Source organism: Armigeres subalbatus, chromosome 2, assembly GCF_024139115.2.
Source record: "Armigeres subalbatus isolate Guangzhou_Male chromosome 2, GZ_Asu_2, whole genome shotgun sequence".
NCBI lineage: Eukaryota > Metazoa > Arthropoda > Insecta > Diptera > Culicidae > Armigeres > Armigeres subalbatus.
Window position 1 is genome coordinate 38255828 of NC_085140.1, and position 72089 is coordinate 38327916.

General features: G+C 41.0%; 3 protein-coding genes across 3 annotated transcripts; 1 reads left to right on the forward strand and 2 right to left on the reverse strand.

Moving 5' to 3' along the window:
• Positions 1-18473: 18473 nt before the first annotated feature.
• Positions 18474-40334, forward strand: LOC134214288 (all trans-polyprenyl-diphosphate synthase PDSS2-like). Its single transcript, XM_062693695.1, has 4 exons — positions 18474-18880; positions 38676-39002; positions 39397-39806; positions 39864-40334. The coding sequence occupies exons 1-4, from the start codon at positions 18489-18491 to the stop codon at positions 40133-40135; spliced, it is 1401 nt and encodes a 466-aa protein (XP_062549679.1). The 5' UTR covers positions 18474-18488; the 3' UTR covers positions 40136-40334.
• Positions 40335-60432: 20098 nt separating this feature from the next.
• On the reverse strand, positions 60433-63478 carry LOC134208930 (uncharacterized). Its single transcript, XM_062684892.1, has 2 exons — positions 61589-63478; positions 60433-61365 (listed from the first exon to the last, which is right to left on the reverse strand). The coding sequence occupies exons 1-2, from the start codon at positions 63476-63478 to the stop codon at positions 60433-60435; spliced, it is 2823 nt and encodes a 940-aa protein (XP_062540876.1).
• Positions 63479-63566: 88 nt separating this feature from the next.
• Positions 63567-66631, reverse strand: LOC134208931 (uncharacterized). The gene is made up of 2 exons (XM_062684893.1): positions 66608-66631; positions 63567-65747 (listed from the first exon to the last, which is right to left on the reverse strand). The coding sequence occupies exons 1-2, from the start codon at positions 66629-66631 to the stop codon at positions 63567-63569; spliced, it is 2205 nt and encodes a 734-aa protein (XP_062540877.1).
• Between the last annotated feature and the right edge of the window lie 5458 nt (positions 66632-72089).

A 72089-nucleotide genomic window follows, 5' to 3' on the forward strand; every position in this document is an offset into this window, starting at 1 on the left:
ATGGATGGGTATCGAAATTCATGAAATTGTCTCGGAAGCATGATCTTTTGGGTTATTAGGCCATAAGATGGTTTGACAATGGACCGGTCATTCTCAAACAGTTTTCCGAGGGGACCCTCATTTAGAAGAAACACTTGCTATATTCTTTTTCCGTTATTTCTTGTCAAAAAGACTTAAAAATTCTTGACAGGTACTCAGAAATGATTTATAATGAACCACAGGCGCTGTAAGTATCATTGGTGTTTGCTAAATAGAATTTTGATACCCATATTGCTAGGGTTTATTCTAAATGAGTTTTTGGCCCCTACGGACCCTCCGGGAACCTGTTCCAGAATGACCGTTCCGGTTCATATCCATCCTATGGTTTCAACTATATGAATAACATGTTTCCGAAACAATTTCAAGAATTTTGATACCCATATTGCCAGGAATGAATTTGCGGCCACTATAGGGCCCACGGGAACCTATTCCGGGATGTCCGTTCCGAGTCCATATGACCACGTGGTCCTAATACGTTGGGAAGTCATAATCCTCGAATTTTCTGCGAAACTGGTAACTCAGGATACAAGAAATCATCATTTGGATTCTATAAGATCAACTTCTCCATTTTTGAGACATGGTCTAGCAAATCCGGAACTCCGGTGACCAAGTAATCCGGATCGATCCTTTGTGACATGGATCGGATAGAGGATGAATTTTTTAATCCATAGCAAATGGAATCGTCCAAATCGGTTGAAAACTGACGAAGTTATGGTCATACCAAAACGTGGGTACCCGGGTACCCTGTCGGTACGTTACGGGGTAAAAATATTCAGAAGCCCCTCCCCAAGCCCCCCCTTACTGGATTTTCATTTTCGTACCACCCAAACCTTAATTTTGCCGAGTTTGAAGATGTAACGGAGTTTTAATTTTCTGCTATGTTTAGAACCCCAAAAAAATTTCACTTGAAAACGAAAAAGGTACCCGGGTACCCTGTCGGTAACAAAAGGGTTAAGAAATATCTGGAAAAACAGGCAGATAAGTGAACGCACCAAGTTACGAATTTTCAACTCTAACGTGAAATCTGTGCAGTTATACGCTAGCGAAACATGGTGTGTATCAGTGGAGAACACTCAACGGCTGCAGGTGTTCATTAACAGATGCCTGCTGTATAATTCGGGTCTGGTGGCTTCACAACTGGATCTCAAACAACGAGCTCCATCGTCGTTGTCACCAGAGGCCGATAGCAACAGAAATTCGGGATCGAAAGTGGGCTTGGGTCGGCCACACTCTACGTAGGGGCGGAAACGAAATCTGTAAACAAGCATTAGACTGGAACCCAGCGGGACATCGCAGCAGAGGCAGACCCAGAGGCTCATGGCGGCGAAGTCTCAATAAAGAAATAAAAGAAGTCGACCGAAATCTAACCTGGCAACAGGTTAAAGCGATAGCCGGGCAACGCTCAGGATGGAGATCTTTCAAGTCGGCCCTTTGCACCACCGGAGGTGTACAGGATCCATAAGTAAGTAAGTAAACTGTTTTTTAGGGTCTGTCCATAAAAAACGCCCATTTTTCAAAAACGAGGATAGATGGACACTCGGTGTCTCCAGCAATAAAATTCATAATCAATTACACTACAACTTTGCCAAAGACACCATATTTTAAAATCGTTTATTAAAGAAGTTACATTTTGCAGCGCCAAATGTGGCAAAAATTGGAACTACAACTTTTCGTCATTCAATGTGCCATATTTTTGTAAAATTTATTCCCGATGACACCGATGCCAAAAAATAACGATGCACAAAAATAACAAGTGGTAAAAAAAAAGTTCTCGATTTTCGCCAAACGCACCACTGTTCATCGTATGTCTGCTCCCGCTGTGCGTAGAACGCTTCTTTCTCGTCGTCGGGTCTCCCATCATGTGGGCAGTGCACGTTGATAATGCTATAGTTGAAGAAACGGCCTTTTATCCTCAGCTTGCATATCCTTGCGTTGGTTAACTGCCACCCAATCACACGTTGGCGCATCTTACCCAGCACTATGAAGCCGGTTCCCCGCTCGTTAGTGGTGCCACAGCTTTGGTAGGAGGTAGCCGCTCGATGCTCGCTTTAACACACTTTCTGTCTGCAAATCCCCTGCAGCGCCACGACGTCGAAGTCGCGGGGATGTAATTCATCGTAGATCATTCTGTCGCATCCTGCGAAACCTAGCGACTTGCAGCTCCATGTTCCAAGCTTCCAATCGTGATCCTTTATTCATCGCCTAGGTCTTTGCGATTATATCGAGTCGCATTATCTCTTATGTTACTCGTAATTATTGTTTTTTCAGGCGGCTTATTGGGCCTGCGCTAACCTCCTGTCTCGTCGGAGGGCCGTCGTGTCAGGTATGTTTTGTGTCCCACCTGACACCAGGACTTGGGCTTGTGCGCTTTGAGCGGCACACGGTCGCTTTGGTGGGGCCTACTTGCGGATACATGCAGCTTTTTATAGGAATTTAACAGGGCCCACTGTCAAACCTCACCCCATCCTAGGCAAGCTCCACAACTCGCAGATGGCCTGGGGAGGGATCGTCAAACCCTTGGACATAGTACCTGCTGCCCGCACTCAAGTAGTTTAACATTTAACAAGAAACAATGTGCACTCGCTTGACTGTGGATATACAACAGTAAAGCACATGTGGAGATTGGACAAATCAAGCATCCGAAAGATATTCAATTTGCAAAAAAGAGAGCTAACCGCGGTGGAGGGTGGTACTCGGATTCTGATGGCTTTTCCGCAAACGTGACCTTTAAGTGGTCTTGTTGTGTAGGGGTTATCACGCCTATCTAGAGAGTAGGAGGTTGAGGGTTGGAGTCCCTCCAAGACACGTGGACTCTTTTTCGCAAATTTCATATCACTTTTTCCATTTCGAAACATGTGCTGTGCATATGCACAGCCAAGATATTTAACCAAAAGATGCAATCTATTGACTTCCATATCGATGATCTGCGATAGAAAACTACGATGCTAAGACAAGTTTGTTTTGCAGTTCAGTTTTCAAAGGAATTAACTGGTTTCTCAAATGCAACATGTTCAATGTTCATCTTTGTCTTGGGCAAATAACTTAGATAAAAGAATCTCGTTGCGTCCAATGTTAGAGAATTTTCTAGCCTTACTTTTATGAGAAAAGAAGGGGAGACTTTCGTGGCGTGCATACGCACCCATGGACAGCTACTATCATCGCATTTCGCTCCTGTCATTTGGGGTCACACAGATTGAATGGTTCTGAAATTTTTACTGGGTTGGTAAAGAATTGCGATAGTCAATAGTTTAACGTTGATAAACAATAGTTTCAATAAAATTGAAAAACTGCTGGAGAGTTTTCGAGTCGATGATAGCAACATCTCGGAAATCCACCGAAAGATGAAGGAGCTATAAGCATTTGAAATCTCGCCTAATTTCGTGACGGTTTTGGATTTCGAACTTTTTGTTAAACACCCTGTATTCGAGTCTTCCCCTTAGATGTTAACTTCAGAAATCTATTCTTCCCAATCTCCTGAATTTTTATTGAAGTTCGTATTGCATGAAAATGGCAATATCACAGCTAAGTATATTTATTATTGTAGTTTTAGATATAACTATATTACATTATGGTACACCCAAAAATATGATATACAATAGTTTATTAGTTTATGGCTGTTTTTGTCTCGAAATATGCGTAATTATATTAATACGCTATTCTAGCATCACTGCTGGTGCCATCATTTACCTCACATTGCTTCTATTTGTATAACCACCACAAGCCGATTCATGTTTAGGCAAAAGTGAATTCAAACATCAAATTCATTTTTAACGATCATGACGTGGGTATTTCCAGGACCACAGGAAGGTTGAAACATAGAGATGCACACGAACGACAGCGAATGCTGTGCTTAACAAGCAAAATGATAGACAGTCAATCGTGCTGCTAGGTTGGTGGTCTCAACATGAGTACCGCGCTCAGTTTGCTCACGCACGTTGAGTGAAGTCTCCGCTAACCTAGCCCAACACACATTCAGGCAGGATGAATGTTGGAATGAAATTCAAACAGTCTCCACAGTTTGTGCTTTCAAAGCTTCGCCTCGATGCCTATGTTGGAGCGACAACGTGTGTGAATTTTCCCAGACATAGATCTAATAATGATGATTGATAAAATTACTTATGGATCCATAAATGTCTAAAACTCATATCTACATGAGACGGTTATGCTCTTTTAGTCAAAACAGAAAATATTCATCTGGTACAAATGTCGGCGAGATTAATTACATGTTACCTGTTGCAAGTGATGGAGGGCAGCGTTGGTATCGAATTAAATTGCATTTGAAAGCATTGCCAACACGTAGATATAATCCCCCCTGGAATAATGTAAACTGAGATGCGTTCAATGTGATTCGCTTTCTTTCGTATGCATACATTGCATCAAGGTAAACTGATAAACGATTTAAAATGTGATCAGTGTCAATTTGTGCATAAATTTATATGTCCAGTGAAACAATGGTCTCATATACTGACTGTTGAGGAGAAATCGCGTCACACAAGCTGTCAGTCTGTACGTGCTTCCCTGGGCGCGTTCCTGCACATTTTTGATTTTTTCATGCAAATCACACCTGGCGAGTCGCTTCAATTCGAGTTATTGAAATCTAAAGTGGTGTATTGAATTTATTTTGTTGCTCGATTTAGATATAGGGTATGTAATATGTATTCTAAATAACATTCATTTAGTACCGTGATTGATAAATACTCAAATTTAACAAGAACCGAGAAATAAATGTTTGCCTTCCTTTCAATTATCACTTTCATTTGGATCTGAAAACTCATAAAGAGCACTAACTCATCACCCTGAATTATTGCTTTTGAAGATGTATTTTGTTCAATACATACTCTTGGTTTATAACGTACAATCGTTTAGTTTAGAGAACATGTTAGCTCTTAACTGAATTCAATTTTGAATCATCAGCGTTTCATATCTACTTTTTAATATTCTGGTGCGACACGCGAAATGCTCATAAGGAAGACTTGTCACAGCAGCAGCAGCAGCAGTAGCACACGACAGAGTTTCATTGCAGGAAACCACAAAGAGTTTCTTCGCAGCACTTGTCATTCATTTGAAACCCATAAACCCGGCCGAACCTCCCGACGACCGGCAATCTCTCCATCTTTCGAATATGTAAACGAATATTTAATAATAAATCTTCCTACTCTACTACGGTAACAGTTGTTTGAAGAGAGCAAACTACTACTTGCACCGTTCATGACTCGTTTCGTTTATATTACACAACCCGGGTCTCCATGTGCGTCCTAGAAAATGTGCGCAACCGGTTCCGAAAGTCTACGATATGTTGATCGTCGGCAGCTTAAATAAAACGGCCAACCGCGCACCGCTAGGTATTGGGGTAGGCTTGCCAAGCTTCTTGGTGGTGCGCAATAGTGTTGAAGCTAACCACTACTATGGTCAGAGATCATGCCTTAGATTGCATTTCCTAGTGCAGCGCTTTGGGAATCAATGGAAGGTACAATATGGTTTAGCTTTGTTTAGCTTAGCTTTCGCAGGGTACCTCCATTGATCAATCGATGAAGCAGCAATTGGACTCGTTGGTTTCGAATGATTTCACGGTCGATTATACAAATCGTTTACAGGCTATAAACCTATTAAGCACTCAAGTATCATTGTATGATCAGTCAAACCAGACTGCTTGTCTCCTACGAATTGTTAAGGGGCGCTCTCCTACTGAATAGTAAATCCGACAGCAATACAACGCTAAACTCACGGAGATAATAAATGTCTTTAAAACTAAAAACGTATGCTAGATAATCAACGAGGTACTAATTTAAAAGTGACACCTCGTTGATATGATAGATGTGGGTCTTACTGAAAAATGAATGCCTACAAGGTGAATGTTATCCGCTGAAATGATTAACTCATCAAATCCAATTTGAGTGTTGGCGTTTGGTGGACCAATGCATAAGCAGTGTTGTCGCTTCGGTCCTCATCTTCATCATCTTCTTCTTCTTTCTTATTCTTTTTCTTCGTTGGCATTACATCTCCCACTGGGACATTGCCGCCTCGTTGCTTAGTGTTCACATCAAGCACTTTCACAGTTATCAACCGTGAGGTCTGTAAATCAATTTACCATTTCCTTATTCGTATACCTATCATGAGGTTAACAAGCTGATTCTTTTATGCCTAGGGAAGTCGAGACAATTTCTAACCAGAAAATGTCCTGGACCGGATCGGGAATCAAGCCCAGCCTCCTCAGCATGATCTAGTTTTGTACCGTGGGGGACCGGAATCCGTCCACCTCATGAGAAATAAGTAAATTGAAGGGGATCAAAGGTAATTAATTTACATATGATTTATCTTATCCTGTTCATATACTTGACAGTAAGCTTTAAGGTCATTTATTCAGTTACAAAAAATATTGGTAGTGACAGAAATAAATTTACCTGTGGGACCCACTTACCCCTTCACGCGGGGCAAGTGGGACCTTTTCTGCTTTATACTGTCGAGCGAAATGAATTTGAATAATGTAGATATAATGTTCATGTTATTTCTGAGTCATAGTATTTCAGATCATGGATGGATGTTTATTGCTTGTCATACTTTTGTTTTTGCAAAAAGAAAGAGATTATAATGTTAGTAGATATAAAAACAAGACAACAGCCGGTTCACTGTTTAATTGGCTTTCCATTAACTTATCAGAACGTCGGCTCCAGGGGCACGTTCACCTCAATTCGGTAGAAAAAAAAACTTTCTTACCAAATGTGTTAAATGGAAAGGAAGCAAATCTTTGATCACTTTTCGAATGAATGTTTATCTGTTTAGAACACAAATTATTACATAAATTAGAACTTCAAAAGGAACGTAGGGACACGGCAGGTATTTCCGTCCATCGTCATAGGGTCTAAAACCAATGAAAGCAACGTCCATTTGCCATAATTTCACTATAGCTGAACGTTTCTCCTGAGCTTACGATTTGGTACGGATGAGTTTAGCAAAAAAGTGTCTCTTCTATTGGTTTTTGAGACTGTGACGAAAAGACGGAAATACCTGCCTTAACCCTACTTATTCAGGCGATGCGCAGTGTTCAGGGTTTGCAGAAATCGCTTTTTTATCTTTATTAGAGTGATTTTTATGTACAAAGTTTCTATACAAAGTTTATCACTTAGAGCAGAAATCGCACTCAATAGATAACGAACAACGATAAAAGAGAGGCAAAAACTGTTCCGAATCATAACAAGCCATGATAACAAATGTATCAAACTTGCATAAAAGTGCGAAAAAACAGAATCGGATAGGTACGCCCCACAGAAAAATTGTGATTCTCGCTTTGTTTACGCTCATTTCGTGTTGGTTACTGCACAGCTGTGTAGAACAAGTTGAAATGCATCATCAGAGCCAGTGCTCCCCGCATTTGGAGCTTTCTAAAAGAAATTTATTATGGGATATAGCTTCCCGAATCAGTTCTCTATCATGACAAACGAAACCAAGATATCGAACTGCATCTGATTCAGAGCTATATGATATAGAGTAGAGTGGGGCAAGAGTACGCACTTAGTTTTCAATCGATCATGTGGCCCTCATGAATCAAGCTCCTGCATATCAAATCAATGTCGATGATTCATATACTCTTCCTATATGTTACCCAGCGGAAAAAATATTTAAATTATTGAGATTCGTGTGAGTAGAACCTTTATTGCAAGACAAGTGAAAAACGCACTCTTACCCCACCGGTGGGGTAAGAGTGCGCATCGGGTGGAGTAAGAGTACGCATTTATCCAATCATGTGCTTTAAGTATATATTAACACAAATAAGAGTTAATAACATTTAATTGATGTTTGATGAACATATATTAGGGAATGTTTAAAGATAACGTAACTCTTAAAGCGGGAGGGGGTCCTAGAAATGTGCACTTTTATACGAAAAACCAATGTTTTTTTAAACATATACAAAAAACTAAAGAGGTAAAAGTATATCAGGTGGCATGGCGTAAACAAAGGAATTTTCCTTAGAGAAAGTCCACCCATCACGTAACGTAAAATTTGGCTATTTAATCCCCTCTCCTCCCTAAGTAACACTTTTTGTATGAATCCTCTAAAAATTATATATGGAACGTTATACATCTCGCAACCCCTCTCAGCCATGCGTTACGTAATTTATGGATGTTTATTTTGATTAAATAAAATTATCATTTAGATGAAGTTGTGTTTTCGTACTATGTTAAGGTGTACAACAAGCCCTAATACTATTTCATTATTTCGCTTCAGTGCTTTGTTCGTGCCTTCTAACACCAAATAACTTCAACTTATCCTTAAAACTTGTGATAATTTTCGATTCCTGCCCCTTTTTTCTTAATTGTGGATCTTTACGCTTTGAAAGAAGTCTTATTTTGGCCGGAGATACGGGTTTGACATAAGAACTTGAAGATTCACATGCGCACTCTTACCCCACCGGTTCCTGCGTACTTTTACCCCACAGTCCCAAAAATTATTCAAGGAATGGTTTTGACTTCTTGGAAAACCAACCGGATTGGTGCTCTGTGCCATAAAGTACTCTATACAATAGGTTATCGAAATGGTATAATGTTCACCTGATTGAACGTATATATGGCAATGAAATACTAGTTGCGGGAATCCAATTATTTTTAGCAAAATGACCAAAAAGTTATCTAACTCCATATCTCCCTTGTTGTTTATTCAAATCGCTCACAATTACACATGATAATAGTTGGCCAGAATACCTGTCAAACTGATGCAGTGCTGCTAGTTTATCTTTTTTTATTACTTCAAAAAATCGAAAACGTACTCTTACCCCACGCGCACTCTTGCCCCACTCTACTCTATGAGTGTCGGAGTTATTTTTCACTAGACTACAATCTAAAAACAGTTAAAATGGTTCTATCGAAAATGTTGTTCAAATATGTCCCACTTGCCCCACGTATATTAAAACATAAGGGTAAGTGAAAATTGCAGATTTTGGCTTGATTCAAAACGTTTAAATCGTTTTCTATGTCATACAATTTTTAAATTGCTCAAAATATTTGCTTTCCACATCAATGATGAATTTAGAAACGAATATTTTGTTGGAAATCCATTGAAATCAAATAAAAGTAATAGCCTTTGCTGGTAGTTCAAAGTCATGATTAAAACAATACCATTAGTATCGTGCCGGAAATGGTTTTGATTCCAAATATTTTTGTGTCAGGTGAATTCTTTGATAGTTCTGCTTCATCTTTCCAGAACATTGTTACTATTAAAAACGTTCACCGATTAATCAGCAGCCATAGTATAATATACCCACTTACCCCGTATTTTCACTTGCCCGGGGTACCTTATTTCGGCAAATCGCGCGATCGTTCTGCTGTCCGAAATAAGAGCCAACACGCTATGAACTCATATTTATAATGAACTGATTTCTGCTAAAATTCACTTTGATAAAGTATTATTTTTTTATGAACGGTAAAAAGCGACAAATACAAATTTGTTGCGTGATTACTTCATATAAAAGTTTGTGTTCTCAAAGCATACTATTCATTTTCACGTCTAAAGAAACAGCAGCAAAATGAAATGTCCATAAAAAATTAGAAATTTTTCATAAAAAATAGGGAATTTTTAATAAAGAAATCAGGGTACAAGAAATAAATAAATTTTATTTTTTCCTAAATAACATAAAATTTAAAAGAAACAAAAATATATTAACACTTTTGATAGTTATAATTATAAAAATATATATTACCATATAGATCTTAACATTAAGAAATCAATAATTTCCTTTGAAAAGATATCCACGAATAAATTACTATTGGCAATAAATAATAACAAAACTTTCCATAAAATAAATTTCCACAAAAAAAAAATCAATAAAAAGTAATAAAAAAATAAGTAAAATTACAAAAAAAAAGTTTTTTAAGAAGAATTTATCTATGGGAACAGATACTCCGCTTGATTTCCTTTTTATATTTTTCCATGGAAATTTTTTTTTATTACTCATGGCCGTTACAAATATTTAATTGAAATCATGTCCTACTGGTTCAAGGGGGGATAATAGAAAATAAATAGGGCACCGGTTTTGGTCGAGTCAAGTACGAGACATTGAAGACGGCCTTACTGTTGAGGTCGAAATACGTATCTGTCAAGGCACAATTAAGTGGTGGAATTCAATGGGATTGTACAAACTCGTCTTATGACAAGTGTCCTCGGATTTGTTAAAGAATGTTTTGAAAATCCTTAAAATTGCTCAAATTTTATTTTATGGCCCTTTCAAAATATTATTTTTGGGCAAACAAATCTGAGGGGGGGACATATTATTTTTTAATATTTGTATCAGTCTCATTGATTTTACTGTGTGTAATTGTTTGTTGATCATATTAATTCAATTATGGAGTGTGTATTTTTTTTTCAATGGGACATTCTTCTTTTATAATTGCAGTTTTTACATTAAAAAGATCTTAAATATTTTTGTTACTTGGAAGATTTTTATTTGTTTATGGAAATTTTGTATTATTTAGAAGGCAATGTTTTTCTTGATTGATGACTTGTAAGGGAAGTCAGATTTTTTCTTTTTTTTTGGAATAGATGTTTAATTTTGATACACATAGTTAAGTTTGCCATTTTAAGGTGTTTTATGAGATATTGCGAAAAAAAAGATTCGGCTGCCGGTGGGACTTGAACCCACACTGTTCCATTAAGTGCATGGATTACCAATTATATAAAGCTGCCCTTGCGAGAAGTTGTTCCATAACCAGCTAATAACGATGGGATATCAGTCAATTACCCGTATCCATCGAACCTGCTTTGGCAACATTTCACACCCTTCCGAAAAATGTAATACTTACTTACTTACTTATGGATCCTGTACACCTCCGGTGGTGCAAAGGGCCGACTTGAAAAATCTCCATCCTGAGCGTTGCCCGGCTATCGCTTTAACCTGTTGCCAGGTTAGATTTCGGTCGATTTCTTTAATTTCTTTATAGAGGCTTCGCCGCCATGAGCCTCTGGGTCTGCCTCTGCTGCGATGTCCCGCTGGGTTCCAGTCTATTGCTTGATACAGATCCCGAATTTCTGTTGCTATCAGCCTCTGGTGACAACGACGATGGAGCTCGTTGTTTGAGATCCAGTAGTGAGGCCACTAGGCCCGAATTATATACCGCAGGCATCTGTTAATGAACACCTGCAGCCGTTGAGTGTTCTCCACTGATACACACCATGTTTCGCTGGCGTATAAAAGCACAGATTTCACGTTAGAGTTGAAAATTCGTATTTTGGTGCGTTTACTTATCTGCCTGTTTTTCCAGATATTTCTTAAACTCGCAAAGACAGCCCTTGCTTTTTTAATCCGTGCGCCTATGTCGATCTTGGTATCGCCGTCTAACGCCATTTGGCTACCAAGATATTGGAAGCTTTCAACATTCTCCACTGGCTACTGTGAAACTTGAAGGAGTCACCGTGTTTACATCCAACGATTTGGTTTTGTTGACGTTGATGACTAAACCTGCCGAGGAGGAGCGCTCGGCAAGGTCGTTGAGCTTACTCTGCATATCAGAGCGCCGTTGCGCGAGGAGTGCAACGTCATCAGCCAATTCGAAGTCGTTTAGGTGCTCCATGGTTATAGACTGCCATAACAGCCCGCGGTTTGGTTCACGGTCAATCGTATCTACCAGAATCTCGTCGATTACGATGAGGAACAGTAACGGTGATAGAATACATCCTTGCCTCACACCAGCTACGACCCGGATAGGGTCGGACAGGACCCCATTGTGCAGCACTCTACACGAAAAGGCCTCATACTGTGCTTCGATGAGGCCGATGATTTTCTCAGGAACCCCTTGCGTCTCAGGGCGCCCCACATATTCTCGTGATTGAGACGGTCGAAAGCTTTTTCGTAGTCAATGAATACCAAGTAAAGGGACTCTTGGAATTCGTTGACCTGCTCCAGAATTATGCGGAGCGTGACAATATGGTCCACACAGGATCTTCCGGCACGGAATCCGGCCTGCTGCCGCCGGAGAGTCGCATCGATCTTCTCCTGAATCCGGGCTAGGATAATTTTACACAGAACTTTGAGAACGGTACACAGCAACATAATGCCTCGCCAGTTATCGCATACAGTCAGGTCACCTTTTTGGGCACCTTCACTAAGATACCTTGCATCCAGTCGACCGGGAAAGTTGCGGTGTCCCAGATATTACGAAATAAACGATGCAGTAGTTGAGCGGATGTCATGGGGTCAGCTTTGAGCATCTCGGCTGATATGCGGTCGACCCCTGGGGCTTTATTCGATTTCATGCTTTGGATGGCTGTTTGAATCTCTAGCAGTGATGGAGCTTCGGTATTGACGCGTGTTATACGTCGGATCCTAGGCAGATCATGCCGAGGTGGTGATGGCCTGGCTGGCACTTGAAAAAGTTGTTCGAAGTGCTCGAACCAGCGTTTCAGCTGATCAGTTGGGTCGGTCAATAACTGATCATTCGCGTCTTTTACAGGCATCGTTGCATTCATCTTCGCCCCGCTTAAGCGTCGTGAGATATCGTAGAGGAGGCGAATGTCCCCGGTTGCGGCGGCTCTCTCTCCTTCGTCGGCCAGAGAGTCTGCCCACGCTGAGCGTTTTACTTCCTTCTCAAGAGCCGCGTATCGTTGACAGGCTAGGACTTTGGCTCCTCTGGTTTTCGATCGCTCTATCGGGGCTTTGGCTTCTCTTCGCTCCTCTATCTTCATCCAGGTCTCATCGGTGATCCATTGTTTCTCTGGGTGTGCAGTTCGCCCAGATTGTTCTCGCTGGTGGCGATGAAGGCATTCTTGATGGCGGTCCATTGGTCTTCCACGCTGCCACCTTCCGGAATATCTGCAGCACGCGTCTCCAGTTCTACAACGAAGGACCGTTTCACCGTGGCATCTTCCAGTCGGCGTGTGTTGAATCGTCGTCCAACTCTTTCCTCCTGCCGACGAATCCGCACAATGCGCAGGCATATTTCGCCGATGAGGAGGTGATGATCATATCGGCACTACGTTTACATCCGTACATCAAGGAAGCTCCGTTTCCATTTTCGGCTGATGCAGATGTGGTCATTTTGATGTTCTGTAAAACCGTCACGGGAGTCCCACGTGACCTTGTGAACCGGTCGATGAGGGAAGAGCGTTCCCCCGATCACCATGTCATTATTACCACAAAATTCTGCGAACAGCTCTCCGTTTTCGCTCATTTCTCCGAGACCATGGCGTCCCATACTGCCCTCATTGTTCGAGGTGTCGGATTCGATCTTCGCATTGAAGTCGCCCAAACAGATCTTGATATCACCCTTCGAATTCTATCTACGACGGCATTGAGTTGGCTGTAAGAGTTCTCTTTGTCTTGCAGATCGGCAGCATCGGTTGGCGCATAACATTGGATTATAGTAAGGTTTCTGACCCGTGTTCTAAATCTGGAAACGATTATCCTTTCACTTATAGGCTCCCTCTTCATTAGCGCAGAGTGTGCCTGAGCGCTTAGAAGGAAGTCAACTCCCCGAAGCCGGGTAGCGTGTTCACCTCGTGAACCAGAGTATATAAGAATTTGTCCCGATGGCATTATGTGTTCTCCAAAGTTTGGCCAACGGACTTCACTCAGTCCCAGGATCTCAAGCTTCATGCGGCGTGCCTCATTGGTAAGTTGTGCCAATTTACCCTGCTGGGCTAGGGTTAAAACGTTCCATGTTCCTATTCGTGTCCGTTGTTTCGCGCTAAGAGTCGTCGCCGTAAAATCAGTCCGTATTCTTTCATTATCGGATTCTCGAACAAATTGATGTTTCGGGAACAGTAGGTTGTTGGCCCAAGGTTCCCTATCCACCGGGATGGGGCTGCCATCTTAGGTATAGCTTCCGGGAATAGCATTTCATACTCAGCCGCTGGATGCCAGAACAGACGCTGTTGGAGCCGCACCTCCTTGGTGGACAGACGCTCGATCAGTCGGGTCAAATTTGTTTAAAGTCCCACCCAACACCAGGACTAGGCTAGTGCACTTTGAGCGGCGCACGGTCGCTTTGATAGGGCCTGCTTGGGGACACATGCAGCTTTTTATAGAAGTTCAACAGAGCCCACTGTCGAACCCCACCACATCCTAGGCAGACCCCACAGGACGCACCCTCTCACTCTAGCTGATGTCAGAAGGACAACAGTGCCCAGGCTGCACTACCCTTAGCTGGTGGTCAATTGTCATCGGAAGACCCGTGGAAGCGTGAGTATTGGAACTTGTGAGGACCAGAGCTATGTTAGGCGCCCCTTCCCGGATGTCAACTCCCCATTTCGCAGCCCATGTAATACATATTTATTTAATGCATTTACTCTGATTTCTTTTCCAAAAACTCCACTAGAAAAATAGTTGTCCTCCCCGGAGGACCAGGATTCCGGGAATTCTGTTCAAATTATCCAAAAACTTCCAAAATGAGCTTGATTTGCAAAATCATGAAGTCGAAACCGATTTGCGATTTGGGTGTAACTTATTTAGTAAACAAACTTTTTTTATTTATTTATTATCAGACTAAGGCCGGAGTGGCCTGTGCTGCACATAAAAGTCTTCGCCATTCAGCTCGGTCCATGGCTGCACTTCGCCAACCACGCAGTCTGCGGAGGGTCCGCAAATCGTCCTCCACCTGATCGATCCACCTTGCACGCTGTGCACCTCGCCTTCTTGTTCCCTTCGGATCGTTGTCGAGAACCATTTTCACCGGATTACTGTCCGATATTCTGGCTACGTGCCCGGCCCACCGCAGTCTTCCGATTTTCGCGGTGTGAACGATGGATGGATCTCCCAACAGCTGATGCAACTCGTGGTTCATTCGCCTCCTCCACGTACCGTCAGCCATCTGCACCCCACCATAGATGGTACGCAATACTTTCCTTTCGAAAACTCCCAGTGCGCGTTGGTCCTCCACGAGCATCGTCCAGGTCTCGTGTCCGTACACTGTGCCACCAAAGTAGTTTTTAATGGGTAAAAGAATACCAATTATGAAGTTAAATAGTTCAACTCATTAAAAGAGTAAAATGTATTTACTCATTAATGAGTAAACCACTTATACGTCAAATTAGTGAGTGATTTTTACCCACTATCACCAAAAAGTTTGAACAGAAAATGTGTGAAATTCACCCTTTATTATTTTCAAAAAGCGTCTAATGATACGAGCTGGGATGTAATTAATTTTTCAACATTGGAAATATTCGCAACCATTTTATTTACTGCATAACATAATGATGCATCAAGTATGATACATTTGTTGTAAGCGCTAGTAAATAAAGCCATCATCCAAATTCGTACATTCCCGGCGTTAAATCTGAACAAATTGGTGAGCTTTCCGTCAGCGGATTCTCGGGTACAGATCCCTCCTGTTTTCCTCTGCTATTTTCAGCGAACATGGGATAGTGTAGCACCAACAGTTCCTGACGTGGCGTTCCGCCATAAAACGGCAAGAGGTGTGTTCTCTTAGGTGTTCTTTGGCTTTCGCATTTCGAAAAATGCATAGAAGAATAGTTAGCTGAAATAATCAAAAGTTATTCTTAAATATTATCCTGAAAATCTAAATAAGAAGAAGATAGTACTCACGTTAATTCCATTCGCTCGAGATTGGTTCAGCCTCCCGCGTTTATTTGACCATCAAGACGTTAAGTTGATTTCCACCCATTAATGAGTCAAATCATTTTCTTTAGAGATGGGGTAAAAATACGCATTATACAAAATTTTAAAGTACCCATTATTTTGACAGCTTCATATACCATCGAAAATGGGTCTTTTCAACTCTTCAATGTGTATTTCTGGGTTAATAAGCGTTTCGTACATAGTCAGTTTGGTACGGCAGCGAACTCTATTCGATCGGAGCGTTTTGCGGAGTCCAAAGTACGTACGATTTCCTGCCATGATGCGTCTCCAAATTTCTCTGCTAGTACCGTTATCGGAAGTCACCAGAACCCAAGTGCACGAATTTTTCAACTACCTCAATTTCGTCACCACTAATATAAACTCGTGGTAGGTGGCATACGTTGTCCTCTCTTGAGCCTCTTCCTATCATGTACTTCGACATCGAGGTATTGATGACTAGTCCAATCTGTTTAGTTTCGTTTTTCAGTCTGATGTAAGCTTCTTCCATCCTTTCGAAGCTACGTGCCATAAAATCAATGTCGTCGGCGAAACCAAATAACTGGGCGGACTTCGTGAAAATCGTACCACTCGTGTCAATCGATGCCGTGTCAATCTTTTCTCACATATCGTACATTTTAATCTTCTTCTTTATACGTAAAAATGAATTTTTGTCTGTCTGACCCTTATAGACTCGGGACTAAAAAACCGATCGGCGTAACAATTTGTATGCAGAGATTTTTGGGACCGGGGAAGGGTCTTAAGATGGTTCGAGACCCCCCCCCTTTGGAAAGTGGGGCTCCCATACAAATGAAACATTCATTTCTGCATAACTCGAGAACTAATCAGAGAATAAATCAATTTTAGGCACAACGCAGCTCGCCGAGTCTGCTAAAGCCTGTCCACGTTAAATTTCGGACACCCATCTTCCAACGCGATTTTTAAATATTTTTCTAAACCTCTGACACGATCCTGTTACATGATAGCTCAATCTCCTTGCTTTACTGCTGCTTACAGCATGTTTTAGCTCTCGTTCAAATTGATGAAATGGCGACAAATCAATTGAACATTATCTAACTGTCCGAAATTTAACGTGGACAGGCTTTAGTTAATAATAAAATTATTCATAGTACACAACCATGTCAAGTTATGGCTCCCGCTGTCAAGCTGTGATGAAAAACCAAACCCGAACAGTAGTTACATGACTACATTTTGCTGAATTAGCTTGGATAAGTGTTTGAATAGTATATTCTCTGCGTCGCGTAATAAATGCAATAGTTTGATGTACATGACATCAAAAATGTCCAAAGGCAGGATCATCTATCACTTCATGGTATGTCCTGCTATGCAATATAACATGAAATCTGATTGTTCTCTGCAGCAACATAATGTATGGGCAAGAACGATCACGCGAATTGAATTAGACTGTACCCTTTTGGTACAAATTTATCATATTAACCTTTCGGGGGTCGCACCGTTGTAAAAAGTACAACACTTTCGAAAACACCATGCGTGTCGTTCCTAAGAGCGGCGGGACCGAGTGAGTGATTCAGGACTATGTCATTGCAAAAAAGAGCGTGCGCAATCCGTTGCCAAACTCGATTTTTCAGCAATAGTAATATTTATATAACTCGTGCCGAAAAAATCAACTTTCTGCAGCTAGTTACACAAACTACTATTATCTAGTGAAAAAAAAACCTTGAAAAATGAACGCTTATTTTATTTATTTTTATTTATTATTTTATCACAAAGCATGGATCATTAAGCAATATCAAATCATTTAGTAATTTGCGTTCGATCAATTAGTTTATCCATAACTTTTTTTCAGAAACTGAATTTCAAAATGTGTTGTATGGTGGACTTCTAGTGCGAAGGTTTTTCTTCACCTCTGCCTAGTGGTTGGTTGTTAGAATTCAACTAATAACAGAGTTATAGCGCTGGTTGCAGTAACTTAAATTAAATAATTGGAATTTTTTATCATTTAGTCTAAGTTACTGAAACTTTAGCTATAACTCCGTTACTAGTGGAATTCAAACAACGAACCATTAGACAGAGTTGTAGAAAAACCTTCGCACTAGAAGTCCACCATACAACACATTTTGTAATTCAGCTTTTGGAATGAGTTATTGATAAACTACTAAATGTTCGAACGCTAATTACTGAATGATCGATAACATCCTTGTCACAAAGAAGAAAATTTTATCATGGATGTTGTTACCATTATTTTTTTAATGGCAGTCTTTAAAAGTTTCGGTTTTGTAATATAGTTCAGCGTGTTAACCAACAAATTGCACAGACTCGCATTAGCTGACTGCATTTTAAGCATATCTCCTCTATTTATGCAGGCATGTGTTATAGAATATCCTCAGTTATTCAGCTGGGGTACATTCGATACGTTTTGTAATCAACTGGAGCTGTTTCCCAAAACTTGTACATAAATTTGGGTTATTTTACATTTGCGCTTGGTGCGCTTTGGCAAGTCTCCGACCGTTTATTTATTCATCCATTAACTACAAGCCTCATTTAGGATGTTTACCAAGTTTAAGCCCGCAGAACTGCATTACCTTCGAACAATTTATTACCAAAAGACCTCAGTAAAGTTCAATAATACCACAGTATTTGTGACGGCTGCATTGGGTACATTGCGTCCGACTACCCTCTGCATGTAATACCCATCGCACCGTGGGTTTTGATGCTCGATTTGATCTTCGGCCTTTCAGATGAAATCATAGGTCCTCCACCGTGGTGCGCCACCGTCAGCAGCCAGCAACGAGTCAACGGAAAAAAAATCGTGAGCAAACACCGACTGCTGAAAGCTAACGAGAAGCGTGCATGTACTTTGGCGGGCAAATGATAGAAGGCGCGCACTCAGCCGTCTCGTTGTCCGTCCAACATGCGCGCGGTGGGCAATTCAAAAGGCACAGTCTACATCATGGCTCTCAGTAGGATGGTCGCTTCGCGGTGTCTGCTGCTCAGGAACTGCTCGGTTCTGGGCGCACTCGGTTCTGGGCCCGGTCCCGTGGCGACGTGCAGTGAACCGCCAAAACAAGTGCGATGGATTAGTGCCAGTTCTAGGGCCGGTGAGAAGTTGGCCTTGGCCAAGGCAGAAACGAAGGCAGTCCAGAAACATGACTTCAATCGAGCCGTTAGCGAAGCGGAACAGATCGTGGGTTATCCGACGTCGTTCTTGAATCTACGGTTTTTGCTCAGTGACGAAATCGCCAATGTGGCGCTCCATCTCCGAAAGCTGGTTGGAAGCAATCATCCGTTGCTCAAGTCCGCCAAGTAAGTGCCTTCGCTACTAATCAGCACGCGGCCGTGCTTTTTTGGCGGTGTGAAACGAGAGGATTTCGGTTGTTTGGTGATGGCACATCGAATGGGTTTTGCGATCGTGTGGATAATTAAGCCACTGTTTGAAAAATCTTAGGTAATAGACGCACAGAAGTGTTGTGATGCAAAAAAGCGAATGTTGGTTATGCATTCGAGAGGAGGTGATTCTCAAGAATTCGATGAAGGTCGCCCAATAGTTGTGTTTCGAGCTGAACGTGAGGTGATCGTTAGATCAAGGATGTGGAGTTTTTGCGCTTTCAGAATATGCATCGTTTACGTACAGAACAACAATCTATTACACGTCCATTTGGCAAGTGGTTTGTGTGCATATTCAAACTGGTTTCCACAAGGACAACCTAATTGTGCTTATTCGTGTAAGTGAAGACAACGAGAGCAAATGGCTAATCAGTATCGATCATAGTGATAGAACAAATCTAGAGGAAATAATAAAGCCAGAAAATCAGGTACGCTCGATACTGTTTTTATACGGCTATGCTTTTATTGCTGAAAAGTATAAACTTTTTGACATGTATGTATGTATGTATGAAATATTAAAAAAAACTCTACTTTTTTTTCCTTTTTTACGCGGAATTTATTTTAAAATTATATCTAAATGTTCCTTCAAACTCCTGAATCGCTTTTTCTACTAATGGACTAAACAATCATTATAGGAATGTTGGCTTTATTCTATAGAAAAGCTTGTGTTAATATGTTGAAAATTTAAAACATTAGTTCAGAAATGAGAAATAAATAGGTTGGAGATTGTTATTGTTTTTTTTTATTACATGATTATATTCAATATTTGCTATGATTATCTCGAATTTCAAGTTATTTATCCATCATGGAATAAAGATGCTCTTCTCGTGGACTACTAGAAACGTGAAACTAGAAAATTATTTTGAAATGTTAAAAAAAGAACTGATATTTAATAATAAATAATAAACAATAAATTTCATTTTTCACATTATTTTATATGTACTGTTTTCAGCCTAGGGTTAAAAGTCTCGCTAATAAAGACAAAAAAAAAAATACTGTGAGATTCCCACTGAATGTTGCGTGTAACAAATATAAGTGTCTTCAAAATAAGTGAATGCCACCTACAAACATACACAGACCGACGCCACCTCAATTCGCCAAGCTTTATTGGTTTATCAAAGTTTACTCCTAATTTCCTTTTTGTTCTAGAATTAGTTTCTGCAATGTACTTGGGTTTTTGGCTGCATTCGGTGACAAGAAAGTACATTTTCAATTCTTGTGCTTATCCTAAGTGAATAAAATAACATTGAAAAATCCTTTAAATACAATTGATCTGTGAGTTTAGGTACCATTTTGTATAAGTGCCACGCAGTAGAAATCTTTTACTAAATATTATGCCGAACAACTAATTTTGAAGGTCATTGCAAATCAGTAAACCATACACGCGCGACGGTTTGTTCGTACAACTATTTAGAAACACCGCAATGCAAAACAGAATAATATGCATAGCAGAGCTTCCTTTCGATGGTGTATACAGCAAATCAAATAATGTCAAGGTTGTTTTTTTGGCTAGAAAAGAAAATCAGTTAATGAATACCCAGTTCTGATTGGTGCAAGATTTGGTCTCGGTGCTACATAGGTGGGCTTCACCTCCAAAAGTGTACTCTTCCTGATGCTCGCGAATCATATCAGTATCCGCTAAGCTATGGAGGATACGGAGGTCCTTCGTACCTTAGTAGGGAAAGCACCTATCTAGCACACTGAAATCGTGGGTTCAAACCTCACTGAAGGAAGTGGTCACCCTCACCCAATACATTTTTGGAACTTCACAGGTTGTGGTAAAGCACAAATCTAGTTTTCAAAGAAAGTAATAAAAAAGACAGTGTGAAAAAATAAAATAGCTCTGCTTGTAAAGTAATATTACATTCGTTAGATATCAAATAATTTTTGATAGATGTCTTACAGGTATTGTTGGGTAGCACCAGCCATGCTCATAATCGGTTGATTTTTTTCATTTCCGAACTGTTATTTTTAAGTTAAATTTAATTCAATTCGGAAAATGAGACAGATCTATGTGTGTAAGGTCACAAACGAGGTTGACACTTCGTCTGCAATCCGAATACTTTATTTCGAGCTATCAAGTGATGCGCGTATCACCCTAATCAGTATCACCGGACAATCATGTTCAGACATTATCTGCTTCATTTCTTTTCACTGGTTCAAACGTTGCTTTGAAATCAAGGGGAGTCAGCAAATTGTACTCCCGGAAATTAGAAGGGACCATCCGTAGACTAAACATCTGACACGTGGGCCCTCATGAAAACCTGCCTGTTATTTGATGACAAAGGACTCCTCAAGCGGTGTCAGTCAGTTAAACAGAATACTCGACAGAATTTTGTTCGAGTTCAGAAGTGTGATCCCTTTCTATTGGCATACTCTAGTCCAGGGCTGCTCCATTTTTTTTGTGGCCCGCGGCGTTTAAGAAAAAAATACTTCATAACCGGCTCGAAAGCTTTTCAAGCTGGCTCGAGAAGCTCCTTCTTATTATTTATTAATAATAAAGTTATTACTAATTAAACAGTAAAATCTGGGCAAGCACGAAGTTTATGATATTTTGGCAATACAGATGAAACCTTTCCAGGACGGACGGGACTTGTTAGGCAATGTATATCGGCTCTTGTTGATATGGTGCTCTGAAGAAAAGCCTTTTTCAGTTTTTTGTCGTAAAGCAAAGCGAAGAATGAGAGTTTTCACAGAAGGCTTGAAAACTACGTTACGTGAAAAATCCATCTGCCTGCTTAAAATCGATGAAAATACTGAACGTAAAAAACAAGGCACAGGTAGCTGTCTTCATAAGGGAAATTGATGATCATCTTCAAATTACTGAGCAATTAGCAGCTTTGATCTCAATCAAGGAAACGACTATCACAGGTATAGATCTGGGGAAAGCTATTGAGACCTGTATGAATTGCCCATATATTTGTAACACACGTATTTTTATTCATTGTGTAGAAAGCCTGTGAATCGTTCAGGAAACTCAATTTACTGCAAACTATTGAAACAAAATTGAATTGTAACTATGGGGCGATCCCTGCCCAGCACCAATGAAACCCCCCTTATTCAAATTCCTCAGGGTCGGCGTACGCGCTTGATTATCGCGGCCAAGAAAACACTCTAACTGCTAACACTGCTACAAAATGGCCACTGACACTGTCTGCTGACTTGTAACACTGGGTTGATCAGACACAGGACGTCAACGGAACGAAACCGCGGATTTTCACGCGGTCTCCAGGTTGATGGTTCCAGGAACGATCAAGTCGTTAACGCCGACACCAATTTGAAAAGTAAAATACCGGGATCCTGGATGGTGATGGGTTAAGTTTTTGGCGGTTAACGATGGCGGTGGATGATCGAGGAGCAGATTAGTGATGGTATTACCTGGATGATTCCCAATATTAACTTCCGTTTTTCTCGCTCTAATATCGCTAATATTGCTTTAAATAGCTTAAGTAATTTCCTTTATCCTAACGGGTAGTCGCATTCACGTCATTTTTATACAAAAGATGCGAACTAATGGTTCTTGCAATGGCGGTTAAGTCGCTCAACTCGATAACCAGGAACTCATCCACCAATCCAGCTAATCTCCCATGGTTTCCTCGATTTTACCACCCATAATGGCTGACTATCCATATCCTTTTATGCGGTGTCTGGTTATGAGTAGTAGCACTATCGTGATGTGGTTGCGTTCTGCACAGTGGGTGTTGTTTGATGTGCAGTACTCATGTTTAAACAGTTTCTTGTTATTTTTGTACATTACTCTATATTACATAACACAAAAACACGAAAATCTCAAAGGTCTTAGACAGTTCAACTGGTTACACAATTTCCCACAATTGATTGTCGACAACTGATACACTTTAATGCTGTAGAAAACAGTCGAAGCCTTTTAACAGAAATATTCAAGCCTATTCGCTAATTTTTAAGAACACAGTTCCTCAACACCGTTTAATGATGTGAAAGATATATTTGGAATGATTCAAATGGAGATAATAGACCTCCAATGCATGCTCAAATAAGAATTTCAGAAAGACACATCTTTTGAAAGATGTTTTCTCTTCTAAGAAGAACATATCTGTGTGAACAAATCCCATCAATAATAAAAGCAGAAAAAAGTAATTGTTGATCTTCATTATCTGCTTGCGAAATTCGATCACCGATTGCGAAATCAATATACGTCGAGTATGTAAAGGAAGCCAACAATTCCATGTCCTGCTACGTAAAAAGAAAAAAAAAATAAGCACACAAAAGAGATTGTTCAAACGCAAATAAATCGTGTTTAGTTTTTCTTTGAAACAAGTCATTCTGTAAAACTAAATGCCGTTGCTTGAAAAGGTTGGGCAGGCGTGCTACCTTTTTTGTGTGACACATGTGTCTAACCAACCAAAAATCTTTTATAAGAAAAATGCATCCTTTAGGGTTATTGTTTATGGTACCGCTCTCCACAAGAAATTCAGGCAATACCGCAACAATAGGACTGAGCTTCAGAAAGTACCGCAACGATAAGCAATTGCTTCTTATTGTTGCGATCGTTTATTTTTATCGTGATAAAATACCAAATTTTTATCGCATATCGTTTTAAATCACGGGGATAGTGACGAAATATATCTTGTTGTCAAGCCAGGATTTTCTGGCTCATTGGTCAAATACAATGTTGAGCCATTGAGGGTGATTTTACAATCCTCTGCCGGAACAATCATGGGCGATATTGGGTGAGAGAAAATGATGAGCTGGGTCTTAGCTGGTGAGGTATTCCTTTAAAATATCCAGACTTCGTTAGAGCTTTGCCACGAGCACTATGATCACTCTTTCTTTGTAGATGAGATAAGTATTAACTGCGAATAGAGACAGAACGCTGCATCCCTAGCAGCACACATGCTCTACATAGGCTACTGTAACTTATATGTGACCAGATTCAGTCACAATCCAGTTCCTTCAACAATGTTTGACTAACTTGTGCTGCTCGGGATTATGGAGTTTCTGGAATGTCGGAAGTAGACAGCATATACAGCAGGGACCCGAAGATATGGAGGACGTCTGCGATAATGTTGTACGTATTGAAAATCACTCCTTTGATAGAGACCTAAAATGTCCTCGTGGACAGAAAGTAACGAATAGTTTCTACCAGGCGTCTGGGAAAATTGTGACCATGTAGTTTGTACACCAAGCCGTCATTTCAAACATTGTCTTCGATTCGACATCCACAATGGACGTGCGGAGGTTTTTGCAGACAGATTTGTTCCATCTAAGCCTTTTGGTAACTCGGATCAATTGATGTACGTACAGTTGATTGACCGTGTCGGAAATCAATCTGTTTCTCAATTAAGATGTTGAGATGTCCGCCAGAGAATTTTCAAACAGCTTAGGGGCCGTACACATATTACGTAAGCACCTATGGGGGAGGGGGGGGTCTGTCAATATCTAATGCGCCATATAATTTAAAGGTCTTTTGTATGGAAAAAATCTTACATGGTGGGAGGGACGGACGAAAACCCAGAAAAATTGCTTACGTAATAGGTGTACGGTCCCTTACGGATTGGGATGACTTTCGTTGACTTCCAGGAGTACTTCCTATTAGGAGGGGATAATAAGTAAAAATTAGTGAAAGGTACCCGAAGAACTGAAAAGCAAAATTTTGATTTCAAGGTTAAATATGATATCGAAACCTAAGGCATTCATGTTTTTTGAAGATTTGAAAGTTCGTCATTTAAATTCTTCCACTCCTTAATGAGTGCGTATTAGGAAGGACTAACGATGGCTTCGGAATTCTGGCTCATTTGAATAAAACCCCAGGATTGATCGTATTAGCTGAGTGCGATTTTTCATGTTCTCCAGCGAGGAAGTATGCAACAAAATACTTGAGCACATGGACCAATTCCCATGACGCACACAAAACCAATAGTTTATACAGGTTTATACAATTTGGTTGTCAAAGGGCTATCTCTTCTCTTATATCTGTATATAAAATAAATGAGTTTGCTCTTCTCTTCTATATCGATATAAAAAAATGAGTTTGCATTTTGTTTGAGGCAATACAACTCACAAAGGGATAGAATTTCTCACTTGTCGATTCGTCTTGAGATCGGCTATGTTTTGACATATATGAAAAGATGAAACATTTCGCTGAGAAAGTTGAACAAATGTAAAAATACTGCTTTTTCATAGGTTCTGAAGAAAACTTTCAAGCTCCAACTGAAATAGATCTAGAGTGTGACGCCGCAACCAACTAAATGATTGACAGGTTGAAAAAAAATCTGATAATTTAATTGTTTGTCGACAAATTCTCCCTTCTTGTTACTTTTCCCGGAAAATTTATGATATATTTAGTGCACACAACACACCACACCACCCCACCACCACTTGAATTGTACGAAAGCAAACAGAAACACTGCTCAATTGAACCTTTGACCTATCATGGTGCATTGTCAGATGTAATCTGCTTGAAGGGGCAAATTAAGCAGCCTTTGATTTTTTTTGAGAAATGGGGAAAGGATAACAAAATTTCGATCCATTGCAAGGTCTTTAGAGTTTATCTCCTTTACTTACTTACTACTAGTTTATCTCCGGATAAAATGAATGGATAAACCTGTTGTCGCGTAAATGAGTTAGGAATCTGAACCCTGGTCCTAGGCGGGCTGTCCGAGCTCACCAAGCTACGACCTTTTTCAGCGGTGTTCTTTACAGAAGTTATCAAGTGACTCATAGAGCCATTGTTATCTAATTATATCAGAGGTGGAATGGGTCGAGGCTTGGTTTTTAAAATTTGCAACGTAATGGTTAGGGTGTTGCTTACCTGTCAAGCCTGTTGTTCCCGGGCCACCAAAACCACCTCTAGGAAACTCAGCTACCTGTTCGTTGTTTCAGGCGTTTTGGGGCACGTCTCATAGTCGACGCTGGTCGCTACCAGTTTACTAGTGCTAATTTATTTTAGCCTGCTGAAGCCGGTTTACCAAGGAGCCCAATTTTACCACCACCAGAGACTGATCAGGGATGAGGTGCTAGTAAACGCCACGATGAGGCTGACAGAAGTGGCAATTTCTATATAGATGGCCTCGATGATACTCAACTGGAACCTTTACTGCAGACCAGTTCCAGTTGACCAGGCCCAGTTGACCCTACCAGCCAATTCCAATAATGAAAGTGTCAAGAGTTTTGCAACTGCGCAGCCGAATAGTAAGCTGTCCTGGTGGAAGCCTTTTTTCTGATTTCAAGGAATTTCATCCATTTTGGGCATCAGTTGTGGCTCGATGTTTGTTCTGGTCGGTGAGATGGGGGTCAAATGTATACAGTGGCTCCGGAAGTGGGTGGGACAAGTAGGACATGTCCTACGCATGAATTTGCCTGGGTGGGACAGTCAAAGCACTGTCCTACCCATGATTATGGTGGGAACATATGAATTCATTGACTGGTACAAATCTGTGCGTTATCAAATGGTGATTTCAAAGTTAATCGGAGTCTTCAGAATAAGCATAGACGTTTCTGGGATTCTAAAGGAATAGAATCTAGATGCTTTATAATCCCGATAGCGCTCAGGATGTCTAAAGCAAGAATGTTTTCGATCATTTAGCAATCCGGGCTCGATCATTTAATAGTTTGTCAATAACTCATACCACAGGCTAAATTTCAAAATGTGTTGTACGCTGGACTTTTAGCGTGAAGGTTTTTTTACAGCTCTGCCTAACAAGTCATTCTTTGAATTCAACTAAAAACGAAGTTAAAACGCTAGTTGCAATAACTTATAATAGATGATAACAAAATATCAATCATTTAGTTTTAGTTGCTGTAATTAGTTCAAACAACGAACTACTAAGTTGTAGAAAACCTTCGCACTAGAAGTTCACCATTCAACACATTTTGTAAGTTCAATCAAAGTTAATTGCCTATTTCCGGGGATTAAACCACCCGACTTGGACGTTAATTTACAATGTTATGGAAACTCATGTGTGAATATGTACGTTATGTGGAAGATATTGATTTGAAAAATGTATTGGAGGTAACCACTTTCCCTTCGATGGGACTCGAACCCATGACCCTACAGTACGCTAGACTGGTGCTTTAACCAACTAAGCTACGAAGGACCTCCGTCGGCCTTCGCAACCTAGCGGCTACTGAACGAGCTCGAGATTCCCAAATTGGACGCATAGTTAAATCACTCGCAATCCATTTCTCAAGCCAATACTTCCACATGTGTATTGTACACGTCCACATTAGAGGAGCGTGAGTATTTAGAATGTCTGGCGGCTATACACATTCTTCATCAGCAACGGTACTGATCAAGTGAGGTTGTGTAAGCATTTGCCAGTCGGTCGTCAAGCTCAGACCCGACCGCATTGCGTAGGCAAGAGCACGCAACTCAGGTTCAGTTCAATCAAAGTTAATTGCCTATTTCCGGGAATTAAACCACCCGACTTGGACGTTAATTTACAATGTTATGGGAACTCATGTGTGAATATGTACGTTATGTGGAAGATATTGATTTGAAAAATGTATTGAGGTAACCACTTTCCCTTCTGATGGGACTCGAACCCATGACCCTACAGTACGCTAGACTGGTGCTTTAACCAACTAAGCTACGAAGGACCTCCGTCGGCCTTCACTGCAACCTAGCGGCTACTGAACGAGCTCGAGATTCCCAAATTGGACGCATAGTTAAATCACTCGCAATCCATTTCTCAAGCCAATACTTCCATATGTATTGTACACGTCCACATTAGAGGAGCGTGAGTATTTAGAATGTCTGGCGGCTATACACATTCTTCATCAGCAACGGTACTGATCAAGTGAGGTTGTGTAAGCATTTGCCAGTCGGTCGTCAAGCTCAGACCCGACCGCATTGCGTAGGCAAGAGCACGCAACTCAGGTTCAGTTCAATCAAAGTTAATTGCCTATTTCCGGGGATTAAACCACCCGACTTGGACGTTAATTTACAATGTTATGGAAACTCATGTGTGAATATGTACGTTATGTGGAAGATATTGATTTGAAAAATGTATTGGAGGTAACCACTTTCCCTTCGATGGGACTCGAACCCATGACCCTACAGTACGCTAGACTGGTGCTTTAACCAACTAAGCTACGAAGGACCTCCGTCGGCCTTCGCAACCTAGCGGCTACTGAACGAGCTCGAGATTCCCAAATTGGACGCATAGTTAAATCACTCGCAATCCATTTCTCAAGCCAATACTTCCACATGTGTATTGTACACGTCCACATTAGAGGAGCGTGAGTATTTAGAATGTCTGGCGGCTATACACATTCTTCATCAGCAACGGTACTGATCAAGTGAGGTTGTGTAAGCATTTGTCTGAGCTTGACGACCGACTGGCAAATGCTTACACAACCTCACTTGATCAGTACCGTTGCTGATGAAGAATGTGTATAGCCGCCAGACATTCTAAATACTCACGCTCCTCTAATGTGGACGTGTATCAGCTCCCATTAACATGTGTGCCATTGGTTTGAAATGATTGCGAGTGATTAACTATGCGTCCCAATTTGGGAATGCAACTCGGAGCCCAGTAGCTTAGGTTGGGTGAAGGCCGACGAGGTCATTCCCAGCTTAGTTGGTTAAAGCACCAGTCTAGCGTACCAGAAGATATGGAAGTCGAGTCCCATCGAAGGAAAGTATTACTTCCAATACATTTTTCAAATCAATATCTTCCACATAACGTACATATTCGTCTATGTCACATGAGTTTCAGCTAACACATTTTGTAATTCAGCCTCTGGAATGAGTAATTGACACACTTCTAAATAATTGAACCCAGGTTACTAATTGATCGAAAACATCTTTGGTCTAAAAGTTTTCCAGTGGTAAAAGAATAGTTGCTGAAATCAACAATCAATAATAAATAGAGTACGTTAAATGGATTATTAGAAACCCACGGAAAAAGGTTTTCTACAAACTTCGAAAGATTAATTGAAAACTGAAGAACCACAAACAGATCTGCTGCGTGATGAATTCTGAGCTCTCATAAAGATTTTTAGACGATCATACGATTTCTTGGATGTTTGCTTTGAATCGGTAGATCCATAACAATTTCTGAATGATAATTATTAAATAAATTGATTAAGCCCATGAATTAAAAATCAAATAAATTGATTGAACCCATTGAATATTTATACAAATTTCTGTGATCCATGACCTCTACTGGAAGCTTGGAAAAAATGTTTGATAATCGTAGGAATTCAAAGATGTATGTCATGTTTCTGAGCAATCCTTACACAATCTTGGAAAAACAATATTTGTCCTGAAAATGGTAAGGAATTCGTCAAATTTGTACCGTATTCTGTCCGAAAAGATCCTTTAGTCAGTTCTTTCTGTGTTTCACGTTATACTGGAACGAATCCTATTGTTATACCTTCCACACTAACAGCTCCAAAACCTCCCGTGGAAACTATGAGAGGTCGTAGAGTTCTCTGCACCTCTGTGGTAACAGATGCAGTTCTTTGTGGAAACGGATGGAAGTGATGCTACTCTCATACTAAAGTACAGGCTTGTAACACCCACGAATTCGTGCTAATCGATTAGATCTAAAGCTTATACCAGAAATCGACCCAAATCGACATTTACAATTTGTCCTACCCAAGATTTTTTTATGTACAGGTTATCCGTCTTCGTCAGAAGCTGGGAATAACCAGCGCGGGGGAAACAGAAATTTTCAGTGCAAAACGTAAATAAACGAGCATAAATTCCATACAAAAATCCATGATGGCTGAGTTGGGGATATTGACAAGTCGATAACCTGTACATAAAAAAATCTTGGTCCTACCCACGACTCAGAACGTGGATGCGCCTCTGTGTATAACAGTTGGTGGACTGTGTGACATCACAATAAACAGGTCGGTAGCGCCCCCAGTCAACAACAATGCAGTTGATGGCTTTGATTTGCTTGAGCTCCTTCCGCGTGGTAGATTCATGTTCTAGGTAGATCAGGCAGAGCTGATCCCAGTATTTTCTCGTCCGGTCATGACAAGCGATCTTGTGGACATCGGTGGATTTTAGCTCACATCCCTCTAGCTCGACAATAAGACCCTTCTTTTTCCTAATATCGAGCGCTCTGCGCAGCAGTGCCTTGATTGGTACCAGGCAAGTCATATGAGCATAGTACTCAAACGTCTGCACTTGCAGGAACTCTATATAGACGAACATAAATATTTCCATTGTTGTTTTGTGGAGATAATTAGTAATTTGTGATCTCAGCAGTTGATGTAATTTTTTCATATATTGATATTATGATCTCATTATCCTACCGTTTGCTTAAGATAGAGAACATGTGTACCAAACCTGGTTCAAACCGGTCCTGGGGTTTATAAGTTTCAATAATAATTGTTTGTTTTCTTAACTAAAAGCTTTAAGCTTCCTCTCATATAATTATACCTATAGGGTGGCATAGAGTAGGGTACTACCAGTCCAGTTACCTTCGGACTTCGGATGGACAAATTACGAAAAAGAAGAAATTTTGCAATCTAATAACCTATATTCAACTTGCTTCTTCCTCCTCGCTACGGCAGTAGTTGACTCACTACACTCGATGAGCGCCTCTTACCTGGATGGCAGCAGCCCACTCGCAGCTAGAGATGTGTGCCGCCGCGCCACGCCGCCGCCACCGACAGTTTTTGGCATGCCGCCGCTGCCGACAATTTTGCATCGGCGCGCCGGCGTTTAAAATTGGTCACGCCGCTGAACTATGATTTTCCACGCCGATTCAAATTCGCAGAAATCCGCAAAATTCTCCGATAGGTATCTCCAGCTCACCACCTGGGTGCTGCGGATAGAGCCGCTTTTCTGCTCTCAAGCGAGTAGAGGGATATTTTGAAATCAATCCCATAAGCAAAATTATTTTGCAGTTACTTGGCTGTCAAACATTTCCCGCTCTTCGAATTTCTCTCTCCATGCTGCATGAAGGCGCGAGACTCTACATAACTTTACGATGGTTTACATACATTCCTGATCCAATCAGCTGTTAAATCTCGTGAAATTTCGTAACGAGTGCTTTTTAATTGCATTCCTTCTAAAACATTTGTTACAAATAATACAAAACTCAATCTAAGTTTATTTTTATTTTTTCCCAAATAATAACAATACTTCTCAATATAGGATCTGAAACGAACATAACCACAATCTTCAATGTTTGGCTCCGGCACAATAGAAAAGTTTGGCTTCAGTTTGAGAACCAAATCGATTCTATTCGCACCATCCAGCTCACCACGTTGAAACTCCACTGAAATTTTCGGGAAAATATCAATGATTTCTTTGAAAAAACTAAGAACTTCAAGTGCAAATTCTAGTAAAAAAAGGCTACTCAGTCTTCATTTAGTAAAACGAGTATGTTATTTATAAAACATTTCGACACGGGAATTGTGTCAGGAGAAAAATACTGATAAATACACACCCAGTCAACACAAGATCGTATATGATGTCACATAAGATGCTAAAGTACTTCCCCATACAATATGTACGTATATCGCCTCCACTTTAGAATCTTATGTTGCATCATATACGATTTTGTGTTGACTGGGCAATCCACCAGCCGAAACGTTGGGTAAATAACATATGTTGTGGTGTTTCGACTGAATTTTGTTTCATAGGTTTTTAAGATGGTTCGAGACCCCTCCCCCTTTGGAAAGGGGGCTCCCATGCCAATGAAACACTAATTTCTGCATAACTCGAGAACTAATCAGAGGATAAATCAATTTTAGACGAAACGAAGTTCGACGAGTCTGCTAGTCCCTTATTGGCAGATAAAAGTGAGGTGACAAATGAATGATCATCATTCGACAAATTGATGATTAATGCATTAATGCATTATATGCACTGTTTCTTGTGTTTGAAATGGAAGATTATGTTTGGTAATGAAAACCCTGCTTGGATTCTCACAATTGAAGTGATAGGAGAGCGTAAATTTTGATTCCAGTTTTGAAATTTTTCGAAACCTAACCTCACTTTTAATTGCCAATAAAATACATTGTTATCTTGTAACATATTACCGTCATCTGACTAATGAAAGTAGATGAGTATTGAAGTTCTATTATTGATAACAAATTTTGATGATCTTAATGATCATGATCCTAATTTTTTTGTATTTTTTTTTTTTGTATGTCAAATCGCCTTATTTATTGAGAAATTTTACATATGTTGGCAAACAAAAACTCTTGCCAATAAAAGAACAAAACTGGAAACAAAATTGGATTCTAACAACTCATTAACGTGTAAAATAACGCAGCCGTTAACGTTTAATTAACGGAGAGCGTTACCGTTACCGTTGATAAACGTTTTATAAAGGTTAACGGAAATATCGTTGATCGTTGAAATTAACGTTAACGGATTAACGAAACGGCGTTAATCGTTAATTAACGTTAACAACCCTGGTTTTGACATATGAAAACATTTTGCTGAGAAAGTTGAACAAATACAAAATAAGTGATGAACTTTGTACTTTACTTAAAAATCACTCAAATAAAGAAAAAAAAAAAAACAAATACAAAAAAAAACTTTCATAAGTTCCGAAGAAAACTTTCAAGCTCCAACTGAAATCGATCTAGAGTGCGACGCCGCAACCAACTAAACGATTGACAGGTCGAAAAAAATCGGATAGTTCAATTGTTTGTCGACAAATTCTCTTTTCTCGTTACTTTTCCCGGAAAATGTTTCAAGCATGTACACAAATATTTTGGGCCGTTGTGAGAACGGAAACCAAAATAATTATGATATACAGTCGACTCTCTACATCTCGATGTTCTTTATCTCGATATCTCTCCCTATGTCGATGGTTTGCTCGGTCCCTTCAAACTACATACATTCGGGCATTCTACATCTCGATAACCTCCCTATCTCGATATCTCTCTATCTCGATGTGTTCTGAGGATATTTTGTTCTGAATTCACTCTCCTTATGTCGATATGTTCAAATTTTTAGGCTACTAGACCATCTCTGGACAATAACAAACACATCAACAATAAGAAATGACATTTGTTTTGTTGTCGTTTTTCATAGCAACAAGCTTTTTTGGATCTAGTACCCATTTCAATTTTCCTTCCATTCCTCGATCTCTCCCTATCTCGATGGTCCCTTCAATATCGAGATGTGGAGAGGCGACTGTATTTTGAATCAGTGCACATAACACACCACACCACCCCACCATCACTTGAATTGTTCGAAAGCAAACAGAAACGCTGCTCAATTGAACCTTTGACTTATTATGGCGCATTATCAGATGTAATCTGGAGAGGCGAATTAAGAAGCCTATGATTTTTTTTGCGAAAAGGGGAAAGGATAACAAAATTTCGATCTATTGCAAGCTCATTAGAGTTTATCTCCCGATGAAATGAATGGATAAACCTGTTGTCGAATAAATGAGTTATGAATCTGAACCCTGGTCCTAGGCTGTCCGAGCTCACCAAGCTACGACCTTTTCCAGCGGTGTTCTTTACAGAAGTTATCAAGCGACTCATAGAGCCATTGTTATCTAATTATATCAGAGGTGGAATGGGTCGAGGCTTGGTTTTTGAAATTTGCAACGTAGTGATTAGGGTGTTGCTTACCTGTCGAGCCTTTGGTACGTGTTATTCCCGGGCCACCAAAATCACCTCAAGGGAACTCAACTACCTGTTTATTGCTTCAGGCGTTTTGGGGCACGTCTCGACGCTGGACGCTACCAGTTCGCACAGTGCTAATTCATTTGGGCCTGGGTCTGAAGCCGGTTTACCGAGGAGCCAAATTTTGCCACCACCAGAGAGTGAGGTGCTAGTAAACACCGCGATGAGGCCGACAGAAGTGGCAATTTCTACACAGATTGCCTCGATAATACTCAACTGGAACCTTTACAGCAGACCAGTTCCAGTTGACCAGGCCCACTCTATCACCCATTTCCAATAATGAAAGTGTCAAGAGTTCTGCAACTGAACAGCCGAGTAGTAAGCTGTGAGAAGATCGAAACCAGTTGATTCTTCTGAGCAGATTCTTCCGGGGAGAGCGTTTCGTTCTCCGGCTGCCGACGAAATCCAGAGGGAGGAAGTAGAGACCACTCACTAGTGGATGTGGCAGGTGGTGCTGCCACTGCCAGCCGTTTGCGCGGTTACAATGGTGGAAGGACTGGAATAACCGAATAGTTCCCCTACATATACGTTGTTCAAGTTGTTTTATGGTACTCGATTCTTTTTTGTAAGGGTCCTGGTGGAAGCCTTTTTCTAAATTTCAAGGAATTTTATCCATTTTGGGCATCAGTTGTGGCTCGATGTTTGAGAATTGAAAAAAATCATACACTTTCTGGTTGGACCTTTCGACATACCTTAGAGTACGAGAAAGGGTTAAAACAACAAATTCAAACCGATGTTACTCGAGATACAAGAAAAACACCTATCTGATTTTTTGATATGATTTACTTTAGGGTTTACTTTTTGAAATGATGGGCAAATTTTCTAGGAGAGATCGACTATGATGGTGATATTTGAGGTTATGGCTTTCAGTATTCTTATGCTCAAAAACGGGTTTTACGTTTTTATCCGACGTATTAGAATAGAAGTGGCGCTAAAAACGTACTACACGATAGTTCCTGGTGCCCGGATAAATTCAAATTTCGCAGCCCCTACCGAAAAATAGAGGGGGCGATTTAACATAAAGTTGTGACAAAACGTTCTATGCTAAGACAATGTAACAATAAAACGGGACTTAGTTAACTCCTTGATAAAGGTACAATATATGTAACCGAAACGTCGCACAGTGGGGAAAAAGTGACCCAAAAAGGTACCTATTTATTGCGGCAACTTGCTGCGGCAGAGAAATACCCTTCCTTAAGGGAAAATTCACGACAAATCGATTGGTGCTATTTTCGTTCACCGGAAATTATGGGAACTGGCCGTTTTGCCCCATTTACCCATAAAAAACATATTTTTTCTATGGGAGCCATACTTAAAAGCCGATTGCATTCTTCTCCTATGTTTACTGATGCTATTTTAGTGGAGAATAAGTATGGTATGTATTCCGACCCTAAATTATGACTGCAAGTGGCTGTTTTGCCCCATTTACCCCTAAAAACATATTTTATATGGGAGCTATACTTAAAAACCGATTGATTAACTTCTCCTATGTTTACTAATGTTAATTTTGTAGAGAATACGTATGGTAAACATTCCGGCCCTGAGTCGTGACTGGAAGGGCTGTTTTGCCCATTTTCCTCTGAAAATGCATTTTTTCTATGACAGCTACTCTTTAAAACCGATTGTGGCTAACTACCCCTATGTTTACTGATGCTATTTTTGTAGAAGATAAGTATGGTATGTATTCCGACCCTAAATCATGACTGCAAATGGCTGTTTTGCCCAATTTACTTCTAATAAACATATTTTATATAGGAGCTATACTTAAAACCGATTGTGTTTTTTTCAGTTTTTAAGTATAGCTGCCATAAGAAAAATAAGTTTTTAGGGTAAATGGGCAAAACAGCCACTTGCAGTCATGATTTGGGGTCGGAATGCATACCATACTTATTCTCTACTAAAATAGCATTAGAAAACATAGAGGTAGTTAGCTGCAATCGTTTTAAAGAGTAGCTGTCATAGAAAACAAGCATTTTCAAAGGAAAATGGGGCAAAACAGCTCCTTCTAGTCACGACCCGGGGCCGGAATATTTATTATAATGTATTCTACAAAATTAACATTAGAAACATAGGATTAGTTAGCCGCAATCGGTTTTAAGTATAGCTCCTATATAAAACATATGATTTTAAGGGTAAATGGGGCAAAACAGCCACTTGCAGTCATGATTTGTGGTCGAAATACATACCATATTTATTCTCTACTAAAATAGCATCAGTAAACATAGGGGTAGTTAGCCGCAATCGGTTTTAAAGAGTAGCTGTCATAGAAAAAATGCATTTTTCAGAGGAAAATGGGGCAAAACAGCCCCTTCCAGTCACGACCCAGGGCCGGAATGTTTACCATACGTATTCTCTACAAAATTAGCATTAGTAAACATAGGAGTAGTTAGCCGCAATCGTTTTTTAAGTATAGCTCCCATAGAAAAAATATGTTTTTTAGGGGTAAATGGGGCAAAACGGCCAGTTCCCATAATTTCCGGTGAACGAAAATAGCACCAATCGATTTGTCGTGAATTTTCCCTTAAGGAAGGGTATTTCTCTACCGCAGCAAGTAGCCGCAATAAATAGGTACCTTTTTGGGTCGCTTTTTCCCCACTGTGCGTCGGATAAAAACGTAAAACCCGTTTTGAGCATAAGATGACTGAAAGCCATAACCTCAAATATGATGGGCAAACATACGATTTATGTCTGCGCCATCCAGAGATATTGCCATTTAAAAAAAGGCCAAAAAATGCAAATAACTTTTTATCTGCGCAAGATATCGGCAAGCTACTATCACGGAAAGTGGCATCTTGAAGAGCATTAAAAGTCGTCTGAAGACTACTTCACTGAGAAATTAGAAATAAAAAAGTTAGAACAAAAAAGCTATTTTTTGTGGGACCACCCTAAGTTGAAATGGAAAAATGCTCTAATTCCGTCATTTTAAGAGCTACAGAAAACATTTTTTTAGCAAAATGATTGGAATGAGCTGGACTACAACTTTACAGAACAATGTTTATACCTTTTTCTGCAATTAAAAAAGTTGATTTTTTCATTTCATGAAAATAAGGACCACCCTAATTTTCACCAACACCCAAATAAGGTCCTTACTATTACGAACAACTTTGTAGAACAAAGTTTTATTCTAACTCTGCTCTTTGTGGCTCAAAATAGCTATTTCCACCTAATTTCGCTCTGTGGACCATTGTGCATTGTAGAATTCACTCAGTATTCTACTCCACGTTTTCAAGGAAAATCAACAAACGACGAACCATCCCTTGTTTATGACCAACTAAACTCGATACTTTCTCCAATAATTCAACAAACAGCAGTCACCAGCCGCAGTCCTGAACTACCATTGAAACACATAAGCACCCTAGCGAAACATTTATACTTAAACATTCAAATAGCGTTCAACGGGAAATCTTGTACCGAACACTTAAGCCCATTTTTCACTTCGGAGGTCTTTATGGCACCAAAATTAAAATATTTTGATAGATCAATTGTCTCCATCGGGTTGCTTTCCACCGGGTTCAATCAATAGAACTTTCATATAAGCGCTTTATAAGCGCGTTATATTTTAATTATTGTAATTATTTTGATTTTGTTCTGACAAACTTTGTCTCAAAAGCCGAACACTTTGATTCAAATTCCGAACACCATATTGAACGCTAAATTGCAACGTTACCTATCTCATTGTTAGACAATTATAATGTCCTTGATATGTACTCCTGCTCCTATGAAATTAGTTTTTGTATGCAAGAATAAGGAAATGTTTCAGATAAAGCTCCATATGACGAATGTTCGAAATTCATGTTCCAATGATAAAAATTTTCACTATTAGATGAACTTTGAAGCGAAAAAAGTGGCGAGGCACATCAATCTGAATATTTATTTGACCAAAAAATGGAACGTGTAGAAGAAACACATGAGAATTCACAGATTTATTACCTAAACCCCAATAAAAAATGTATGGTTAGATGGGTATGCGGAACCATGCATGGGCAACATTTAAATCCGCGCCATAGCGTAAAGGCCATCGAACATCGTATAGTCTTGTTTCCCTATGCTTGTGCACTTCAACTCATTTATGATGCATCTTGCCCACATGATGATGAATGATCATCATTTCAGGCAAGTGGCAAACCTTCAATCATTTGGGCACTGTCCACATCCAACCTAGGCTGTGAAATCCATAAATAACTAATCGAAAAATACCTACACGATAAAATGCTTAGTTGAATGATCAATGAATCAATAGTAAAAAAAATGAGTTGAATATTCATGATCTTATCGCAAAACTATGTTTAGAGACTTTTCGTTCAACTCGATGTGCACATGTTAAAAAAAACAAACCTGTTTGCGACTAACGTTAGTTCCTTCTAAATTGATATATTAATTTCTACCCTACTTACACATTTTGCACATTTTAATTGGTTAAAAAAGTCTTCGTCTAAAAACTGTTAACCAATATGTTTCATGAGTTTGTTGATAACATTAAAATCTGGAATTATTGTAATATACAATTCAGAAAAAGTTATTGTGCAACATTACTTATATTAAGTGTTCTGCTCCTTTCTTTTCTTTTCCATGCTGTAATCAATCGTTTATTTTGGTTATAAACTTATTAAAACAAAAAAAACATTCGAAAACTGTTGTATTCGTATATAAAGTTTCTCTGGTGGATATGTCTCGTCAAGTCAATACGACACACCAATTCAGACGATCAAAATTTAAAATTCGCTAGATGCTTTTTAGCAACAGGTTTGATTCAAATTAGATTATGCATGAACCAATACCGTATATAAGCAAAAAGAGCAAGGACAAAACATAAGACAATAGTATATGGAACTGGTTGCAAGCGAAAAATGTTGCATTTATTTTTTGCTTCATTGGTCGATGGAAATCGGCATTTGCATCTTACATGTTTTATATACTCGTGAGACTTTGGTCCCTTCTTACGCGGATAGATTTTATCAATTTCTAGATCTATCGTAATTTACACATCTTTTAAAATACAATCTGAATTTTTGTGGATTCTTCGTGGGGTCAACTCAATGTTTTGATAAATCCAAAAACAATCCGCCTAAAAACCGATCCCAGTGTAGTAATTTTTCTAATGTCCACGTTCACATTCAAGATCGCTCATCTACAACGACAAAAGCCAGCAGGCATGGGGACTGATCATACTGCTGATATCCAAAACTGCTGGACACACAGCTTCCGTTCCGGAAATGGACCAGGATCGCAGCGTCGGCGTACTCCACTCGCAGCGTGCCCTGGCCGAAGTTACGGAAATGATCCGCAGCTCCCAGTTGATCCATCAGGGCGTGATCAATCTGCAATCGATGGACAATGCGGGAAATAATCTGAGCGGCGACAGCGACATGGTTTTTGGGAACAAAATCGCTCTTCTGGGAGGAGATTATTTACTGGCGCACGCCAGTAAGCAAATCGCTTCCTTGAGGTTAGTATGCTACTTCAGAATTCGGAAAAAAGTTACAATGACCCTGAATTTTTAATTATCTATTTCGTTATCGTAATCGACACAGCTGGCTTGAGAGATGTGGTGACTCACAAATACCTAAATTGAATTATTTTCTATCTGATATTCATACCGTTGAAGTAGAATGGTTCGATGTTTTTTGTTGTGAAATACTTCCCGATACGACGATACGATAATTAAAAGTAGTTTTGAATAATTTATCAATATCTAAGCACCTCTGATCGCGTTCAATGTATAGAACAATTCAATTTTTCTTCGTTAATTGACTTTCAATTCCCCACTCTCGCAGCTTAGTGTTTGAATCTACGCCGTTAGACTATGAAAAACAAATTCAACATATTTTACTTTCCAACAGAAACCAAGATTTAAACATGCTGATGACATCCGCTTACCGAGACCTGGCAGAATCGGCTTTTATTGGTGAAAGTGACGACCAGAACAACCCGATCCCATCGAAGCCGGACACGCCTCCCGGTACGAACTCTCACGAATGCACACTCGAAGAACTGGACTTTGGAGACGTACGCGACAACATGGAACCGATGCGTGTTGAAGGAGTGATGGGACATCCGGAAAAGGAGTGGTCCCTGCGGCACGTCCTCGGCGGGGGCAGCCTGCTTGGCAAAAGTTGCCACGGCGCTCTAATGCTTGCTGGTCATCCAGAAGAATTGCAAAAACAGGGTTACCTCTTTGGGAAGCACATGTCCTTGGCTTGGCAAGCGTCAATCGAGTTGCAACCGTTTCTGCTCAATCAGTTACCTCTAGGTAAGACTTTATTTTTCACCTAAGCTTAAATCGCAATAATGCCCTCGATCTTCACAGGAAACACCTTCAGTCTGGTGTCGGCTCCGGTTCTGTTTCACTTGGAGTTCGATCCAAGCGTTTACGAGCTCATCGAACCGGGCAAGAATTCAATCGAAGACGTGGACTACGCTGCCCTGCATCAGGAAATCATCCGCGGGCCGGGCTTGGATAAGACCAGGAACCTCCAGAAGAAGCACAGTATGGCAGCGATGAATGTTTTGGACCGGTTTCCGACGACCGATGCCCAGACGGCACTGCAGAACATCATACTGGCGATGCAGCAACTGTAACAATGGAACCTCAATGTAGATATAAGTCCCTGTATGTGATTATGCTAATTATATAATAGATATTCTGTCAGTGTTTACAACTGGATGTTTTTTTAGAATAATGATGCATAAAATATTCGTATCGCGTGTATATATGTGTACAACTGAATTGTAACTTTGAATAAGAATAAATTTTTCTTTGTTATTTTATTATACTCAAGGACAACTCATATTCAATTTGAAAGAAATCCAAATCCAATCCAAATCCAATCCAAATCCAATCCAATCCAATCTTCCGAAATGAAAACAAAAACACCAGTAAGCATAAACTGAAACTCAAATTTATTAAAGAGTACATATAAAGGTAAAAGTTACAAGAGATAGAAGACGTGGTTGTAACGAGCGGGAGCATGTCTAATGATGGGTGTGAAATCATATTCAAAACTCAAGGCTATACGATTCAGGATGCAAACGAATATGATAATGTGGAAGAGAATGATGCAAAATGCACCTATTACGCTTATTCGATGTTTTATTTTTTTTGTAAACAATGAATTGTAGAGACAGTGGTAATCCAAGGAAATTTTACATGTCGTCATATGCACCAACATCTGGATATCTGGTTGGTTACGGCATCGATAAACCTATTATTGGGGATATTTATTTTTGGTAATGGAATAGTATGTATGCGAAGAATTATATCAATTAATTGAGAAAAATTTATTAAATATATTAAATTTGAAACACGCGTCCTACTCCTAACACGTGAATAATGAAAACAAGAAACAGTAGAAAGGCGAGCAAATACAGATGCAAAACGCTCCATACGTTTAACCCATCTTTAAATCCTCTTATTCGGACACACTTGCCTCCAAACTTGTGGAAGGTCCCTACGCGCTCATCACAGTCGACCCAATTCAGCCTGCGATCATGAGACGCCCCGGCCCTGATTCTTAGGCAGTTGAAGGGACTTTCCATCAATCATGCTCAGGCAAGTACGATCTCAATACGAACAGATAGCTTCCTGATTTGTTACCTGGTTTGCAGTCGTCCTGCTGCTTCACAATCCAGCACAACGGTCATTTTGGAACCTACGTAGGCTTACGGTTAAATTCGTGCTGATGCGATCAAGCAGCTTCCAACAACCTATTCGCAGTATTGTGTCCACTCTCTCGCTATCCCAGTTGCGCGTTTATTATCAAAATGTGAGAGGCCTTCGTACTGAAATCGAATCATTCTTTGTGGCGGCTTCAAATTCAACATATGATGTCATCAATTAGCCGATACTTGGCTGATGATTGTATTATATCTTCACAACTTTTTGGTGACTCTTTTACGGTGTACAGAACTGATCGAAATGCGCTTAACAGCAGGGCAACTAGAGGAGGTGGTGTACTAATTGCTGTTTCATCTGCTTTGCGTTCCTGTGGTGCTGATCTGACTTCAGTTCAATGGATGCCTGGAACAACTGTGGGTGAAAATAAGGCTGACAGACTGTCGTTAGTGTCGGGGTATTTCATCTACCACCTGACCAGAAAGATGGTCTGAATACTATCCAAGAGCGTATTTCGAATCCATTTTGTCTGGGATAAACCAAGAATGAATTGAAAAAGCATTGGCTTTAACGCTAATGTTAGTAGTTTAAAGATGACACGATCTGAGAGTGCATTTTACGATGGATTGTGTTTTAATTGTTTGACACAATTCATTCATTTATTTAGTTAACATCTAAACAGATAACACTGAATCAACAATTTGACGCCACAATGCACGGTTCGAGGCCGCATCTCTCCATCCTCGGATACGCCCCACGCTCGCCAAGTCGTTTTGCACCTGGTCTGCCCATCTCGCTCGCTGCGCTCCACGCCGTCTCGTACCTGCCGGATCGGAAGCGAACACCATCTTTGCAGGGTTGCTGTCCGGCATTCTTGCAACATGTCCTGCCCATCGTACCCTTCCGGCTTTAGCTACCTTCTGGATACTGGGTTCGCCGTAGAGTTGGGCGAGCTCATGGTTTCATTCTTCGCCGCTACACACCGTCTTCTTGCACACCGCCAAAGATGGTCCTAAACACCCGTCTCTCGAATACTCCGAGTGCTTGCAAGTCCTCCTCGAGCATTGTCCATGTTTCATGTCCGTAGAGGACGACCGATCTTATAAGCGTCTTGTACATGACACATTTGGTGCGGTGGCGAATCTTTTTCGACCGCAGTTTCTTCTGGAGCCCGTAGTAGGCCCGACTTCCACAGATGATGCGCCTTCGTATTTCACGACTAACGTTGTTGTCAGCCGTTAGCAAGGATCCGAGGTAGACGAATTCCTCGACCACCTCGAAGGTATCCCCGTCTATCGTAACACTGCTTCCCGGGCGTGTCCTGTCGCGCTCGGTTCCGCCCAAAAGCATGTACTTTGTCTTTGACGCATTCACCACCAGTCCAACTTTTGTTGCTTCACATTTCAGGCGGGTGTGTACAATTTTGCAACCTTTGTAAATGTTCGGCCAACAATGTCTATGCCATCCGCGAAGCAAATAAATTGACTGGATCTGCTGAAAATCGTACTCCGGCTGTTACACCTGGCTCTCCGCATAACACCTTCTAGCGCAATGTTGAATAACAGGCACGAAAGTCCAATACTTTGTCTTAGTCCCCGGCGCGATTCGATTCGATTCGAAATCTTCACACAGTTTTGCACACCATCCACCGTTGCTTTGATCAGTCTGGTAAGCTTCCCAGGAAAGCTGTTCTCGTCCATAATTTTCCATAGCTCTACGCGGTCTATACTGTCGTATGCCGCCTTGAAATCAACGAACAGATGGTGCGTTGGGACCTGGTATTCACGGCATTTTTGAAGGATTTGCCGTACAGTAAAGATCTGGTCCGTTGTCGAGCGGCCGTCAACGAAGTCGGCTTGATAACTTCCCACGAACTCGTTCACTAATGGTGACAGACGACGGAAGATGATCTGGGATATCACTTTGTAGGCTGCATTAAGGATGGTGATCGCTCGAAAGTTCTCAAACTCCAGTTTGTCGCCTTTCTTGTAGATGGGGCATATAACCGCTTCCTTCCTCTCCTCCGGTAGTTGTTTCCCTGATTATAACTATCAGTTTGTGCAGGCAAGTGGCCAGCTTTTCCGGGCCCATCTTGATGAGCTCAGCTCCGATACCATCCTTACCAGCTGCTTTATTGGTCTTTAGCTGTTGAATGGCATCCTTAACTTCCCTCAAGGTGGGGGCTGGTTGGCTTCCATCGTCCGCTGAACTGACGTAGTCATCTCCTCCGCTGCCTTGACTTTCACTGCTGTGGAGTTCATCCTGACTGTTTGGCAAGCGGGAGCCACTTGGAACGTCTTATCGCACTGTTTGTTCACTGGATATGACGAATGACACATTCCCCGATTGCTGTGATTGCTGATGATGTGACTCTAAGTTGTGGTTCACATTAGGCCTACTTCGATGGTTTCAAAGCAATTGAATATATGATTTATGTAGTAAACGGCAAGTACTGTTTCACTGCCACACATTTCCCCTCTTCTCAGGATTTTTTGTGAAAAAAATTGTCATTTGAATTGGTTTTCAATGAAAAAACATGAAAACTTTGTGGTTTTATTATGCCTATAAGAAACCAAAATATTAACCCGTTTACTATATTTTATTTGTGGTCCCCCCTTTCAGAGGGGGAGCACACAGACAATCATTGGAACCTTCCCCGGCCCCAAATTTTTTTGCGTTCTAGCTTTCACGCCGATAGTTCCAGTAGTTTCCGAGTATATAAGGGTCGGACAGATATGCAAAACAAAAATGACTATATATGACTACTGTTATGCAAGGGCCACAAGTGGCATTTTATTAGAATGCAACTGACTGTATCTCATTGTTAAATGTAATTATATGAACCACTCGCGCTCCTTACGAAGATTAGCTATTATGCATCTCGAGATAAAATAGAATACTGCACCTTCCTGCAGGTTGCTTCTCAGATAATCGCTACGGTCACTAAACACAACAGAGTCAATGAAATTCTCACCCACCGTATGCACTTGCCATGATAAACACTCTCTATGTACTCAGTGACTCCGGTTGCCTCTCACTAATACAATCGCGAAACGCACGTGGTTTTGTTTTGAGCGGGAAAATTCTGCCTATCTTTTAACACAGCGGCTATCTTGACGTTTACCTTCGAGTGTAAGACCGCCGCAGCATTCTAGAAAAAGATAAGCGCGACAATACAATAAGTCTCACTTACCAATTTATGCGAGCACCACTCGTGTTCATTCAAAAAGTCATAAAAATAACTCGTACTGAGCACTTCATGCGAGTACCACTCGCGCTTTTTTACGAAGATTAGCAACACTAAGTTGCACTGAGCACTTTATGCGAGCACCACTCGCGCTCATTCAAAAATTCATAACAATAACTCGTACTGAGCACTTTATGCGAGCACCACTCGCGCTCTTTACGAAGGTTAGCAACACTAAGTTGCACTGAGCACTTTATGCGAGCACCACTCGCGCTCATTCAAAAATTCATAACAATAACTCGTACTGAGCACTTTATGCGAGCACCACTCGCGCTCTTTACGAAGATTAGCAACACTAAGTTGCACTGAGCACTTTATGCGAACACCACTCGCGCTCATTAAAAGATTCATAATAATAACTCGTACTGAGCACTTTATGCGGGCACCACTCGCGCTCTTTACGAAGATTAGCAACACTAAGTTGCACTGAGCACTTTATGCGAGCACCACTCGCACTCATTAAAAGATTCATAATAATAACTCGTACTGAGCACTTTATGCGAGCACCACTCGCGCTCTTTACGAAGATTAGCAACACTAAGTTGCACTGAGCACTTTATGCGAGCACCACTCGCGCTCTTTACGAAGATTAGCAACACTAAGTTGCACTGAGCACTTTATGCGAGCACCACTCGCGCTCATTCAAAAATTCATAACAATAACTCGTACTGAGCACTTTATGCGAGCACCACTCGCGCTCTTTACGAAGATTAGCAACACTAAGTTGCACTGAGCACTTTATGCGAGCACCACTCGCGCTCATTAAAAATTAATAACAATAACTTGTACTGAGCACTTTATGCGAGCACCACTCGCGCTCTTTACGAAGATTAGCAACACTAAGTTGCACTGAGCACTTTATGCGAGCACCACTCGCGCTCATTCAAAAATTCATAACAATAACTCGTACTGAGCACTTTATGCGAGCACCACTCGCGCTCTTTACGAAGATTAGCAACACTAAGTTGCACTGAGCACTTTATGCGAGCACCACTCGCGCTCATTCGAAAATTCATAACAATAACTCGTACTGAGCACTTTATGCGAGCACCACTCGCGCTCTTTACGAAGATTAGCAACACTAAGTTGCACTGAGCACTTTATGCGAGCACCACTCGCGCTCATTCAAAAATTCATAACAATAACTCGTACTGAGCACTTTATGCGAGCACCACTCGCGCTCTTTACGAAGATTAGCAACACTAAGTTGCACTGAGCACTTTATGCGAGCACCACTCGCGCTCTTTACGAAGATTAGCAACACTAAGTTGCACTGAGCACTTTATGCGAGCACCACTCGCGCTCATTCAAAAATTCATAACACTAACTCGTTCTCACTCAAGCTTATTCAAATATGCATAATACTAAGTCGTACTAAACACATTTTATTATAACGGGAATCAAAAATGATACCACTACCAGAAAAAGTTTCGTTTGGTAGCCATGAACAGCCCTATACGTGTGCTTGGGCCTACCTTTTCTTTTTTTTTCTGGAGGTGCAAGTTTGTGGGTTTGATCGAAGAATTAATTCCGTCCATTTATTTGCTTAAGTTCGTTTTAAAATAGGGGACCAACCTAAGAAAAATGTCCATGCATTAGAAAATTGTAGCATCTGTAACAATAACACTAAGCTTATTTTTTAATTCACATTTCATAGTTTTCTATGCGAAAATAAAGATGTATCGCACGCCTATGAAGAAAAGTTTAACAACTGAAAAAACAATTAACATCTCATTCTTTCATCGTTTTAACATTTTTTTTACAGCTCTCAAATGGACCAACGATTTCAAATCACTTTTAGAGTGAAATCAGTAGTGATTCAGTCTCGTTGCAAACCCTCGAACTCCATTCTAGTTTGAATCTGAGGTAAAATAGAACAAACTCACTGGCTTCTCCAGCAGGGTTTTATTCATGTTTGAAACTTGTTTCCATTAAATGAAACTACTATGCTGCTGCTAAGGAAGGCGCCACAACGCAAAATGGATTGATCCGTACATAAAATGAAGCATTCATACACCAAAATAATTGAAAAATAATTGAATCTTGTGATTCCTTAGTGGTTCAAATCGGCAGAAAATAATAGGTCCAGTTTTAATTTATTTTCTAAAATTTACTCACCCAATGTCCAAGTATTCGACCACATCACTTCCACTTGCACAAACAATTCAATTTCTTTATGGGTGCTCCCGCTTGCTCAATACTACATTTTTTTAAAAAAAGGCTGAAAATCCAGCAGGATCGCCAAATGTGGAGTTCATCCTGACTGTTTGGCAAGCGGGAGCCACTTGGAACGTCTTATCGCACTGTTTGTTCACTGGATATGACGAATGACACATTCCCCGATTGCTGTGATTGCTGATGATGTGACTCTAAGTTGTGGTTCACATTAGGCCTACTTCGATGGTTTCAAAGCAATTGAATATATGATTTATGTAGTAAACGGCAAGTACTGTTTCACTGCCACACAACTGCCTGTACTCTCCGCGCCATTCAGATGTTCCTCGTAGTGCTGCTTCCACCTTTCGATCACCACACGTTCGTCCGTCAAGATGCTCCCATCCTTATCCCGGCACATTTCGGCTCGCGGCACGAAGCCTTTGCGGGATGTGTTGAGCTTCTGATAGAACTTGCGTGTATCTTGAGAACGGCACAGCTGTTCCATCTCCTCGCACTCCGCTTCTTCCAGGCGGCGTTTCTTCTCCTGAAAAAGGCGGGTCTGCTGTCTCCGCTTCCGTCTATAACGTTCCACGTTCTGCCGGGTACCTTGCTGCAGCGCGACCGCCCACGCTGCGTCCTTCTCCTCCAGAATCTGTCTGCACTCTTCGTCGAACCAATCGTTCCGTCGACTTTGACCCATATACCCGACGTTGTTCTCCGCTGCGTTAATGGCTGCTTTGACTGTATTCCAGCAGTCCTCAAGAGGGGCCCCATCGAGCTCACCCTCTTCCGGCAACGCTGCCTCGAGATGCTGCGCGTATGCAGTGGCGACATCAGGTTGCTTCAGTCGCTCTAGGTCGTACCGCGGCGGTCGTCGGTACCGAACATTGTTGATGACGGATAGTTTTGGGCGCAGTTTAACCATCACCAGATAGTGGTCAGAGTCGATGTTAGCACCACGATATGTCCTGACGTCGATAATGTCGGAGAAGTGCCGTCCATCAATCAGAACGTGGTCGATTTGTGATTCTGTCTGCAGTGGTGATCTTCAGGTCTACCGATACGGGAGGCTGTGTTGGAAGTAGGTGCTGCGAATGGCCATATTCTTGGAGGCAGAGAAATCAATTAGTCGTACGCCGTTTTTGTTCGTCAGCCGGTGAGCGCTGAACTTTCCAATAGTCGGTCTAAACTCCTCCTCTTGGCCAACCTGAGCGTTCAAATCTCCTATGATGATTTTGACGTCGTGGCTTGGGCAGCTGTCGTACTCACGTTCCAGCTGCGCGTAGAATGCGTCCTTATCATCATCAGTGCTTCCGGAGTGTGGGCTATGGACGTTGATTATGCTGAAGTTGAAGAAACGGCCTTTTATCCTCAGCTTGCACATTCTTTCATTGATCGGCCACCACCCGATCACGCGCCTTTGCATATCGCCCATCACTATGAAAGCTGTTCCCAGCTCGTGTGTGTTGCCGCAGCTCTGGTAGATGCCCAGCCAACAATTCTGTTCATATAACTCATTTGCAATCCAGTTAAGTAAATACTTATTCGGGCAAAAAAGATCATATAAAATGCATAGATTCCACCTATACGTACAAATTTGGAGGCCATATACGTACATGCGGAATAAATTTTCTTTTTTATATGATTTAATATGAACTAAAAAGATCCTTAATACAACTTCGTTTATAACTATGTTTATCGTTTTTTATGACTTCGTATGTATCAATTTATAACTCAACATTGTAACTTTAACAACTTGAAAGTAGCCATACCTAAAAAATCTGTTTAGCAATATGCATTTTTTTCAGTAATATAAGATAAATTGAACGACTGTGGCAAAAAAAATCACTGATCCATTGATTAAGCGGAATTCTCATAATGATTTTAAAGTTCACTTTTTATTATTCTGCAATTACAAATTTCGAAATAACGGACTTGCCCAGTTTCGATTCAAAGATCTTCGAGATGCAAGTCCACCAACAATCCTCAAAGCCACATGAACACATACATTGCGAACAAAAAATTGCACAACGTATTATAAAGTTTGGATTTGTAACTCAATCTGACTCCAAATGGCTTCATTTATAATATTTCTTACTGCTTCATATATAATTAAAAATAACCTTTATGCAATTTGATTCGGATATTTAATTAGTTCTTTATGACTTTTTTTTTATTAATTTGCAAACTCGCAAGGACTATTGGTTTGTAGCAATGAACAACTCCGCGCATATTGTTGTGCCATGAATCAGTTTTTCATATTTCTACATGATAATTTCTTTTCATCGGAAAACACATCAATCGTAGAATACACCATTCTTTTTAATATCTTTAATGTTAATTATATGATTTAAAATGATTCGAAATTACCTCATTTATAACTTTATTTATGTAAGAAGTTAAATAATTTCATCTTGACATACAATAAACACATATATAATTTCGTCATGGAGATCATAACAAAATTACAAATTCGTATCATATACAATTTTAATTAACTTTATATTGCATTCAATATGATTCTAACTTTTTCTGGATATTTATATAATTTCATTCTGACATCCTTATACGACTGCTGGTTTGCTGGGTGGTATGATTACCTCTAAACGTTCGCACCATTGTGATCCCTTCCAACAAACCTCCTGCAGCGCTACGATGCCGAATCCACGGTCCTTGAGCACATCGGTGAGTATGCGTGTGCTCCCGATGAAGTTGAGAGATTTGCAGTTCCACGAACCGAGTTTCCAATCGCTAGTCCGTACCATTGTTGATTGTTCATTGCGTGTGATTTTTTAAAGGCTGGCTTGCAGGGCCTGACACCAAACCCCCTAAATTTCCGGAAGACCATTCCTCCTTATTTCCGGTGGACCATGGTGCACAGTTTCACTTAGAGTCCCTCGCTGGCACTCGGACGATGATCAGCCGCCCCTAACATGGAGAACAGACGCTGTTGTGAGCCGATCCTGACATGGAGAACAGACGCTCAATAAGATTTGCACCTCCGGAGAGAAGCAAACCCCCCCTTCCCTGTCAGCATACGACCATAGTTCCCACCGGGGTTGGTTACCCGATCTTCCCTAAGATTGCTCGTATCCCGGCCAGCACCGCGGGGAGGTAGGTATAGGAGTTGCTGGGTAAGAGGCTAAGGATTGCGAGATGGGGTCTATTTTATTCCTTCAGGTACGCGAAGTACCAATGGTACGCTTTACCCAGCCGTGCCATTGTTTGACACAAGTGAACCCCATGAAGAACACTAGCAATAGGACTCTCGATTTGGACCTGGCGGACGTTACCTATCTGCTTCGTTTCTAAAGCAGTGGAACATCTGGTTGTTGCCGATATCGCTCACTCACCAGTCGAGGTTGGAAAAAGAATTGCGGCATTCTCCTTCACAAACTTGGAAAACTCGAAGTGTCGTCTAGACTTATGTGCTGGTTTGAATCATACCTATCCGACCGGTGTATGAACGTGTTCGGATTGGTTTATAGAGTTTCGTGAGAATAATCGTACATAACATTATTGAAGAGAAAATGTTGGTATTAGCCTTAGAACTAACAATTAGATAACCTAACTACTATTTACATTATATGTACAAAAAACAATTTGATACCTTAGTTGGGGACTAGCTCCCGGATCACTGGCTGGTCTGAAGCCAAGCAACGAACCTTAAACTTCTCCTTACACTCACCAAAGCGTTCATGTAATGTTTTGATCCCGGTCAGACAGTGGACCTCGGATGTTCTTGTCCTGGGTATTGAGGATCATCATCAGGAACTTGTTTTGCACTCATTGGGGTTTCAGATGATGAGTTTTAGCGCAGCTCGCCCAGACCAGCATGCCGTATTCGATCACAGGGAGGATGATTTGCTTGAAGACAGTAAGCTTATTTTTCAGGGACAACCGACGCCCGACGGTTGATCAAAGGGTACAGTAGTTTCAACAAAACGTTGCACTTCGTCACCGTCTTGTCAACCTGTTGTTGGAAAATAAGCTTGCTGTCGAGGGCCAAGTTAAGGTATCCGGCCTCATTGGCCCATTTCAAAGTCGTGCCATTAAAGTGGGGAAAAATGATAACCTGGGTCTTCGCTGCGTTGATACAGATCTACCAGCTGGTGAGGTACTCTGTCAGGGCATCCAGGTCTCGTTGGAGTTTTGCCTCTAGCGCTCTTATCACTCTACCATTGTCGACGATGGAGGTGTCATCTGCAAACAGAAACAGAATGATGCCTTCTAGAGGTTCTGGCATGTCAGAAGTGAACAGATTGAGAAGCAGGGGCCCGATGATACTGCCCTAGGGGATGCCTGCGCATTGGAGCTTGCTCCGCTGATTGAGATCCGGACTGTCCTTACCGACAGGTAATTTTAAATGATTTCACCAGGTGGAAAGATTGTAGCGTTGTAGTTTATACACCAGGCCATCATGACATACATTGTCTGAGGACGTTGATAACTCAGGTCAGTTGGTGAACGGTTGATCAACCGTGTCGGAAACCAAACTGTTCTCGGGAAAGATGTTGTTGTGTCCGGCAGACTCAAGTAACCGGCTGTGAATCGCCTTTTCAAACAGCTTCGATAACCCTGAGAGAAGGCTGATGGGACGATAACTTCTCGGAGAAGAAGGATCCTTCCTAGACTTCCGGATTGGGATGACTTTGGCTGACTTCCAGGACGATAGGAAGTAGCTGAGACGGAGACACTGATTAAAGATTAGCGAAAGGTACCCGAAGAATGGAGCTCTCATATGGTTGAGTTCGACATTCAGGACGCTGTCGAAACCTGGGGCCTCCATGTTTTTCGACGATTTGATATAGGCCGCCAATTCGCCAGCTGAGATCTCCAACTCCCCCGAGAAGTCGTTGGGAATAAGATGGTTGTTGTTAGTATTCTCATTAACGGCTGCTTCGTGTGGATTGATGATGTTCTGTCCAAGATTATGCGAGCTGACAAAGTGAAGACCTATTTCGGCAACCAGCTCTGCAGGAGATATCAAGCTATCCTTAGAGCTATTGCTGTCTAATGGGATCAAAGGTGGAATGGGCCGAGGCTTGGATTTTAGAATTTTGGTCAACTTCCAGAACAGCTTAGCACAGTCTGGGAGAGCGCGGATCTTATTGAAAAAATAATCACTATTTCTGAAGTCCACCATTCTGGCGTCGATTAATTTTGTCAAGTGATTGCAACGGGTTTTGAGTTGCGAAGACGAATGAGATCGTTGGTGAGGGTGTTTCTTATCTGACGAGCCGTTGGAACATGCTGCTCTCTGGCCACCAAGATTGCCTCTTCGATGGCGCATAGCTGGCGGTAGATTATTTTCCGCGTCTCCGGAAGCACCTCGTAGTCGATGGTGGTATCAACGAACTGCTGGAACCGCTGCCAGTTCGCTCGAGGGTAGTTTCTTCTGGAGAGTTGGTGACAGTTGATCGACGAACCGATTTCGGCCACCACCGGATAGTGATCCGAACTGGGCTCCTGGTACACGATCGGTTGTGAGATATAATCGTCCATTTTGGTCATGTACAGGTCTTGCTGGTTGCGCCAGATTTTTTTTCTTTTTCATTGGCATTTCCACCCGCTGCGACATTTCCGCCTCGCAGTGTTCATTAAGCACTTCCACAGTTATTAACTGCGAGGGTTCTAAGCCAAGTTACCACTTCTGCATACTTGTATGCCTAGGGAGGTCGAGGCAATTTCCAATCCAAAATTTGTCTAGACTGGCACCGGGAATCGAACCCAGCATGGTCTTGCTTTGCAGCCGCGCATCTTACCGCACGGCTCCAGATGAAACCGTTTCGATTGCCGCGACTGTTGCCTCAGGCTTGATGCTTCGCGTTCAGGTCACCGGCAATGATGTACTGATCTTTCCTTGGTTTGAGTTGAGCAGTAGGCCACGATGAGGGTGATTACTCCGACGGAAGTGGTGACTTCTACCCCAACAATGATCTTGAGTTGCAGTCTTGGCAGCCGACGATAATTGACGATGTTCCTCAGTGCGATAGCCACACCTCCTCCCCTGGAGTTGGACCGATCGAGTCTCACCACACAGAAGTCCGGAATGTGTACACGCACCTCGGGCTTCAGGTGCGTTTCCGTGCTTAAGGCTACGTCGATCTCTCTCTCTCGTCGATGAAACCAGCCAGCTCAATGATTTTGCTCTTAACTGAGCAAGTTCTAACTGACCAGACCCACCCTAGCAGCCATTATCAATGACGAACATGCCCAGGGCTAAGATCTTGTCGAAGCGTGTTTTGTACCCGCGTAGTCGCGTTCCCAGTCGGGTGAAAATCGGAGTAAGGTGATCTGATGTGTAGAGCGGTCGGTTGCCCTCGGCCGGAAGGGGCTCATGGTCCTTGTGGTAGTTTTCCCCTTTCGGCTGGCCTCTCTTGAATTTTGGCTGGTCCGCCATTTTGATTACGGACACAAAAATCTTGAAATTAACGTTTAATAACCATTTTCTCGTTCCAGAATTATTATACTGCAGTCCTGACGACGAAATCCAGGGGGAGGAAGTGGGAGCCATTCACTGATGGATGGAGCGTGTAGTGTTGGAGCTTGAATCGATGCTGCAACAGCCGCCAGCCGTTTGTGAAGTTGCAAAGTTGGAAGTATAGGTATCACTCGTTTGGTATCGGAGCCGGGATGACCGGACAGTTCACCTCGTTGAGAGCAGGAACCCGGTTCTTCTTCGGCCTGGAGGACTTTCTCCGGATTTCTAAAAAAAGGCGCCGCTTCGGACAGTCCCTGGTTGAAGCCAGAAGTTTGTTGCCGCAGTTGGCGCTTTTGGGATCAGCCACCTCCATCTTGTCGCACTCTTCGGTCGGATGAGGATCGCCACACTTGCTGCAGCTTGGCTTCTTGCGGCAGTTCCTGGTGCCGTGCCCGAAGTTGAAGCAGTTGATGCCAGGGCTGACAATCGTCATCGTCATAGCACGAAATGCCACAGTAGCGACGAGTTGCATTGTCTTCATTGCTACTCTACATATCGTCAATGACGCGCACGACGTTAGCTTTCATCGTGTAACCAAATCGTCCTGACGACATCAAAGAACGAAGACTTCATACCGTTATTCTTCAAGCGGCAGCTGCCATGCGAAGATTTTTACTAATTCTTTGTAATAATGAAATTGAAGCAACGTATGAAAGCGTTATGAATTCTATCGATACACTTATGTTACCAAATTTCCTACTATTTGTTTATTTGAGACCCTATTATGTTTTTAACCAGTCCGTCTATAATAACGTGCAATCAATTGTGTGAAGAAGTGACGACGAAAATCGTCATAACTTTTGGCTGCGCGACTATCGTCGTGGTACGCATGCGGCGCGAAGGAAACGAATAGGTGTTGCGTCGTGCAATGTTATGACGAAGACTAATTTTTTTTCGCTTTCTTCATACGACGAGAATGACTATTGTCAGCCCTGGTTGATGCACTGCGTGACGTCGCGGTGCACTGGCCTCTATCGCTCCCAGTCAACAACGGTCCTTCCACGCCGACCTTCCACGTGTTGGGGCCGTGCGCCAGGTGGACCAGGTGCAGCTGCACGGCCACTGGCTTCAGACCGCAGCTCTCGAGTTCTGCAATGAGATCTTCTTCCTTCATGTCGTGGAACCCTCGGAGCAATCCCTTGAGTGGCTTCGTGCCGGAGTGGTTTTGGTGTAGTACTCATACTTGTGGACATAGGGGAACTCCACGACGGACTGATGATGGCCCTTATTTGCAGACATCCCTTTCACGCTCTCGCTGCAGAGCCGAAAAGTACATTCCAGCCTCCTAGCGATCAGCTGGTGAATTTCGAGCGCAAATCCGACGGATCGCCCTTCACAAACACGTGCAGGCACGTTGTACCTGCGCGTGAAAAAAGCACGTCCGTACGAGCTGCTGTCACTAACTGGAATGAGGTATCTACTGGTGTGGTTCCCATACAGTATCAATTGGATTGACCTATTGAGTTTATTCAAAATAAATTTGTTCGACTGGCACTTTGGAAACCTTCTTTGGTGTGATCCTGTGCGTCTTCCTCCTTATGAAACAGAAAATCTGCAATGCCATCCCCTATCTCGTCTGTGCGTGTGCAAGAGAAAGATGATAAACGTCAGATAGCCTTATAAGGCTTGCTGACGTTTAATCAATTTTCTTATTCAAGCGCATAGCAAGGATAGGATTTGTTTTCATCGATCGGGAAACGCCTCGGAAGCGTTTCCCGATGAAAACAAGTGCTATTCACCCTGTGCGCGTGCAAGAGAAATATGATTAAACGTCAGCAAGCCTTATTCTCTCTGAGATGAATATATATGTCCTGAAAAGATCCTTGAAACGGCGAAATTTCCTGCTGACGGACGCTTGCAACACTCGATACGGACAACATAGCCCCATTAGTTTCATGGTATCCACCAGAGTGTAAAATAATCGAAAATTGGTGGTGAAGTCCACCTTGCTTCACTTGTCAGCTCACTTCCAGACACATTCATAGTCGGATCTGGACTGTTGAACGGTTGAATATTAGTCATTGAATATTTAAGCACATTCTACATATCTATAAATTATCTGAATTCTGAACACGTAAGTAAACGTTGAGTAAAGTAATTTATTACATACCGTTTCGCTTCGAATTGCCGGACGCTTCGAAAGCCGGACACTTCAATTGTTATTCGACTTTATTTACCATCTCAACAAGTATTTCTTGGGTAAGCAATGCAGGGAACGATTCTTGGACTTAAAACCATTTTAACAAATGTAAGTAATCCGTGATCTGTGGTGAAAACTTGAAAATTAGAGGTAAAAGTTGAAAGCATGTCATAATCAACGGTGAATTTCGTTTTTCTTGAATGTAGTTTAAGACTCAACATTAGAGAAACTAAGCTCATATTTTCTATATTCTATCATTTGCAAGGGGTATTAGTAATTTATTAACATAGTATGATAGTGCTCTTTGTCATGAATAAGAAAAATTGCTTAGGAATTCATAGCTTTTTAATTTTTATTACATTTTTTGTATGTCCGGACTTCGAGGCAAGTTTTTACAATTGCTTCGATTGCCGGACATGCTGAAATGATGTTAAATAACTGTCTATCAATTAAGTTAATTGAAATCAAATGATTCGTAATAAGCAATCATAGTTACAATTTCATTAGATTTTAGTTGCTACACCCCAAAAGGAACATTGCTTGCTCTAAGCTTATCGATATTAACTTATACACATATTGTAAATGGTATCACTTTATTAATTTTACATAGGTAGCAAAACTTGCCTTCAGTTTCTAGTGAGTGGCTATCTTCAAATGCAGTTTTTTAACCATTCACATTTTTGTAAAAAAAAAACAAGTTCGTAAAACTAGCTTTTTTTAACAGAATTGTATAAAAAGACACGTTGTGAACGACTCCCGTTAAATAAAAGAAAAAATCAACATTTCTCTGACACGCGCCGCAGGGCTGGTAGCAAGTCACTTTTTAGTGACTTGGTCACTATTTTGAGCCTAGTCACTAAAAAGTCACTATTTGCATCCAAAAGTCACTAAAGTCACTATTTTTCGGAAAATGGTCACTAAAGTCACTATTTTCGCACCACCGTTTGTGAAAAAAAGTTCAAAATGAAAATCATTTGTACCTACCATTATCATCAATCAAATCAAATGTAAATCTGTTAGCAAAATATATAGTTTCAAAAATTGCTCCAAGGCCGTCTTATGAAAGGCAGAGTGGGTTCGAACCATGGACTTCGGGATCGAGAGACACACACACAGACCACACAGCGAAGCTTGGTCATACGTTTAGGCAACGCCGTGTATAAAGCGCAGGATTGCTACGACTACGAGGATTTCGCGATATTCGCGGTTTTTGCTATTTTTTTTGCGGATTTGATGCGTATGTACATAACGGTGGAGGCTTCGCGCGGATTTAGTTTTGGGTGGAAATTTAATAAATAAGGAGCGTAGGGTTTTGTTTTCGATAGCAAAATGTCGTTGAGAAGGGACTCCACATTTGAAGTCGATGCTTATCCAATTTTTTGGATATTTCCAAACCATTATTGAATGCATTATACTTGTTCAACAAGCATTATAAGGGTAAGAACTTCACTTGTTGTCATTTTTCATCGTTTCTGAATATCCATTTTTTTGTCACGTCAATTTCGACATCATTCCGAGATATTTCATAGTTACTGATTGATTATCCCCTCTATGACGAACCACACAGCATGATATTGTCGGCGTAGCACCACATTGGAATTCGGACATCGGGACTTCCGAACCGAACTTTCTTTCGAAGTTTTATCTGTCAAACTAATTGATGCGTTGTTTAGCGCATCTTTAGGCAAATCCTGCGCACTACTTCCTAAGTTGGGTAAGTTGCCTGTATCTAGAGAAAAATCCACCTCCGTTATAAAAAGCTTCCTAACTTTGTTTCCTTTAGAGGAACTTTCACTGTAATTTCTGTAGCGATGACGGCACAAATCTTTATGAAAAATTCCGTAAAAATTTTGCCTTGAATTTGGGAAATAATTTTCGTAAGGTTTTTCTTAGGAATTCACCAAACAATATCTACAGGAATTCTCAATAATATTTCTACCGGAATTCATGAAAAAATCCGCTTGTATTTGAAGGAGATTTTTTTTTCAGGGATTCGTGGAGAAGTTTTTAGAATTTCCGGAAATTTTTGTACTGACATTCGCCATCGGATTTCTGTTGGAATTTCCGTTTGAACTCCTGGAGAAAGATTTCACAAGGATTGAAGTATTTTCTGCCCAATTTCTGAAAAAAAAATCCTAGAAATTTTCACAAGGTTTTCCACAGAAAATCAACTTCCGCTGAAATTTCTTTAAAAAATTCAGAGTTTTCCAAAGCAATTTCTGCATCAAATTCAAGATTTTGGATCACATTTTACGAAACTTGAAACTAAGGAAACTTAGGTTCGGTAAAATTAATGTTATATATGAGTTAATGTTTTTAATGAAACCGAGATCAGGGTCTCGAAAAAACAAATGGCAAATGGACTCTATATGTATTTAAATTTGTTTCAATTAAAAATGTTATTTTTAATTATTGAAAATCGTATTTTAAAAATGTCATCATAATTTTAGATTCTTTAAGTTTTTTTTTAACAATTTTTCCTTATAAAGATTCATAAGCTTTGTGATTCCAAATAATTCTCTGTCTAGTAATTGATTAGATCATTTTATTTCTTTTTTGCCGAAAAACCGTGTTAATTTTTCAACGTGCCAAAACGAAAGTTCACACGCCTAACTACATAAAAATTAGCGAAAGCCCAATCCAAAACACCGTTCTAGCACTTTTTCATACTGTCTTGCAGCTGAATCATCTATATATGGTGAAACTTTTGGGAATATATTTTGACGAGACAATATTTTTGATCGATAGTAAGCGCAAAATTTATTATACTTCATTCTGCCTTTTTCATACACACAAACTGCAGTTTCACGAAAAACTTCGAGCTCATGTTAAACTTTAGTACCACAATGCTGTAGAACTTGCTTCAAAATCGTTGTTGAAATTATAAGCATGGTTTGGTGTAACAACTTGTAACTCGTTACCTGCTCCCGTGTATTACGGAATAAGGTTTACCATGGTCATATTGCTAGCCTCTGGATGTCCCAACGAATACCTTCCTCAATATCCAACTCTGTGGTATTTATGATGGTGGCGCCAAGTCGGTTGTCCCCTGCTAAGATCCATCCTCTCCCTAGTTACGATGAAGATGCACACGGCCAGCAGTAGTAATCCTCATGATTTTGTAATTTTTGTCTTCTCTTGATTTCTGCTAGCATTCTAATGATTTGAAAAAACATGATATCCCTAGTTTCCGATCTACTACAAGTTACACATTAACAATACGAATGCAACTCAGCTCACTACCTGGTTAGTACTTCATACAAAAGTCACTATTTGGTCACTTTTTCTGCTTCTAAAAGTCACTATTTGGTCACTTTTTTCGTCATCGTTGGTCACTAAGTCACTATTTTGAACGGCATTTATCGCTACCAGCCCTGCACGCCCGGATTTATCAATCCGCATGAATTCATTATTTCAATTGCTCCTTTCAATCCTTGATTTCTAAAAGCAAACTAAAACGGATTTCAAAAGACACATAAATACCACTAATTGCAGCTTACCCACGTCGAATTTGAGAGGATTGAGATTGAAGAAAATATTTCATTACCCACAGACACGTCAAATGTCAAAGAGGCGTTCTACCTTGAAAGGGGAGAGGGGGAGATTGTGTGAAATTTTTAGATTCCCAATGTTGTATATTGCAGTTTAATGCTCCCGCTTGGTTTCAAATGCTGTTTTTAGTAGTCCTGGTCAATCTCGAAGCAGAAACTTCGGATGGTACACACAGGGGCGGATTTACCCGGAAGGGGGGCCCCGGGGCCGACATGTTGTGGGGCCCCAAAATGTACAAAAAAGGTTGGTTTTGGTACATAAGATTTGTGGGGACCCGGGGCCATGCCCCCCCCGGACCCCCCCCTAAATCCGGCCCTGGGTACACACAACCGGGGGATGCCAGATTTCCATATGAATGTGTATAGAAACCTTACTTTACGGATTTATATTAATCGAGAAATATGAATGTTATATCCTAATTGTCTTTGAACGGATTAAATTGGCTAGTTGAGAATCAATATAGCCAAAATTGAAGTGTCCGGAAATTCGAAGCATAATTGTCCGGCATTTGAAGCATCCCTTATACTGTGTCCGGATTTCGAAGCAAGCGATGGTTAATGTTTTCGATTATATTAGCTATTTCGTGCATACAAAATGTCATTTTCACTACACTACAGCAAATTTGATAAGTTAATCATGACAGGGTGTTTTATCACTCAGTGTAAAGTACTTATTTCCGTTTGAAATATTGAACTGAAAATTCAGCAGTGCTTAGGTGTCCGGACTTCGAGTCAAAACGGTACACAGCAAATAATTTTGAAAGTTCAACGACGTGTAAAATTGCAGCTCATCCTATCAAACGAATTAACATTTGATATTCAATTAAATTTGAGTGAATTTTACAAGCAAGCACTTTTTAAATTTATTTCGATTTAAAAGAATAGTGAGATCGAAACGTTTATTTGCATGCTCCAAATATGTGCATGAAAATACATTTAAAATCACAACATATTTTCATCTGTGTAGAACTGAATCCGATTTTCATCCGCTAGGCACTTTCAACGATAACCATCAATATAAACAATGCTAATTAGGTTTTTTTTTTCTGCACATAGTAAGCACGCTCAGTGACAGTCGAATGAATGAGTTTGTGGAGTAGTCTGACTATGTCATTCTATGTTTTGAATATTCATCCGATGCTTGTCAAAATTCGGACCGAAGTTGCTTCACGAAGATGAACATTTTAAGCTCTGGTATCCAGGTTCAACGAAAGGTTTCAGTAATACGACTTTGTTACCTATGCTAGGCCCTGCTAGGCTGACGTATACTGATCGTTAATGTTCTGTGCTGTTTGTATAATGTTCCTTCTTACAACATTATTGGCATTATACCGAAGATTTTTGCAATTTTATATTTAACTGCATTAAGACATAGGTCAGTGTTGTCAAGAGTGAAATATGGTCGGGGTTCAGCAAAACCGCACCAAGCGCCTTTTTCGACTGATGTTCTTGAATATTTCAAAAGAATTGGTTTTCGGGAGATATGTTGGTGAATCAAAAAAACACGCGTCTTAACTGGTCGACAAATTTATTCCAACTGTACCTTTTTATTCTATTACATTTTTCTCTCTTCTTCCTTTTGCGCCTAGAAGAAGCGGCGAACATGGGCGAACATCCTTTCGCGCCAAGAGCAAGCGGCGATCGATCCTGACTGGGGGTCGCACGATGTAAATGCGTTTTTATCATCATACTCCCCCCGTTGAGTCCATCGGATCAACATTTGGAAGGAAGCAAACCTTTGCTACCGCTTGTCGAAACTCCTTTGAGTCAGCACGGACTGTAACGACTCGCACAATGCCATCCTGTCCAGGGTGTGTAGCCACGATGCGTCCCAATTGCCACTGGTGCGGTGGTGCATTATCGTCCTTCAGTACGACTACGGCGCCAATATCGATTTTCGAAACTTCACTATTCCACTTCGGTCTGGATTGCAAATAATGCAAATACTCAGCTGACCAGCGCTTCCAGAAATGCTGCTTCATTAACTGAATATGTTGCCAACGTCCCAATCGACCAACCTTTACATCCTCATATGACGGTTCCGGAATGCTCAAAGCTGATCGTCCGATAAGGAAGTGTGATGGGGTCAAAACCTCGATGTCGTTCGGGTCATCCGAAACAGGAATCAATGGACGACTGTTCAAGATAGCCTCACACTGCGCTAGAAATGTTGTCATTTCTTCGAACGTTAGTTTGGTCTCACCGACGACACGCTTCAAATGATGTTTGACGGATTTTACCCCCGCCTCCCATATACCACCGAAATGCGGACTACGTGGCGGGATGAAGTGCCATACAATTCCTTTGGTTGTACAGAAATCGTTCAATTTTCGTTGAAGTGCCTGATCCTCGAACATTCTACGCAGCTCGGCTAGCTCATGATTCGCACCAACAAATGTAGTTCCATTGTCGGAATACATATTACTCACCATACCACGTCGGCTGATGAACCGTTGGAGAGCAGCGATGAAGTTTTCTCCGGTCAAGTTTGATACTACCTCAATATGAATGGCCTTGGTGGCCAAACAAATAAACACTGCGATATAAGCCTTATACAGCGTTTTCTTCCTACCAGCTTCCTTGAGATATACTGGGCCGGCATAATCGACTCCAGTATTCTAGAAAACGGGTGAAGGTGTAATCCTGTAGTCTGGGAGGTCGCCCATGAACTGGTTCACCGGCGATGGATTGTGCCGAAAACAGACATAGCATTTGGAGACAATGCGTTTTATTAGCAACCTTGCTTTGATGGGCCAATAGCGTTCACGTAGAATAGCCAACAATCCTAGTTGTCCATCGTTCATGTCCAACATGAAAATTATCGATGTGTAGTTGACGAACCAGAATTTCAGTCACGTGATGCTTTTCTGGCAACAATATTTGATGCTTGCCGTCATAGGGTATCGATGAATATTTCAGGCGACCACCAACCCTGATGATCCCATCCTTATCGACGAAAAGAGCTAAACCTCGGTACTGCTTCAACTGCTTACCCTTTACCATAGCGTCGAAAATTTCATCAAACGCCTCCTTCTGCACGAGCTTCAGTATAGTTTGTGTTGCTTCAGCGATTTCACACACTTGCAAGTCGGAAGTGTTACGAACCTTCGTACGCACGTTTTTGATAAAACGCAACACATACGCCCACGCACGTTGTAGGCGGCGAAAACTGCTCATCCTTGTCAGGTCCAATGACATTGGTCGTTGTACGGCAGTTGCAACTATCGCCGGCTTAAGTTCTGGCAGTTCATTGTCGTCCAAACAAATTCTTTCATCGTTGTCAGAAGAGTCTTGCAGCCACAGAGTTGGTGCACCTTTGAACCACTGTTCCATCTCAAATAGTTCTGCCGGTAGTACACCACGGGAAATTATATCGGCAGGATTGTCATATGTTCGCACATAACACCATTTGTAGTCCTGCGTTAGCTCGTGTATTGTAGCAACACGATTTGCAACAAACTGGTTCAAAGCAAGCGGTGACTTTGCAAACCAACTCAAACATACTTGTGAGTCAGTGTGGAGTGTCACTTTCGAGAAAGGTATTTTCATCGCCGAAATCGTTTTCTCCACCAAACGTGCCAGAAGCAGTGTTCCGCATAATTCCAGACGAGGAATAGTCATTGGCTTCAAGGGAGCCACTCTCGATTTGCTGCAAACTAGCTCAACGCTCACAGTTCCATTAGGGGAGATGCACCTAGTGTACAAGACTGCCCCGTATGCACGCTGGGAAGCGTCCGAAAATCCGTGAAGCTCCAGTGTTGTTGCCTCACTTGTGATTACACACCGTTTCTTTCGTAGTGCGTTAACCAATGGAAGCTGTTCTCGGAATGTGGTCCACAATTCGTTTTGCTCGTTAGGAAGCTCGTCGTCCCAATTCAATTTCAGCCTCCATAAGTCCTGCATCAGCAGTTTCGCTGTCGTCGTCACAGGACCGAGATATCCACACGGATCAAATAGGTGTCCAATCGCAGAAAGTACGCTTCGTTTGGTTGGCCTCGTGTTTCCTACTCTACCATCCAATAAGGTAACATTGAATGTGAAGTAGTCTTCATTGGGATTCCAAATAAGGCCAAGAGTCCGAATCACGTTGTTGATATCAGCTTCTTCGAAGTTGAAAAGAGTCTCTTGAAGATCGTGTGGTATGGTATCTCGCACAGCTTTGCTGTTGGAGCAAAACTTGTGCACCCCAAATCCTCCTCGTCGTAGAAGCTCAGTTAGTTGCTTGTAGATTTCTAGTACTTCTTGTTCGTTCCTACCACCGGTGAGAAAATCGTCGATGTAGCTGTTGTCCTCAATGACTTTTGATGCAAGTGGTAGGTCAGTTGCTTCATCCTTTGCCAATTGCAATAATGTTCGCGTTGCCAGATAGGGTGCACTGGCGCAACCGTACGTCACGGTGGTTAGCTCGAATGTTGCCATCTCGTTGTTCGTGTTGAGCCACAAAATGCGCTGGTATTTCCTGTCGTCTTTGTGTACTTGTACCTGCCTGTACATTTTAGGAATGTCCGCTGTCAGTACCACAGGGTAGCAGCAGAATCGTAATAATATCGTGATGAGATCGTTTTGCACTGTTGGTCCAACTCCTAAAGCGTCGTTCAATGATAGACCAGATGTTGTCTTAGCCGAAGCGTCGAAAACTACACGAATCTTTGTCGAAGAGCTTGACTCCTTATAGACAGCATGGTGGGGTAAGAAGTAGCAATCCTCAGGTTTGTCATGCACTTCCACCATATGGCCTAATTCTAGAGTACTCATCCATGAATTCGGTGTAGCGTTTTTTCTTCTCGTCGTTTGCGAAAGATCGTAGTAGGCGGTTAAATCATGCTCGTGCCGTTTCCAAAGAGTCACCAAGTTGGCTCTTGTTTTGGTTAAACGGCAGTTTGACAATGTACCGACCACTTTTGTCGCGTGAAGTCGTTCGCTCGTAGTGTTCTTCGATGGCTTGTTCCGCTGGCGTATATGGAGATGCTTCTATGCAGGTTTCGAGTTCCCAAAACTTCACAAGGGTGCGATTTAGTTGGTCATCGATGTGGTTCAATTGGCAAACTGCATGTGTGGGGCCGATTTGTATCGCCTTTACCGGACCGCTAACAATCCAACCCAGCTGTGTTTCGATTAACGTAGGCGTTCCTTCAGCAAGTTTCATGCGGCCGGTCTTGATCAGGTCGAAAAATAGTTCAGCACCGATAATCATTTGGATTTCGTCGGGAGTATGGAACGATGGATCTGCCAACGCAAGATTAGCAGGAATGATCCAAGAACGCACGTCCACCTTGGTGATGGGCAGATTCGCAGTTATCGTCGGTACGACAAGGAAATCCAAATCAACGACGAATGGATTGACACGTGAGCTAATCGTGGTATGAAGCTTGTGCTTAACTCGTGTCGCAGCATTATTCACTCCGCTGATTGGAATGTTAACGCGCTCCATTGGTATATTCAACTTCCTCGCGAATGCTTCACTGATGAGATGCGAGTCAGATCCGGAATCCAACAAAGCTCTGCATGCTATGCGGCTATTCCCGGAACCATATACTTCTACCTCTGCCGTCGAAAGAAGCACTTGCTTTGTCGTTGCCGCTCGAGCACAGTTGACACTTCCTGGTGCTTGTCCAGCGACTTCACAATGTTCTTCTGGAACTGATGATGTTACTGCGGATTGTGGAGCTGTGGTCTTGTTCTCATGGAGCAAACTATGATGCTTTCGTTTGCATGTTTTACACGTTCTATCCGAGTTGCATTCTCCAGTACGATGACCTCGTCGTAGGCAATTAAAGCAAAGGCCAGTCTGCTTCACTTTGGTGTATCGCTCGCTTATCGTCATGTCCTTGAACACGTCGCACTTGTAGATTAGGTGTTCATTTCCACAGCATGCACACGATTCCTTGGACTGATTCGACGTTTGCACAAAATTCCTGCTTTGGACGGGCTTGATGTCGGATGGTTTACCTTTCTGTCTCGTGGAAACTGATGGACGTAGTTCGTTGTAGCCTTTCATCTTCTGGAGTATACGGCTTCGTTCTCGAAGGAAATCGATCGTCTCGGTGTAGGTGGGCAGTTCATCTGACGGGATTTGCGATTCCCATAGTTTTCGTGTTTCCTTGTCAAGGCGTTTAGCAATCACATTGAGCAGGATCATCTCGGCAAGCCCTTCGACTGGTAACGATCGGTTCTTCAATGCATCGACGTGTTTTGTGCAGATATCAAGCAAATTCCGCAATTCATTACCGTTCTCATTATTCATCTTTGGTAGTGCGAGCAAAGCGTCTATGTATGTGTCGATGATGAGTCGCTCGTCTTCGTAGGTGTCCTCGAGCATCTTCCACGCTGATTCGTAACCATTATTGTTGATCACGTCTTGATCGATTTTCCCTGCTGCACCTCCGACGAGAGAATTTTTCAAGTGGTACAGCTTTATGGCTGGTGACTCGTTTGGGTACCTGCTCATGATGGTTTTGAACATGCATTTGAACGAGTACCAGTTCTCGAGACTACCATCGAATGTTGGCAGCGGCACATGCAGATGAGGTGTGGAGCTATTTACTACCACCGGTTGCTGCGGAACAAATGCCGGAGCTAAGGCACTCATATTCCCTCGTTTTTTCTCCTCTTCAGCTGCATTCCACTTTGCAATTTCTGATTGGATGTTCACAAAAAGCTCAGCGTGCAGCTCTTCGTCCTGGAAATGGCTTTGTTTGTGTCCTTCACGCTGATCCCTTGGAACAAGGTCACAAATATCCAGATACGTTTTCTGCAGTTCATCGTTACACTGACGAAGTGTTTCGAGTTGTAGTCGCAGCCAATGAATGCTGATGTTAGCCACGGCCAATCCCTCACGGATCCGGAGCATTCTTTCCTTCGCCAAATCACGATGATCGAGAATCTTCTCGAGCTTCTTCGACATTTCCTTGCGTTTTTGTTCCTGTTTCTGTTGTTGCACCGAAAGATTATTCACCGGCGGCTCACTTGTAGTTTCCAGAAGTATCCTTGGGACAATACTCTGTTGGGTTGTTGGGTATGAGTAGTTTCTTCGGTCATTAGACCCACAACTCACTGATCTTCAGATTCACAGTTTCTGGTTTGTTCTAGAATTTTCCATTTTTCACTCGACCGTGTGTCGAACACAATCGAACATGTTTCGCGCACGCACTAACACCAACACGCAATACGGTTTGCCGATAGCTTTTTCCAACCGGTGGAAATCCAAAGTTCTCGCGATTTTATCCGGAATTTCACCACAAATCAACCAAAGACCATCACGGAATGGTTATCCGGTACGAATGGACCAAAATGTTCTTGAATATTTTGTAATAATTGGTTTTCGGGAGATATGTTGGTGAATCAAAAAAACACGCGTCTTAACTGGTCGACAAATTTATTCCAACTGTACCTTTTTATTCTATTACATTTTTCTCTCTTCTTCCTTTTGCGCCTAGAAGAAGCGGCGAACATGGGCGAACATCCTTTCGCGCCAAGAGCAAGCGGCGATCGATCCTGACTGGGGGTCGCACGATGTAAATGCGTTTTTATCATCAACTGACTTGTGATATTTTGTTCGTACAATGAAAACCAAAAGTAATTCATACCAATTCATTCGTACATTTGTTGTTGGATATCCTCAGTTATAAGGTAGAAGGATATCCGATACGATTTGTGACCAATTGGATCTGACGTAAAGTCAATGTCAACTTCTCTCCACGAACAGCCTAGATAGCCGTGTGGTGTCGGCAGCTGGTTATCTGGCTAAGAATAACATTACGGATTGCCTGTTCCAATGGTACACCCAAAAAAATCTGCACGTTGTTTCCACCTGAAAAAGTACGTAGATTCTTTTCCACCTGAAATTCACGTAACCTTTACCTGATTTGTCGATAGAATTTTCATTCTACGTGAAAATCAGGTAAGTTCTACCAGAGTTTTGGATAGAATTCACCGGACACGTAAGTTTCACCTGAATTTTCTGAAGCAGTTGCAGTTACGTGTGCACGTAAAATGTACCTGAAAATTCAGGTGGAAACAACGTTTAGATTATTTGGAGTGTAAAAGTCCACCATACAGGTGACCCTTAATTCTCGGCGTGATGCGGCTTTATGCTTACCGTGCCTACGAATGAATGGTTAGGGGGGTCTAATAAGAACCTAACCGCAAACGGAGCCTGTGAAGCACCAGGGCCCACTTCACAGTATTTTAGCACTCGCTGCGCTAACCGGTGCTATGGCGTAGTTGACTTTTAACTTCTCCAAAATAATCGGCTACTCTTATTCAACCTCATCGAGAGGTTAAATAAGAGTGGGGTTATGAATATGTGTTTTAATTAGTTTTCAACAAATTGTCACCTATATGGATTCGCATTATGCGTTTTTTACAATGTGCTTTGTGTATGTTACCTATATGGATTCGCATTATGCGTTTTTGCACAGTGAACTCTGTATCTCGTCCTTGATGTTTGGCTGCGGCTACTCTTGTTCAATCTCAACGTGAGGTTAAATAAGAGTGGGGTTATGAATATGTGTTTTACTTAGTTTTCAACAAATTGTCACCTATATGGATTCTATTGGAGATTTGACGTTCGGCTTCGGCTACTCTTGTTTAATCTCAACTTGAGGTTAAATAAGGGTGGGGTTATGAATATGTTTTTACTTAGTTTTTCAACAAATTGTCACCTATATGGATTCGCATTATGCGTTTTTTTACAATGTACTTTGTGTTTGTTACCTTTATGGATACGCATTATGCGTTTTTCACAGTGTACTCTGTGTTTTGTTCTTGACGTTCGGGTTCGGCTACTCTTGTTCAATCTCAACGTGAGGTTCAATAAGAATGGGGTTATGAATATGTGTTTTACTTAGTTTTCAACAAATTGTCACCTATATGGATTCGCATTATGCGTTTTTCACAGTGTACTCTGTGTCTCGTCTTTGACGTTCGGCTTGGGCTACTCTTGTTTAATCTCAACTTGAGGTTAAATAAGGGTGGGGTTATGAATATGTTTTTTTTTTACTTAGTTTTTCAACAAATTGTCACCTATATGGATTCGCATTATGCGATTTTTACAATGTACTTTGTGTTTGTCACCTATATGGATTCGCATTATGCGTTTTTCACAGTGTACTCTGTGTTTCGTTCTTGACGTTCGGGTTCGGCTACTCTTGTTCAATCTCAACGTGAGGTTCAATAAGAATGGGGTTATGAATATGTGTTTTACTTAGTTTTCGACAAATTGCCACATATATGGATTCGCATTATGCGATTTTTACAATGTACTTTGTGATTGTCACCTATATGGATTCGCATTATGCACTTTTCACAGTGCACTCTGTGTTTCGTCTTTGACGTTCGTCCATTATTGTTACGTCCTCTGTGTTTATGTGACACCTCTCTTTAGTCCCTATCTGAATGCGTGTGAGTCTACATAATTGGCTTACCTGTAAATGGTTCCACTCTCCTTTCCAACTTCACTTCATCTTCCTTTCCCCTTTTCACTTCATTTTCCGTCAGGTAAATGATGAGAAAGGCCAGTGAAGGCGATGGCACAAATCTCCCAAATTGAGGGGAACGTGCCTCCTGAGCCGACGTTCTGATACCTGATACGCTCAGTGACAGTCGAATGAATGAGTTTGTGGAGTAGTAGTATGACTATGCCATTCTATGTTTTGAATAATCATCCGATGTTTGTCAAAATTCGGACCGAAGTTGCTTCACGAAGATGAACATTTTAAGCTCTGGTATCCAGGTTCAACGAAAGGTTTCAGTAATACAACTTTGTTATTTATGCTAGGCCTGTGCTAGGCTAACGTATACTGATCGTTAATGTTCTGTGCTGTTTGTATAATGTCCCTTCTTACAACATTATTGGCATTATACCGAAGAGTTTTGCAATTTTATATTTAACTGCATTAAGGTCACTCCTGACGGAATCCAAGTTTAAAGTGCGGCGCACAACTGTCATTTTGTGGATTTAGCTTTGCTGCATCGCAGCATGCGTGAAATAATAAAATGGCAGATGTGCGTTGCTTCCGTATCGAGTGGTGTGCCCTCGAAAACGGGAGCTCTTTTAAACTTGGATTCCGTCAGGAGTGACCTAAGGCTATAGGTCAGTGGTCGGGGTTCAGCGAAACCGCACCAAGCGCCTTGACTGACTTGTGATATTTTGTTCGTAGAATGAAAAACGAAAGTAATTCATATTAATTCAATCGTACATTTGTTGTTGGATATCCTTAGCTATAGGGTAAAAGGATATCCGATACAATTTGTGATCAATTGGATCTGCTACACGAAAATTTGTGCTAGAAAATGGGTAATTTTTCATTGGCGCTTGGTGCGATTTGGCTACCATATGTAAGAGAGAAAAAGAGAACAACAAGGGCTACCCAACAAACATTCACTAGTTGAACTAACATCAGTGTGACGATTTAATTCAGCGCTGTGTTGAATTATGTCTGTACTATTTCTTAGCACAACTTCTGTTCAAGCTTTGTTCACACAATTTTGGCGAAGTTATACAACTATAACATCTCATTTTGAAAAACAACTTTATTAACTGATTCGTTAAACCTTTAATAAGCATTTTACTAAGCCTCAATTCAGCTACATGTGAATTCTTCGAAAATAATAACGCATAGAAGGTAACATCAGTAAGATCTCCAATGAACGTATTTTGAAGCAATTGCTATTTTCATATATGTAATCATTTTAAAATTTTCCTAAATCGGGTCTCGAACTGCTGTCATTTGATCATCCGCCGGTAACGTTGTCATCCGCGCCATCCTTGATTTGTTAGATATGGCTCACTCAATGCATAACATAAATAATCTTATTGCTGAATATGAATCATAATTGGACTCTTATTCAATAAGTCGATCTGTCAAACTACAGTTTGTTAATAACTATACAAGAATTTTATTTCAACTATTGTTCAGCCAGTCATAACCATCGCACACCAGGAAAAATACGTAAAAATAATGTCGATAAACGATAAAATAAAATCCGTCCCCAATGCTATTTATGAATTTATGAAAATAAAATCAATGTATATTCGCCCTTCCTCAGAATCTCTTGATAATCGGTTGCGATATGATTGTCAAATGCTGAGATTATTCCAATTTCGCCCCAATAAAGATCAACATCCATGCGATAATATTGGGATTCCACACATCAAAGATTCAATAATTTCCCGATGTTATTCAACGGCGTTATGTCCGGCTTTTAGTAAATTTCGTTAGTTAAAGTAAAAAATTAGTTTAGCATGAATGCATGATTTTTTTTATTGCTCCAGCAGTTTTGTTCGTTATAATCTCCGACACTTTAATAAATCACGAAAATAAAAAGCATGTCTTGAAAATAAATCTTTATTTTTCTATAAATCAAATTTCCCAAATCTAGAATCCAGATTTTCTCTCAAACTGAAAAAGCATGTTTTTTTTCCACTGTGCGATAGATCAGATAAATGTGAAATCCAATGGTTAAGAAGGACAAAGGTTAAGAAGGATTTCTAATGCCTGCTTATTAACTTACTATTCAAACTCAATTCGACCACCCTTTCAGAGCATCACATCATAGTCGAACAGAGAACTTTAAAAATCATTAGTTCAGTATATTGTTAAACTTCCCCAATGTGCTGAAATGTGATAAAACGAAAACGTAAGTTCGACTTCAAATAAAGGTAGTAAACAAATAAATAAGCCATGTCGAATATTAGTTAGATTAAATGCTGAAATGAAATCTGTCTAGCAAACTATTCAGCATCCATTTTATTCAGCTATGAAGATCACTAATAAACAATAATTCAACCTAGATGCTTATTTGTAGCTTGTCGTTGTTTGTTGGGTATGTTATGGTATGCTTGTCAGAGCTACAAATATATCAGTTCCTGGTTATTCGTTAACTTATACGGTTGCGTCCTTTTCTTAACATCCAGAGAGTCCGTCTATGATTTAACTTTATAGTCCGTTCGATGCTGCTCCGCCTTGATTTTAAATAAGTCCAGATTATTACAGTCAGATGACGGTGAAAAAGCAATTGAATGAATAATCATCGGTCTTATTTTACCATTTCGTTTGTTTATATGGCTCAGTTGTTTAATATAAAAACTCTACGGAGCCGAAGACATTGAAAATAACATATGCAAATTATTCAGAAGAAGTTTCAGAAGTATTCCTGTGTGAGCTCTTCTTTGGTGAGGATCGGTCTATCGTCGGTCTTGGGCGATATTCCTCCCGTTTACCCGAGCATTCATGGTTCCGATTCGGTTCCACCGCGTACAACCAGTTGAAAATCATCGGCCTCTATCCGGTTATCTGATAAATTGTTATTTTTTTACGATATTCTCTCTTTCGGCATCAGGCTATTTGATGCACAATATTTTCTGTTTGGTATGTGTGTGGCCGAGCGCTGACGTAATTTTTTCACGTGTCGTGTTCTGTCCCAAGGAAAAAAAGAAAATTCTTATGAAAATTCAAGTTTGTCTATGATCTTAGCCAATATCATTGTTTGTGGAAAGCGGTGTAGTGCAAAAGTAAAATATTTGCCATTCCTCTACAAACTTGAAACGCAATGTTCATGAAGGCCCTAACGGAAAGGATTTGCTCAAGCTATTGCTGTTAGAATACTGTCAAAAGAGTCGAATCGACGTTACAGTTCAGAAGGATGATCTAGGAGATCCATTCTATTCGGGGTTGCAAAGTGCTTTCCCCTGAATATACAGGTTGCGGGTAACCGAAACCAGGGATGATGATTTCTCGAGACCGTATTGATGAACCTAAGCGATGGGGACAACGATATGATAGGAGGATATTCGGCTGAGTCACAAAGGTTTGATACTGGAAAAATATCGGTAAGCTCGTTCCTCTTTTAATTTATATTCAGCCCTTTACAACTACACAATTTTTAAGCACAAAGAGAGATTTTTTTTTTTGCGAATATATAGGGTCGTTGTGCCATTTCAATAATAATTGAAATCTTGAGAAGCGTTGGTTTGAGCTATAAAATGCTATACATACTTTCTTAAATTGAATCTTTTATCTAAATGAATATTTAGAAACTGATAGAGGCGATTACGGTTAAAAATATCCACATTTTCTTACTAATTTCATTCAGGAAAAAAGATCTATATTTGTAAAATATATGTGCTTTTCCTGACCCAAGCACATATTTCTTCCTTACAATTCAGAATTGAGTCGATATTTTCAAGGATTTAAGCACAATTATCCAAAAGGAATCAGAAAAATGAAAAGATAATAAAAGAAATTGAAGTCATTTTCATTTTTGAAAAATATTGTTCATGCTCAATATTTTTATGGAATAATTCATGATAACATTGTAGATTCTGTTTTAGTATTTTTTC

Bases quoted from the DNA above. Each gene is read 5' to 3' on its own strand.
- LOC134214288 (XM_062693695.1), top strand. From the start codon at position 18,489: ATGCGCGCGGTGGGCAATTCAAAAGGCACAGTCTACATCATGGCTCTC. The intron at 39,003-39,396 runs GTTAGTATGCTA...ACTTTCCAACAG, and splicing joins AAGCAAATCGCTTCCTTGAG to AAACCAAGATTTAAACATGC. The intron at 39,807-39,863 runs GTAAGACTTTAT...CGATCTTCACAG, and splicing joins GCTCAATCAGTTACCTCTAG to GAAACACCTTCAGTCTGGTG.
- LOC134208930 (XM_062684892.1), bottom strand. From the start codon at position 63,478: ATGGTGGAAGTGCATGACAAACCTGAGGATTGCTACTTCTTACCCCAC. The intron at 61,366-61,588 runs GTTCGTCAACTA...CCCGTTTTCTAG, and splicing joins ATCACGTGACTGAAATTCTG to AATACTGGAGTCGATTATGC.
- LOC134208931 (XM_062684893.1), bottom strand. From the start codon at position 66,631: ATGAAAATTCTATCGACAAATCAG. The intron at 65,748-66,607 runs GTAAAGGTTACG...ACAACCCAACAG, and splicing joins AAATTCTATCGACAAATCAG to AGTATTGTCCCAAGGATACT.